The sequence below is a fragment of the Leguminivora glycinivorella genome, chromosome 19 (assembly GCF_023078275.1).
Source record: "Leguminivora glycinivorella isolate SPB_JAAS2020 chromosome 19, LegGlyc_1.1, whole genome shotgun sequence".
In the NCBI taxonomy this organism is placed as follows: Eukaryota; Metazoa; Arthropoda; class Insecta; order Lepidoptera; family Tortricidae; genus Leguminivora; species Leguminivora glycinivorella.
This window is the reverse complement of record NC_062989.1, coordinates 8,472,931-8,545,019: the sequence shown is the minus strand read 5'-3', so window position 1 is coordinate 8,545,019 and position 72,089 is coordinate 8,472,931. Positions and strand designations below refer to the sequence as shown.

The 72,089-nt window shown below is 38.3% G+C and overlaps 4 protein-coding genes and 1 long non-coding RNA gene across 5 annotated transcripts; 3 read left to right on the top strand and 2 right to left on the bottom strand.

Moving 5' to 3' along the window:
* Positions 1-22,063: 22,063 nt before the first annotated feature.
* LOC125236316 (transcription initiation protein SPT3 homolog) lies at positions 22,064-23,308 on the bottom strand. The gene has a single exon (XM_048143069.1). The coding sequence runs from the start codon at positions 23,237-23,239 to the stop codon at positions 22,295-22,297; it is 945 nt and encodes a 314-aa protein (XP_047999026.1). The 5' UTR covers positions 23,240-23,308; the 3' UTR covers positions 22,064-22,294.
* Positions 23,309-23,580: 272 nt separating this feature from the next.
* On the top strand, positions 23,581-29,492 carry LOC125236318 (iron-sulfur cluster co-chaperone protein HscB). Its single transcript, XM_048143071.1, has 4 exons — positions 23,581-23,911; positions 25,141-25,226; positions 28,075-28,550; positions 29,330-29,492. Exons 1-3 carry the CDS (start codon positions 23,646-23,648, stop codon positions 28,377-28,379), a joined length of 657 nt encoding a protein of 218 aa, XP_047999028.1. The 5' UTR covers positions 23,581-23,645; the 3' UTR covers positions 28,380-28,550; positions 29,330-29,492.
* Positions 29,493-30,880: 1,388 nt separating this feature from the next.
* On the top strand, positions 30,881-34,554 carry LOC125236317 (trypsin, alkaline A-like). The gene is made up of 4 exons (XM_048143070.1): positions 30,881-31,150; positions 31,975-32,170; positions 33,497-33,752; positions 34,172-34,554. Exons 1-4 carry the CDS (start codon positions 31,060-31,062, stop codon positions 34,478-34,480), a joined length of 852 nt encoding a protein of 283 aa, XP_047999027.1. The 5' UTR covers positions 30,881-31,059; the 3' UTR covers positions 34,481-34,554.
* A 373-nt stretch (positions 34,555-34,927) lies between these two features.
* LOC125236527 (N-acetylglucosamine-6-sulfatase-like) lies at positions 34,928-55,479 on the top strand. Its single transcript, XM_048143356.1, has 11 exons — positions 34,928-35,126; positions 37,483-37,740; positions 37,817-37,876; positions 40,998-41,198; positions 42,436-42,582; positions 45,214-45,375; positions 46,570-46,768; positions 49,298-49,498; positions 50,424-50,533; positions 51,235-51,351; positions 54,093-55,479. Exons 2-11 carry the CDS (start codon positions 37,624-37,626, stop codon positions 54,246-54,248), a joined length of 1,470 nt encoding a protein of 489 aa, XP_047999313.1. The 5' UTR covers positions 34,928-35,126; positions 37,483-37,623; the 3' UTR covers positions 54,249-55,479.
* LOC125236528 lies at positions 54,825-56,885 on the bottom strand. Its single transcript, XR_007178214.1, has 2 exons — positions 56,832-56,885; positions 54,825-56,130 (listed from the first exon to the last, which is right to left on the bottom strand). It is a non-coding gene; the product is annotated as an uncharacterized LOC125236528 (long non-coding RNA).
* Between the last annotated feature and the right edge of the window lie 15,204 nt (positions 56,886-72,089).

The following is a 72,089-nucleotide window of genomic DNA, read 5'->3' as shown; positions in this document are numbered from 1 at the left end:
GTGGCGTCTCTTCTGACTGCCAAAATTCGTTCTACAATATTCTAACAGATGGCGCTCAGCGTCTTGCTAGTAGACAAATGCGGACAGTATCCTACAACGCGCTAATGGAGTTCCGAAAGTCATAATATACAACTTCTGTCAATCTCTCTACGGGCTTCGCTCCAGAGAGTACTCTCTAATTGCCATCCATATTACCTCATCACAGTTCCATAATAAGAAAACAAATAACATAACCACCCATGCCGCCCAACCTCAATCAATTACAAGATTTACCTTAAATCCTCCGCATGTTTATTTATTATTTAGTAGATTATAATTCGATTAATTTCAACTCTAAGACTTATCTTCCGCGTTTCCTTAACTCGTTCTAAAAGGAGTTTTAGGATATTTGTTTCAGAATTCAGAATAGAATGATCGTTTTATCATTAGCAAGGGGATGTCACTTTGACAGTTGTTTCCCCCGTTTGAAAACGAGAAGCTTAAGATGTCTGTCTTCTTATAAAGTCAGCTTTTGGCATTTTGTAAATATTACGAATTTTTCGGCCTCTGTAAAACGAGATAGATTTTAAAATGTTATTTTATCAGCAAAGTCATAATCCACATCTCGGACACTGGCGATCAAATATCGTCACTACTTTAAAAAAATCTCGTATCTTACGCTGTTCCTCAAAGTTAAAACGCAGTAAGTCTATATGCATTCCATACATACTTGCTACAATTTTTTTTCATTAACAGACGAAGATACAAGTTTTTTTAAAAGTAGTGACGATATGTATATGAAAGAGGCGCGTTCCTAGCACACATTCTATTAAGCTCGTGTATTTAGGTGAACGCGTACTGTGCTTGTATGAGTGAGATATGACAGGTCGACTGTTTGCGTTTTTGATAGGCGGTAACTGTGAGGTAACCGAGAGGGGGTGGGCGACGCTTTCAGCGGGGAGCGGGGGTGGCCATACTGTACGATAGTACTCTTTATTATACTGTGACTTAGGCTTCGTAGCCTTATCTCTGTTCTGTAGTGGCGCGGCAGAGCCAGACTGCGTTTCAAGTGCCACGAAGCGTCAACGGTTGTCACTTTGCCTAGGCCGGCAGATAAGAGTACACTGGGCGTATTAAAAAAATCAGCGGTCAATGTCAAGCCGTCTGTGACATCTGACGATTTGCAAATGAAGTGATTTTATCTCAGGCTACGCTCATGGACCGATCCGACTTATCCCAGCCCAATTACTATCAGTTGAGCAAACAATAGCTGTATAGTACGACGTTTTTCAGCACACATGGCCCTTTTAAAATTTCGACTTCGACTTGACAAGTGACGTACTACTTTGTGAACTATTGCATTGCTAACGTCTTCGACTAATGAAATAAAACTATGGAAACGGATTAAATCGCGTATAATGAATTTACCACCCGTTGACCACGAAGCTGTAAAGTGTTCGAAACGTCGGGATGAATTGTAAATTCATTATACGCGATTTAATCCGTTTCCATAGTTTTTATTTCATGTGTAACTATCGCGGTAACCGAAGACAATATTACGTCTTGGACTAATTTTATTCTTTTTGATTTTTTTGACAGTTAAATAACATGGAAAATAGTATCGCAATAGTGGGCTATTATAATATTGATTATCTCTTTTTTTAACCTGACCTACCATTGAAAAGGTCAACAAACGCTAGCGTGCACAAACTTTGTTATTAAAAAGACAGGCTACACGCGACCTGATATCTTCTTACTTAAAGCAACATTCTTTCCTGAAAGGTCATAAAAACGTTTACTTTCGCTCTAAAATACAACGTGGCCTTTAAAACAGGGTATTGGGGGCGGTTTTTCTGTACCTGCGGTGGTAAAAGTTCAGGAAGGTTCCAATCACTTGCCGAGTATTTTTTGAGTGATTTAAAATAGTTCTATTAGCTGCATAAAAGTGCATGGCGAATTTATCAATGAATTCATTCATAATTTCTCCATGCAGTTTTGCAGCTGATAGTACATTACGATATAAGTGCGGAAAAGGGGAAATTCGAAAGGAGTAGCGATAAATTAAAACACGACCGAAGAGAGTATTTTAAATTGACACGAGTTACTAATTTCCTTTTCGCACGTGCACCTCTGAAGTTTCGACCTGACAAAAAAAATGAACCACTTCACGCACTAATGGGAAGAAAAACCACCGTACTGGAAACTAATATTTTTAGATAAATTCCTAAAATCGTTTTTTTTTATTATTTGAAACAGATAAAGCGTTTGACTACAATCTCACGTGATGGAAAGTGTCGTAGCAGAATGGAGCATGTTTTAACTAAAGATGTCTATCCACTCTTGCTTCCTTGTATGAGTAAAATATCAAGACATGTAGACTGTTCGCGTGTTTGACAGGCGGTAACTGTGAGGTAACCGAGAGGGGGTGGGCGGCACTTTCAGCGGGGAGCGAAAAAATTTTTTTTGCGAATTTAACTAAATGAGAGGGAAAACAAAAAAACACGGTGTATACTGTACGATAGTACTCTTTATTATACTGTGGTGGATGGTGGAGGACTGATGGATGTATATTTGCCAGAACGTGACGGATACTTTATCCACGTAGATAAGTTATACAATTGGAAGCATCATAGGCCTTCAGAGCTTTCGAGTTAAGAAACTAAAAAGCACAACCATCGGGAACACATATCCAGGACGCGTGGGATAAAGTAAAAAATATTCCAATTTCGGAAACAGATTGCGGCTGCGGAAGCGATCCCTTATAAATATATTAAAAGGGAAATTATGACTTGCAGGCGCTGGCAATATGTAGGTATAAAGTGTCGCGTATGTGTAACTATGGTACTATGAGGGATACTTATATTGTAACTTGCGTTTTTCTGGTTATATTGGAAATAACTTTTTTGTCCTTCGGCCAGAAGCCTTAAAATTTAGCTCCATCTTAGACTCTGCCTTCACTTTCCATCAGACCCTTTAGCACAACTTGCCTTGTCGCGCGCGAGTCCATACATCAAGCGCGACTTCAAGTATGGACTCGCGAGCGACAAGGCAAGTTGTGCTAGAGGCTGGTGTGGGGCAATCGCCGATAAGTCCATAATTTAAAAAAAAATCTGGCCGCTTCGCTATATGAACTATACACACCAGCCAGTAAATAAGAAATTATCAGATCACATGATTATTACCTATGCTCCGCCTTGACCGCATTACATAGGTACAGCTATATATTTTTCCGACTTTACCCACTGTAAAACGTCGTACGATACACGTGCGAAGAGGGAATGTACTATTATAGCAAACATTTCACATGAAAACTGACTGTGATTTTTGATCGAACACTTCACATGAAAAGCTCACTCCATCGTAGGCCACGTCTTTGCCTTTGGCTAGTCTGTGGCCAAGAGTAAGCCCATTTATAATAATAAAAAAAAAACTGACTGTGATTATGAGTACGGACATCGAGACAATTCTACTCTGAGATTCTATCCAATTCAGAAATACAACCATCATCTTAAACGCCAAAAAGAACAATATTTTTGGAACATTTTACAATTGCAAATATCATGATGACCAGACATGAACCCGGAGCCACGTGCAAAGAGCTTGAGGCATTTTCCTTTTAGTGAGCTTTGTAATAGTACATATCTGCCAATGAAATAGGCTGTTTATTACGTATTAATTATCTTGTTCATTGGGACAATACACCCCGATGCATGCTGTTTTAAACAGTTCTGCACGGGGAGCATGGTCGCGCGATAGACGATAAAATATCAGGCCGTCCCTATCGCACTTACAAATAGTGCGATAGGGACGGCCTGCTATTTTATCACTTATCGCGCGACCATAATTGCCTGCCTGTTCTGCATTTCGTGTACAGTCAACAGCAAAAATAACTGAGTGCCATAAAACTGTTATCTACGTGTCGCAGGGAAATTGCCAAAACAGAGATTTGAACAAGTCTCTAAGGGATATGATCAATCACGCAGGATGATAAAATGACGACTTCATTTCAACATGTTTCACACAGAAAGTTTGTCACAGAAAGTTTCAGTTATTTGACCAAATCCCTGACTCTGTCTAGTGAAATCACAAAATCGGCCAATAAACGCGCCGCGCTTTGTCATTTCACTAGATTTGTTTAGGGATTTGATTAAATCCTTGAACTACGACAGTTAATTGACGAAACGAACTTGTAAAGTCATCATGAAATAGGCTACTTTCCTCCTAGTCAAATCAGCTTTTTTTTAAGAACTATCAAAACGAATTTGAAGGACTGACTAATATGGAATTTATATTATGAAATTGAATTGAGTGACGTCACGGTCAACTCAGTTAGGTACTTTATATTTTTCTACCTGACTTATTAAATAGAAACTGGATTTAAAAATAACTTGATAAAAGTAGGTGAATCTAGTAATGAAGATGATTTACCACCTGTGGAACTACTGGAAGCAGTGATAAACGAATTTTTTGCGTTGTAGTTTCCTCGCTATAGTGAGGGGAAAAGTTTTGTGTTACACACGGGTGCAAATGTATTTTACTTCTCGTGTATTGAAAAACTCGCTAAGTTCAGGATTCTATTCTCAAACCAATCGCTTCGCTCGTGGTTCAACTATAGAATCCTTTCACTTGCTCGTTTTTCAATTCCACACTCGGCGTTAAAATACAACTTTGCCCCCTTCAAACAACAGCAACAGAGCCAATTAAATGGGAATTTAAAATGTTAAAAATGGAAACTGGATAGATAGACAGGTTATCATGCATCTGTCTTTACGTAGCAACTTGCGCTGCGAACTGTACTATTGTCCATTTAGTACCCTGTTGTATTACTAATAAAACATTATGTAGATCCAATGCATACTGGCGTCGGAAATTCACTGAACACATTCGATAATTAGGCTACATAGGTTTCATCACACGTCGAAAACCAATATTTAGATTACGAACCCATTGTGTTGACGATTGTATTAGGCGATAGTATTGTGCATTATCATTGGAATATGGATATTTGGGATTAATACAAATAAATTTGTATTACTGTTAAGGGGTTTTGATAAATAATGAACTTTTTCTCAAACATGGTACCTACAGCTGCGTTCGTGGCCCACAATGTGGTCTCGCCGGAAGATCAGCGCTGACCCCTCGGTCAGCATCTATGCTGAGGCAGGACCATTTCGTGGTAAACCCGTCATACATTTTTTAATATTAATTGTAAAAATGTAATACTTATGTAGATAATTATGTTTTTACCATGAATAAACTATTGAATCTTGAATCTTCAAGTATTTAATAATATTTAATATATCTACTTTATATTATAGGTATTAGCTTTTTCCCGCGGCTTCGCTCGCGTTAGAAAGAGACAAAATGTAGCCTATGTCACTCTCCGTCTCTTCAAGTATCTCCACTTAAAAATCACGACAACTCGTCGCTCCGTTCTGCCGTGAAAGACGGACAAACAAACAGACACACACACTTTCCCATTTATAATATTAGTATGGCAGCTCATATTTTGTTAGTAAGCTCAGTCATAAATTTTCGTAATCCGCCGGCTTTTGTTCAAGGTCAAAGAACATACAACGGAGTATCATGTACTCACACGTATTTACTCATTCTCTAATACGCCTCAGGGCCCCATTGGAGTCTAGGGTTGAACAAAGTGCTTCAATCGTTGGAGTGGAATCGCTAGCCAGAGGCCAATGTTGCAGATTAAACATGGCCAGCGAGTTTTTTTCCTAGTTTTGTTCTCTTAACCTTTTAATTCACTAAGAGTGGCACTGTAGACATCTTTTGGCCTTATAGGGGCAATTTCATTAAAAATAATTTTGTATAAATTTAAAAACACCATTTAAAAACTTCACAGCTTTATAATTAGTTAGGAAGCTCACTATTCTTGGCAAATCCTCACTTCTTTGAAAAAATCTCGTATCTCACACTGCTCCTCAAAGTTAAAACGCAGTAAGTCTATATGCATTCCATACATACTTATTACATTTTTCTTTTCATTGACAGAAGAAGATAACAAGTTTTTTTCAAAGTAGTGACGAAATCGTTCAAGGTCAAAGAACACACAACGGAGTATCATGTACTCACACGTATTTACTCATTCTCTAATACGCCTCAGGGCGCCATTGGAGTCTAAGGGTTGAACAAAGTGATTCAATCGTTGCATTGGAATCGCTAGCCAGAGGCCAATGCTGCAGATTAAAAATGGTCAGCGAGTTTGTTCGGGGATAGTTTATATGTTTACACATTCCGTGTGATGACGAGTTATTTTCAACAGTCAGTTTCAATTCTAAGAAATGGCAAATGCCGGGATAACGCAAGGAGAATGATGAGTTTCAATTCTAAGAAGTTGTAAAAATCGACTGTGGGATATAGGTTCAATTATTCACAATTTTGCTAACTTTCAACCCCTTAATTGGCACTCAAAGCGATTGGCATTGAAACTTTAGCAGTTCCATGTGCTCTGCTTAGGTTTTTTTGGGAATACAGACATGTGTTTATGTATTATTATGTAATAACACTTACAAATATAACTTAGTACAATCGAATGCTAATATTGTATATTACTGTCACTGCAACATCTTCTTCATTCGTCTATTGTTTATGGAATCACCTGAGTCTTTCAATTGGTTATAATTTTTCACGCAATGGTCATTCTGTTCTACACTGTATTCTGTGGCATATTCGAACCGTGAATACTTGTTTCGTCTGGAGGTCTCTTGTGTCTATTTCTGATATTTACCGACATGAGATCCGAAATCTGAGCTTCAAGTTGTATGCAACGTTCTTCAAGTGCAACGAATAAATTCATACTGGCATGGGTTAGAACTCGAATAATGATGCGAATACATTAGTATAAAGGTCAAATACGTCAATGACGAGTAGAAAAACGTTCATTTTAAAATAATAACTATAATTTTGAACTCATTTATGAGTAGGTAGGAACAGTTCGTATACGATCAAGAAGTCTATGTTGTCCGGAACAGGAAACTAACCAAACTAACTAGTATGGCTCTGTGATCCAAAGAGGAACGAGAGCACGTCACTTATCCCGATCCTGCGCAGCTTCCTGCCAATTATCGGCTTGTAGCTGACACAGATCCGCCACCACACTGTCTCCCCAGCGGTATCAGGGTGCGTAGCCGAATGGCACAAACGCTCACGAAACGAAACGCTCGTAGATATCTATTTATATCGCTCGTGCGTATTGGCGCGACAGAGCCAGACTACCTTTCGCGGCGTTTCGTTTTCGTTTCGCGTCGCAGAATGGCAATTCGGCTACGGCACCTGGGCCGACCCGCCGGGCGGCCACCAGTCTTCCCAGATACGCCCTCTTGGCAGCCCGATCCTCTCCCATTCTTAGTAGGTGACCGAACCAGCGAAGTTTGTGGGATTTGTTTACCGGAATAGGAAAGGATTTTTTAAATGATAAGCGTTTTTCCGAACCTTGATAAGGAGGCACACTGAAAGTGTAGGGTAGATGTCGCCACCGGAAACGCTGTATGTAAGGAGTCCAGTATAGTTTGTGTTGCCAACCAAAAAAATCTTCAGAAAAATGTATGTGATTTGAGTGTGACAACACGAAAACAAGCAGTACTTATAAGTAAAGCAGCTGCCCATTGGGTATCTACTGTATTGGGACCGTGCGCGACGACACGCCACGTGACAGGTGACCATTATGGACAATATTGTCGCCGCTGTTAAGCGAGAAGTAAGTAAAAATTGTGAAAAAATTAATGAAATCTTGTGTTATTTTACTATATTAGACAATTTTGGACGACGGTGGTTACAACATTATCGCCAATAACATTAAAATTGTTGTTTTCAGTGAGAAATTAACAAACTGGTGACTAAAACGGGGTTTCGTGCCATCGCTCACGAAATCATTTTCCAACCTAAGACGATGAATAAAGACAAGAAATTGGTGCTAGCTGGGCATTTTCTAGAGATTGAAGACTTTTTTACACCATTTGTACCTATGTGCAATAAAGTATAAATAAATCATTGGCTTTTGAAATAGTTGATCAGTTCACTGCTATCCTGTCATTTTCATAGGCTAACTATAGGTATTATAAGTATCATTGCAGGGTACAGGGTTTATTGTAAAATAAAAACAAACTAGCTATAATAACGTTTAATTATAATATACATTACATAAACTTGTTTCATTTACTTGAAAATATTGGAGGTTTACCAGATATCACATCAAATACAATCATGAATGCGATGAAATAAGTTCTCAGGAATTTTATTTAAAATGTGATAAGCCTTCAGTGGATGGACTGCTTCTGCTTCTGTTGTTCTCGTGCTCCTTCTTCCCATTGAAACCTCGATATTTACGCATTTTCGTCAATCCGTTTCGATTTGTAAACAGGAGCACAGATGAGGAAACAAATAAAATTATTTCCGAACATAACTGGGATTGGCTTCCACGTCGGCTTTTCTACCTCCAATAAAATTTGCACTATAAATTCACCGTAAATTCAATTCAATACTTGTATCAAATGATTACGCACTTTAAGTAAAACTTCAGAGATTGGACGACACTTTTCTTCTTACGGCAACTATTCACTTAAACGGTGGTTTCGTTTCCACCACGGTCTTGGAAATAGCTAGAATTTAGTCGCTACTTTTCTTGGAGTTATTACAATTCGCCATAACAAATTTTACTGGGCCCGTATTAAATTTATCTCAAAAACGACATGAAAATGTTTACTGCAATATGGATTTGACAGCGCAAGTCAGCGACTAAGATGTCAATTTTGGCCGTAGTGAGCGCTGTGATCGTTTTAGCTACCCCCTCCACCCGCTTTGCACCCTGCCAATAAATAGATAATTTTTAAGAAAAAAAACCGCCGCCTTTGGGGTTCTGGTGAAAGCTACTTGCGAATGTTGGATTATGTAGAAATGTGTGTGTAGGTATTTTTTTAAACTGCGTTTAATGGTTTAATTATTTAATGGCAACAAAAATCAATATACGTATACCGTTAACGTTTGAGGAATTTCCTCAATTCCTCATGAATCCGATTATAAGAAATCGAAGCTTGACAAAATTTGACTTGAAAACTCAATATGTTTAACAAACATAACTAAATAAATGTTACTGTTCTGAACTTAAATGCATGCTGTTCTTATAAAAATACCAAAGTCACTATAAGTGTGCCGTTCAGATTTGAGGAGTTCGGTTCTGACCATCATCAGCAGTTCCACTGCACCAAATGTCACTATTCTGGACGTAAGTGCATGCTGTTCTTATAAAACTACCAAAGTCACTATAAGCGTGCCGTTCAGATTTGAGGAGTTCCGTTCTGACCATCATCAGCAGTTCCACTACACCAAATGTCACTGTTCCGTACGTAAACGCATGCTGTTACTTTAAAAACACAAAAATCACCATATGTATGCCTTTCAGATTTGAGGAGTTCCCTCGATTTCTCCAGGATCCCATCATCAGAACTGGGTTCTGAGAAAAATGGGGCCAATCTGTATGCATATACATTCAATCAAAAAAAAATTCAAAATCGGTCCAGTAACGACGGAGATATCGAGGAACAAACATTAAAAAAAATACAGACGAATTGAGAACCACCTTCATTTGAGAGATTTGAGACGGCGGTTAAAAAGAAAGGGGCCTCGACACGATAGGAAGAAGAAGCTAAATGCAACTACCCACACTAAAAATACAAGAAATTAATGAGAGCTACTTATATAGACACATATAATCATGGCAGTGGCACAAAGTTCACCCATGGCCTAAGTGGTTTTAGGTCCACATCACATCTCACTATACTCACTTCTAGTCGAGCGCAGATCCAGGAGGGTATAATGGGGGTCATAAATAAGCCTTTAACGCGGCATTGCTATGAAACTTACAGTATTATTTGTAACTGCCAAAAACAAATGAAAATGAGAAACAAATCGCGGTAAATACACTTCCATAACCTACCTACCTACTTCACTATACATATACCTGAATTCTCACAGGACGGTATTCTTTGTACCACTCCACGCAATCGTGCAATAAAATTACCATTCGTTAGGATCTTAATTTGTGCTCTGGGCTTCCCTGGTTGCACTCCCAAAGGGCTTGAACCTTCATAAAATGCTACCGACGGTTAGGGCAGTAATACAAGAGTTTTATTACAGCGTTTTGATAACCTTGAAGTCCTTCGATAGCGATGACGACTACATTTAAAAAATGGCATTCTGTTTAGTCCATCAGTTAGATCGTCTAAAAATACTGAATACATATTTTTCGCTTTATTTAAATGAATGAAAAATTACAAAGATACAGGGCATCAAAGTTTGAGTGGGGGCTTGTGACGTCACTGTTATGTAAAAATTGTACCTAGGCGTGACGTCACGCAAAACTTCAACGCACTGTATCGTCGTCATTTTTCGTTTACGAGAAAAAATAAAAATATTTGTCCAAAATTTTTTGATGATCTAACTGACGGACTAAAAATTTTTTTTTAGTCGTCTCGCCTATATAGTAAGAGTTGTGCCGTTCTCGAGAACGTTCTCATTTTACTATGGAGTATATTCACCTGGGAGAACATTTTTCAGGAAGGGCACAGCTCTAGATTATAGTCTAACACAAGTCAATAGTGCTGACCTCTACTGCTAGTGACAAAAATTGCACAATTTTATGATGATGCAGCGGGTTGAATATTTTGATCTGATCTATCAGAATCAAAAGTGACACATCTCCTGAAGAAGCATTTGTTTATTAACACATCACATCCATATCTAATTCCTAAAGCTATAAATCCGAATACGCCCGACAATGCCAATTGATCTTGATTCAAGAAATTCTTGAAATTTCAGAAGCCCATTCTCTGCATAGACATAGAATAAATAATAGTGCCTTCTACCGTATAAAAAGTAGACTTTCTACAAAATCGAAGTTTAACAGGGATCAAGGACGAATCGTGTTGTCCCTTTTATAGTTCAAAGCAGTATACGTTTCGGCTATTTTGGATTGTCAGTATTATCTTATCTGTGGTTGTGCTAGTTGTGCACGCAAAGGAACGTCAAGTTGTGCCAACCCCATAGCATTAGTTCGTTCGTGCACCGATAGAGGTATGGAAGTCAAGTGTTTCCACCTGCTCACGAACGAATGTTGTTGTTGTATGTCCTAAGGCACCCCATAGGTGCATAGGGCCTCCACAAGATCCTTCCACGCCTTTCTATCTTGAGCCACCGCCTTGGCCTCGTTCCAGCTCAGTCCATATTCCCTCAGCTCATTCTCAACGCTCCGCGATCGAACGAATGCTCGCTCAGAAATGTCCAGAACACTAAGTGAAAACGTTTAGGTACGTAGCCAAACAGAGCCGAGAATGCACGAAGCAAACAAAACAGGCCCCGTAACCAAATGGTAGCAGTCTGGCTCTGTCGCGCCAATACGAGAGACGTGAAAGAGATATTATCGTGAGCGTTTTTGCTACGTACACAGAACAGAAGACTGGCACAGTCTGCAACGCGCTTTACCCCCGTGCATTTTTTAAAGTTCGTTTCAATCCCATTTAACCGTTTTTCCACTCGGTCAGTCTCGGCAGTCGAATGTTTTGCTCAAAAACTAGTTTTTTATTTTATTCTGTTAAGCGGAAAGTAACCGTTATTTCATCATTCATTCATTCATTCATTCGTTCAGTGGTGTGATTGAAAACTAGTGAGTGCAGACCTGATTTAGACGGCGTGCGAACTCGCACACGATTTTAGTTAAATTGCGGATTGCGGGCTGTTAAGGCTACATTACATACAATTTTGCGCAGCCGTCAAATACCGCAATGTAATAAAACTCGCGAAATCTCGTACCGTCTAAATGGGCCCTAAGACTGTTGACCTAACTGACCTATACGTAGTCTAGAAGCAGTTTTCGACGCTATAAAAAAGCGGAAATTTTAAAAAAGATAGGGGAAAGATTTATCGTGCTGTAGAAAATTTGAATTTTGTGCCTTTTTCTAGTGGCAAACTTGTTTGCCCGGATATAATTATTAATAAAATAACCGACTAAGATTTAAAAAAGAAGGTTCTCAATTCAGTTGTCAGATCTTGTATGGTTTCTGCAGAGTATATATACATCATTCAGTATAGCGCGGTAACTAACTTAGGTCTATATCGTGTCGAAGCAACGTTGCCGTCGTGACGGAAAACTTTTTCCCTCCACTCTCAACTAAATTAGTGCGAAACAGCTTGGAACCTGATTTTACACGTTAGCACTAAACGAGAAGTCTTGCACTTGTTCTCATTAGTTCCTGTGAGTACTTGAGGCGCACTTCAGTTGAAAAGCATTGTCTCGATTCGACAATGGCGTTTAGACAAGTCCCCCGATTGTACGGTGCTCAAAATAAGTATTTTTTGGGAAAGAAATCATAGGTAAGGCTTTTCACTGAGATAATTTTTTAACAAACTAAATACAATTAGGTACGTTGCGTTGTCTTGTCGGTACAAGACTAAATTGCTAAAAAAATATGATGTCTGCCCAACTTCCCATGGTTACCCTCTGTGCAAATCATCAGAGCTATGAAAATAGGTATAATATTGCACTGTCACTTAATTTAATCATAATTACATTATGCATCTCTGTAACGTTTCAGGTAATTCTGCAAATATAAATGAGTCCGATTTAGCTCGCCATATCCCAAGGGCAAAAGTATATAACAAAATCCGTAATCGGGCTTTTTCAGAATTTGGGTCCCCCAATTAGCGTAAGTCGTTAACAAATTAACTTACTGTCAGTTTTGTGACGATAGCTAAGTATGAAATTTCAATAAAAATGTTGTTTTTGTGTTAATTACATAAACTTTAAGCGATAATCTATATTCAGAATGTAAAAAAAGAAAATTTTTAGACAGTTTTTAGCTTAATTGTCGTCACAAAATTGACAGCGAGTTAATTTTTGTTAACAACTTACGCTAATTGGGGGGACCCAAATTCTGAAAATGCCCAATCATCAATTTCAGTCGATTAAAACCAATTCCACGAATCAATAGATCAATACGCATCAAACACTACGCACGGAGGCAATTTAGACCCCACGTTTTCATTTGGGAGTGCTCGATTAAACCTAAAGACCGACTCCAGCTCGAGTGGCCCTATGGCCTCGATGCCAATGGCTCTTCACCCCTGGACGAGTGTTCCAGATGGTTCCTTAACACTGGGTAGGCGATGGTGTGTGAGAACCAGTGTAGGTTGGCCTTAAAATTGTGTGTGAACTTTGTGGTGTGTTTGGTTAACGCGTGTCGAAGTGGCAATCGTCGACGCTACGAAATCTAAAATCTGTCTGGCTTTGTCGCGCCTCTACAGAAGAGCGATAGACTATCGGATAGAGAGGTAGGTAGCTACCTATACACATGCGAAAAATCCAAAGGAGATCAGAAGAAGCCAATACTCTGAAAAGGTAATATCGCAACTATTTGATGAAATTCATTCGACTTGTTTGCAAAATTTACTAGGTTGAAAATATATTTATCCATACTAAATACTAATATTATAAATGGGAAAGTGAGTGTGTCTGTTTGTTTGTGCACCTTTCACGGAGCGACGAAGTGTCCTGATTTTTTAAGTGGAGATACCTAGTTGAAGAGATGGAGAGTAACATAGGCTACTTTTTGTCACTTTCTAACGCGAGCGAAGCCGCGGGCAAGAGCTAGTTTATTAACTTAAAGCACAAAATTAAACTGGTGTCAACTATGATCTATACTTGGGAATAACAACACTACCAGGATCTGAGCCACTCACGTTTGATCTGGCCTGTATTTACGGTATGCTTTTGTTTTGATTAAAGACGGCATTTCCACTATTTAGATCAGAACTATTAGAAGACAGGATTATTGATCAAGGTGAGTTCAAGACTTAAGTAGTAAGTACGGCCTTTCAAAACAGGCCGACGGAATTGGTCAGGAAATGATGATTATCAATTCCTAACACATAAATCAGCCTTGAGAATTTAAGGAAAGTTAGGATTTAAAAATACGGGCTGAACTAGCTAATATGCAGACATTGAACGTCAATACTAACTCTACATTATCCTAAAGTTTCATCCTTGACAAAATTAGAAAGGTCTGGAGCCTCTGGGCTCTTAGTCTATATACTCGTACATACATAAATATTTGACGCTTACTGGGTACCTATGAGTGACGTTTGTGACAGTCATTTCCTGTTAATTTTATATGACATTGTGTGTGTGTGGATTGAGTGAGCACCTTCCGAAAATAAAAAAAAATATGCTGATCATTTAGTAAAAGTTCTAAAACAATTGTAAAACGAATCTCTGAATTTGTAAAAAGATAAATCAAAAGATACAGCCATTAACATGTGCTCACTCAGTTCTCACACACTACCAACGAAAACAGTGAATATATTCATTTAACATATAATATTTATATACTAACATTTAGTAAAAAATAGGCCAACCTACCTCTATAAATATTAGATCACCTAGTGACGTATTAAATTTTTTACAAATAGTTTCTTATGCTCACTCAATCCACACACTTTTGAAAAGCCGAATTTTGATGAAAAACATAAGATTTAGACCGCTATTATATGTGTATAGTTTAGTAAAAGTGAAATGGGAATTTGTAAAATACAAAACGAACCACTAACGTGTCAGGTTTTTTTATAATAAATTTTTGTAAGTGCTCACTCAGTCCACACGTTTTGAGAAAGTTAAAAATGTAAATATCTTACGATTTGTAGCACCTAAGACACTCGAAAGTACTTCAACATTTAGTAAAAATTTTTACTAAATATCCACCATCTAATATTTTATATTCGTTGTCTGGTTTTAAAGATATTCAGACATAACTTTTCTCATACAAATGTATCAAGTAGGGTGACCACACTATGTCGGCTGCTGATTTTCCCCACCTTCCCATTGTCATATTGAGATTGGGGAGTTTCGTTCGTTTAATTTTGATAATATTAAACTAATACCATATTAATTATCCATCTGCAAACTGTTTTTAGGTTATGTTCTTGGCCTAGTGATGATGTGTATTGTGTAATTTTTATCGACGTCAGGATAATAACCATATCGACATGCATGCATTAAAAAGGACATGAATGATAATTGGTAAGAAACAAAGAATATAATACTTCACTAGTAAGAAACCAGAACCTGGTAATCTAATCGCGCTAACAGATGAGCGTACCGGATTTGTAAGTGGGAGCGATAAATAGTTATTCTTTTCTCGCTCCCACTTACAAATCCGGTAAACTATTATCAAAATTGAACGAAACTCCCCAATCTCAATATGACAATGGGAAGGTGGGGAAAATCAGGAGCCGACATAGTGTGGTCACCCTGCTTGATACATTTGTATGAGAAAAGTTATATCTGAATATCTTTAAAACCAGACAACGAATATAAAATATTAGATGGTGGATATTTAGTAAAAATTTTTACTAAATGTTGAAGTACTTTCGAGTGTCTTAGGTGCTACAAATCGTAAGATATTTACATTTTTAACTTTCTCAAAACGTGTGGACTGAGTGAGCACTTACAAAAATTTATTATAAAAAAACCTGACACGTTAGTGGTTCGTTTTGTATTTTACAAATTCCCATTTCACTTTTACTAAACTATACACATATAATAGCGGTCTAAATCTTATGTTTTTTATCAAAATTCGGCTTTTCAAAAGTGTGTGGATTGAGTGAGCATAAGAAACTATTTGTAAAAAATTTAATACGTCACTAGGTGATCTAATATTTATAGAGGTAGGTTGGCCTATTTTTTACTAAATGTTAGTATATAAATATTATATGTTAAATGAATATATTCACTGTTTTCGTTGGTAGTTTGTGAGAACTGAGTGAGCACATGTTAATGGCTGTATCTTTTGATTTATCTTTTTACAAATTCAGAGATTCGTTTTACAATTGTTTTAGAACTTTTACTAAATGATCAGCATATTTTTTTTTATTTTCGGAAGGTGCTCACTCAATCCACACACACACATGACATTTTACATGAAATTAAATATGGAAACAAGCTAATTACGCGTCAGCTCTAAAGGCAATTTTACGGAAAATATAGCGAGATTTTAGCTACTGTTCTCAACATTTCCTGGAACGTAATTATGGAACGCTGAATCTATTGCCGGTAAGTTGGATTTTAATTAAAAATAATAGTAATATCAGCCATTGCCAACACTGGAGATGTAAATTTAATTTAATAATTTAAAGATTACACTCTATAGAGAAGTATAGCAATATTTCCCTGTGTCTGTTTTTAGGGTTCCGTACCAAAAAGGTACAAAAGGAACCCTTATGGTGCGACTCTGTCCGTCTGTCTTCACAGTTTTTTTATTGTCCCTACTTTTGTAGAAAAATATTTTATGGCTGAAGATAGGAGGGCGTGGCGCGAGTTTTTGAAGGCCCTTTGCACCTCTGGGGTGCCTTAGTACTACAACCACAGAACATAAATAATAGTACAAGTACTTACTAGGCTCGCTCCTTTGATATTCACAAAATGCCGCCATTCAAAATTCTTAACCGCACGCGAGCAGCCGACATTAAAATCTATTGCGCCACGCGAAGGTCATCACCACTGAATGGGCCGCGAACTCGCGGCCCCCGGTATGCTTGTAGCGATAGAATCGCGAACTGAGCCTCCCCTGATGCAACAAGAACAACCTTACCTACGACGGCTTCTTAATTAGGACTCAAAATATTTTTGAACAAAGATAAATAAGTTGGTAGAAGGTACCAACAGCAATATAATATTTGTATCAAAATTTCAATCTGTCACACAACGAAATCTATTCTGACTTGGAATACTTGAAATCCCAGATATATATTTCTATTTCCAATATATCAAACAAAATTTGTCCGTCGCGATTGGATATTGCGTTTAAAATATATCGTATCGTTCTGTTTCCGTCCAATGACGACGAATTTATAGAAATTGCGCAATACGGGAGGCTAAGGAAACAATACATTGCATTAGATATCCGATATGACATCGTAGACAACGTTATATTACTTGTGGGGACCGATTCGGCTTTCTGAATTTGTTCCTAGATCGTTTACAGCGCCTGGCAAACAAGGCTCGGAACCGGTTTATTTTTTACCGGTTTATTTAGATTTTACTCCGAATTTTTGAGCGAAAACGAAATTTAAAGATTTTCCCGCAAGTAGGTACATGATAACGATTTGAAAATTTAACCGGTATCCGAGATCCGAGCCCAGGGGACCGATTTTTGAATCTCACGGCGTTCGAATTCAGAAAATTGTCACCGAAATTGCCTACTATTTTCAGTGACAATTTTCTGAATTCGAACGCCGTGAGATTCAAAAATCGGCCCCCTGCTGGCAAAAAATAATAGGGGCGCCAGCGTCTGTGTAAACCGTTTTTCCCCTCACTACCTCGGAAACACGTGTTTTATCCTTTAATCTCAGCGGGTAAAAACGAATTTTATCCACTAGTGGGTAAAGTAATTTGACCTTGAATATAGTCAAATTGACTGCTTTAATATTTAATATCTGGGCGACCGAGCTTCGCTCGGTTCTGTTTCGTATCCTTGACCTGTGTCGCCATCTAGTTCGAAAATAAATAGTACCTACATCGATCAATCGAAAGAACTCTCAGTCTTAACAACACAACTACTCCACACGAGATGGCGCGCGTTTCGTCACAAAAGCTCAGTGTATTTTTCTATTCGTGTTAGCCTTGACCTGTGTCGCCATCTAGTCTTTGAAGTAAATAATACTTACATCGACCGAAAGACTTCTGTCTCAACAGTACAACTACTCCACACGAGATGGCGCGCGAAGAAAAACGCGTGAAAACTCGAAAATTCGCGTTTTCCGGGACCTAAGGATATGTTAGATCGATTTTTCACCCACTAAAACCCCCACATAACAAATTTCAGCGAAATCGTTAGAGCGGTTTCCAAGATCGTCGGTATAAATAAATAAATAAATAAATAAATATACAAGAATTGCTCGTTTAATAGTATAAGATAAAAGTAGGTGAATCTAGTAATGAAGATGATTAACCACCTGTGGAACTACTGGAAGCAGTGATAAACGCATTTTTTGCGTTGTAGTTTCCTTGCTATAGTGAGGGGAAAAGTTTTGTGTTACGGGTGCAAAAATGTATTTTACTTCTCGTGTATTGAAAAACTCGCTAAGTTCAGGATTCTATAGTTGAACCACGAGCGAAGCGAGAAAAACGAGCTTGCTCGTTTTTCAATTCCACACTCGGCGTTAAAATACAACTTTGCCCCCTTGTATAACAAATAACTATTGTATGTGGCAACTACCGGGTCACTTTATATGAGAAAAGGTAAGTGTTGCTATAATAAAAAAAATAGTTTCATATCTACTCTTATTTGCAAGATATTATGAGAACTCGCATGCGACTTTCATTACATTGCGGCATCGATTGGTGTGCTGAATAGTATCGCCTTAAGACCTCAAGAGACCGTAATGTACCTAGGTAACTATTAATCACATGCGAAATCAAGCTCCGTTTAAATGAGCCCTTATGTTCATATTTTAAAATGATTTGAAGATCTTAATTAAATGAAGTGAACATCATGAGTGAGCTACTTAATCGCCAATCACCAACTTTTTTAAAGAATGTTTCGGAACCGTAACAAGATGTTAAGCTTGAATTGGACCTTAAGTCATGCGACTACACTAGATATTTGTAATAACATAATTTTTAAGAAAAAAAAACCGTCGCCTTTCGGGTTCTGGTGAAAGTTACTTGCGAATGTTGGATTATGTAGAAATGTGTAGGTATTTTTTAAAACTGCTTTTAATGCTTTAATTATTAGATGGCAACATAAATGAATACACGTATAACGTTAAGGTTTGAGGAGTTTCCTCAATTCCTCATGAATCCGATATTATATTATAAGAAATCGAAGCTTGACAAACTTTGACTTGAAAACTCAATATGCTTAACAAACATAACTAAATAAATAAATGTCACTGTTCTGAACTTAAATGCATGCTTTTCTTGCAAAAATACCAAAGTCACTTATGAGTGTGCCGTTCAGATTTGAGGAGTACGGTTCTGACTATCATCAGCAGTTCCACTGCACCAAATGTCACTGTTCTGGACGCAAGTGCATGCTGTTCTTATAAAAATACCAAAGTCACTATAAGCGTGCCGTTCAGATTTGAGGAGTTCGGTTCTGACCATCAGCAGTTCCACTGTACCAAATGTCACTGTTCTAGACGTAAGCGCATGCTGTTCTTATAAAAATGGCAAAGTCACTATAAGCGTGCCGTTCAGATTTGAGGAGTTTGGTTCTGACCATCATCAGCAATTCCGCTGCACCAAATGTCACTGTTCTGGATGAAAGTGCATGCTGTTCTTATAAAAATACCAAAGTCACTATAAGCGTGCCGTTCAGATTTGAAGAGTTCTATTCTGGCCATCATCAGCAGTTCCACTGCACCAAATGTCACTGTTCCGTACCTAAATGCATGCTGTTCCTTTAAAAACACAAAAATCACTATATGTATGCCTTTCAGATTCGAGGAGTTCCCTCGATTTCTCCAGGATCCCATCATCAGAACTGGGTTCTGAGAAAAATGGGACCAATCTGTATGCATATACATTCAATTAAAAAAAAAATTTCAAAATCGGTCCAGTAACGACGGAGATATCGAGGAACAAACATTAAAAAAAAAAAAAAACATACAGACGACTTGATAACCGTCCTTCTTGAGATATGAGGCGACGGTTAAAAATGTGGGTTAAATACCTATTTAATCCACATTTTTTTTAAATTATCCTTTTATTTAAGTACAGTCACCGGCATAAATAAGTGATGATTTCTGTACCTTGTCGCTTTAAATCGTTTGACAATTTCGTATGACATTTCAAACAAGACGTTAATGTGACAAGGTATAGAAATCATCATATATTTATGCCGGTGACTGTACCTAAATAAAAGGATAATTTATCAACAAAAACCACGTTAACAAATCCACATACGATTCACGTTGTCCTTTACGTTCTGGCAATCGCGTCGCCAATAGCGAACAATATTTAACTCTGCCTTACACAATTGAATTTGCAGCTCAAAAGCTATGAACTATGGACAAAGTTTCGTTAGCAAATGCTACGAAATTTCATGAAATTTGTGCAGTAATGTGCACAGCCGGCCTAGCAGAAGTGTCGTTGACGCTACGTGCCGATCTAAACGCAATCTAGCTCTGTCGCGCCACTATAGAAGAACGATAGGGAAAGCTAGCTGCAAATAAAGCGTAAGCGATCGTGAGTGTTGTGACGTTGGCTAGGTACGGGCACTTTGTTAGTAAGTACTCGCTAGAACATGCATCGCATGAGCAATTTTGAGTTAATTATAACTGTGGCGTTTTATGTCTAAAGGGCCCTCATGGTTGATCTGCAATAAGGGCGAATTTTTATCGGAATTGCAGACAAAATCGTCAATTATTGCACTTAAACCATTAGGACCCTTCAGCGTTGAAAAGTCACATACCTACATAAACTATGTAGTTTCATAATTATTAGTCTTATTAGAGTGTACAAGTTTCTAATGGGGTGGCAACGCGCTTGTGACACTTTTTATACTACGTCGGTGGCAAACAAGCATACGGTCCGCCTGATGGAAAGCGGTCACCGTAACCTATGAACGCATGCAACGCAAACAGTGTCACATGCGCGTTGCCACCCCATTAGAAACTTGTACATTCCCTTTTGCTGTGTTAAGTACAGCAAAAGGAGTGGAGGAGGAGACACTGTTTGAGTTGCAGGCGTCCATAGGTTACGGTGACCGCTTTACATCAGGCGGGCCGTATGCTTGTTTGCCACCGACGTAGTATTAAAAAAAAAAAGGTAGGTATGTTATGTGTTCTGCTGTTTTGTGTTGGGATGGACGGAAACAATGAGATTTAATAACCGGTGGTCTGGCAGCCTAGCCGACGTGACAAAGGTTGACGCTACGTGAACGCAGTCTGGCTCTGTCGCGCCACTACAGATGATAGGGAGTCTCGGAAGAGCTAGTTACCTACGGAACGCCTACGGTGCGTCAGCAACTGCGACGTTGAATAGGTAACCTGGCCTAGTGGGATTAGTGACTAAGAATAAGGGCTTCAGACTCTTGGGTTTGAATCCCGACAGAGGAGGGCAATTAGATCTTTGATAAACATAATTAATTAATTAGTGAGACATGGGTGTATTCTATGTGACATTATTATGTGTTTACATAATAACATAATACTTGTATTACTTGTATGGCTTGCCATGAACATAGATTCTTAACCTTTAAATAGCTGGAGCCCGAGCAACAGAAAAAGGAAACGTAAACCATGAATAAATAAATAGTTATTTACATAAACGAATACACGATAACACTGGGTGATGTTTATGTGTAAGTATCACTCCTACCTACCTAAACTTTTGCTCGAAAAGATGTTATTTATACGTAGGTGTAGGTAGGTACTTATACACACTTAAACATTGGAAATTAAGTACAAGTGCCTCATAAAAAAAATAACGCAAAACTTACCTAGACGACGATGCACGATGTAATAAAAATATTTAGGTATTTTTACATTCTTCACACACAAACGTATAATATTCACATTAGGTTGATGGCAAACATATAGTTTCACTATTTATTGCCTCACATGGAAGTCGAAGTCTCTTTTTCTTTACTTTGAGTATATATTAAATAAATTATACAAAATCATTCGCCATTCTATTTTCATGACATTAACAAACTGACATAAGTAAATAAATAGTATGTATATATTCCTAGACAGAAAAAAGTCTATATTCTATGCAGGTAGTGATTATAATTTGCACATACCTTCTTGGTTTCAGTCATGTAGCGATACATTGAAGCCCCATAAATCTAAGAATAACCATTTAACCATATTACATTTGGAGTGAAATGGTGGTTAAAGAGACTGGGGAAACTTGTTCCTAGGATTCCTAGGGAAAGCAACAACCCCACTATATCTAGATCAGAAATTAATCCCTTATGTACACAGATCACAACAACAGTAGGTACAGAGATATAGAAAACAATGTGTCATATTTCATTTTGTTTATTATTGATTTTATAGTATTATTAACAAATTAATGTATCAATGTAGACTGATTGCTTTTAATACAAAAATGATTTGTTGATCAATTTTCCAATAGTACTTCTAATTCACTTTCACTTACTGACTTGGAGTTTACATAATTTAATAAAATAAGTAGGTAAGTGATTATGAATTATTGTGCACAGTACCTACAGTAAAAATGCCTGCAACTTCACAGAAGCCAAATTTAGAACAAAATTGTAATTGGTTAGCACTTAAGTATTAATTACAATATTAGATATCTGGTAGGTAAATCTAAAGACATGTTTCTATAAAATAACCCATTCATGCCAGTCCTCGGTGAGAAATATCTTCTCAATGCTTCTCTCACTTCCGCCACTGTAATAGCTGGCACTCCTTCGTATCCAGACTTGATATAAACCGCATTATTCAAACTTAACGGGTTACAGAAATGCCCACCTTCATACTTACTGAACGGATCACCATTCTTCTTTTTACCATCTTGCCTTATAAGGAATACTGCGTCAACAATTTCTGCTACCGTCTCATAGGCTATGAAACATAATACTTCAAGGGCGAACATTGTAATTTTCAATTCTTTGTTTGGATTTATCCACCGTTCCAGTTTAGCGTAACCTTTCACTAATTGATTCCCAGACCGAAAAGAACTACACCTTGCTTTATGGTACGCTTCATATTTCTCAAAGGACATTGACTCAGTTAGTTTTGCAGCTCTCACTTTTCTTAAATAGTCTATGGTGTCAAACTTGATTTGACTTACTTCATCAAACTCATCTACTTCTTTTATTATGTCTATGTGTGTCCGTCTTTTTCTATTTTGAGGATCAATATCGTCTTCCAACATTAATGAGTTTAAAGTCTCTGCTGTGGTCCCTGAAGGAACTTGCCTGCCTTTATCTAACGTGTCTAACTTAATTTGGTAGTCATGCAAGCGTTTCAATTTTATTATATTTTTACGCATTAAATAAATAATGTCGTAGTTAGAAATAGCCTTTCCTCCTCTAGCGTTGCATAGCGTCCAAGCCTCCTGTAGCATAGTCCGGAGCTGTTGCAAAACTACATTTTCTACGAGAACCACGGTGGCGGCATTCGGGTTGGGGTTGTCTCCGAATCCGTGCATCATGTTGGAAATTTCCTTTTGAAAATTTGTCCCCTCGCCGGTAGCGTCGATTGTGAAGTAGGACACCATGTTTCTTTTAACGAATCACTCACAAAATAAATAAAACTTTCAGTTCAGAGAAACACAAGCAAGCATGCACTGCTTGATTGACAAATGAAATGACATTGACAATGACAATAGTGATGTTTTGTTGGTGCATAGAGTTTTATTTAAGGTCGCAAGCGAAAGTGACATGATCATGAAATGGGATAAATAAAATTATTCGCTATTTTTATGTAAAATTTAGTCTTTATGATTTATCAAAGAAATTTCGTTCTTTTTTCTACATATAGCTGAGCAATATCTAAACGCAAACCCAATAAGTTGACAGAAATCAGCTGATACTTTTGTAGGTTATGTCCGACTGAACTTTGCGATACGCGTCATACACGATCATAATCATAACATTCATATCACTACGTCGAAAACGTAGAAAATGAATATATTACGATTGTTGCCTCGTAAAGGCAACTTACTATTGTGCCAAATTCGATACTTATCCTGTTGGTCATGCGGGCAAGACATAAAACAGCTAGTGGAAAATTTGTTTTGCTCAAATTGTAAATCGCTTCAACAGCCTACGAAAGAAAACTACTTCAAGATTTTGGGAGTCTCTGAAACGTATGATCAAAATGAAAATGAACTGGCCAAGAGGTTCAAAGAGCTACAGAAATATTTGCATCCAGATAAATTCGCCAACAAGTAAGGAAAAGTACTACTACTTATTAGTCATTTTGTTTGTCAAAGGAAGGTGATAATGATTTAAGAAAATATGCCTCATGTAATAGGTGGCCTTCATATTGGATGACCAATAGGATGAATGTTTTTCATAGCTATAGAAGTGTGTCTAGTGAAAATAATGTAAGGAAAACCATATTTGGTTTAAGATTACCACTAGGGAACCACAAATAATAATATTGGGGCAAGGGTAACATCTGCTTGAACAACCCCTTTACTACCAAAAACTATTATTCCATGATAGGAAAAATATACTGTATCTAGTGCTCACCCGTTATAATGTTTATAATGTTATACAACCTGATTTTATTGAATTCCGTTAACTTTAAGGGAAGGTTCTTTACATCAAATACAAATAATTTTTCTAAGAAACTAGCGTCTTAACTCTTACGGTTATCGAGTTATAAAGATAATTACTGAACACGTCTATGACAGCCTTTACCAATTCCTAATGTTATTTGTTTTGACATGTGCTGTCAATCACTTGACACTAACTTGAATGTTATTCTTAAGGGTCTCTCACACTAATAAATTCATTTATATCTGTGAAAATGATGAAAAAAATTTTTTTGCGAATTTAACTATAAGTGATATACACGATGGTTACTGATAATGAACCTAGCTACGTGTCAAATTTAACGGAAAAAAACAAAAAAAGAAATGGTGTATATGTAAAATATCCGGTCAAGTCTGGGGCGGGTCTCTAATAATACTATGCCAGGTCTCTAGGGTTGATTAATTATAGTTATTTGTTTTACAAGGGGGCAAAGTTGTTGTTTAACCACACGTGCCAATATTGAAGCCCGAGCCAGCGAAAGATTTCAATATTGAACCGCGAGCGTAGCAAGTGGTTCAATTAGTGGAATCTTGAGCGTTGCGAGGGTTCCAAGGCACTAAGGTTAAACAAACTTTGCCGCCGAGTGAAACACAAAATTTTTCACCACACCAACACGATCAAAATACTGACTATAAAACATCAAACTAAATCAAATCTACAATTTATTCAATATTTATAATTCAAAATCATCATTTAAGGGTAATTTCTGCCTGCCAGCTCAAATTATCAAGTTAAAATTTGTATGAAATTACTTTGCACTCTTGTGGATAAAATGCAATTTTGCTATCTGTTTTCGAATAGCAAAGTTAAGCCTTTATCAGTTTGTGTGGTGAAAAACTATTTATACATCTTTCAGAGCAAAAGAGGAGCAAGAGATATCAGAAAAATACTCCTCATTAGTTAATGAATCATACAGCACACTTCTGAATCCACTGACAAGAGGTAAGGACTAAATTATTAACTAATAGGAATCTGATAATAAAATTGTCTTAAATCATAATATATTTACAAAGAGAGGTTCCATTTTACAAATTCTTAATGTACTGAAAGTATTGTGTTGTGTACTCGTAGACTACAACTGGTCCAATGTCACTTGTTGTTGTTGTAGTCCTAAGGCACCCCAGAGGTGCAAAGGGCCTTCACAAGCTCGCGCCACGCCTTTCTATCTTCAGCGACCCTCGTGGCCTCGCTCCAGCTCAGACCAGCCGCTCGTAGCTCATTTTCGACGGACCGCTTCCATGAGTGAACAGGGCGCCCGGGGCCACGGCTTGCATTCTGCGGTTTCCAGTCGAAAGCAATGCTCGCATTATTTCTTCTAGGGTATGCAAAAACCGGTTAACTTAAAAAACCGGTTAATAACCGAGACTTTTCCTTCAAAACCGGTTAACCGGTTATTAACCGGTTTTGAGGATTTTTAGTAAATGGCCGTACTACGCAATAATTACCATTACCTTTAAGAATTCTGATGTTGATGATATCGTAGCAGGTATTATTTGCACGATGAAGATCATTTTTATCCAGTTTTTGGAAATTTAGTAAATGCGGAAATTGCTAAAAAAGGCTTGTGTGGTTTGAATGTGATTCGACAGTTGCGTTTTCTAGGCATGTAGCGAAGGTCTACAGCTCCCAGAGCCCCTAGTAATACAAGCCATTGATGTAAGAAAACCAAGATCTCCATTTTACCTTTCTTTTAAAAAATATAGTTTGAAATATACGGTAGACTCCGGTCGTCCGGTCCGTCGGTAGACAACGACGCTCAAGGGACCGCTGATATTACGTCGTATTAACCAGATGTAGATGTCGTACAAAATGAATTTCATTTCTTTTAATTAAAAGTAATATCTACATCTCTATTACTAAAACATTTTAATCAATAGGTTTATTTACAGGGTATTATTATCATCATATCATAGTATTGTGACTTGTTTAGTTAGAAAAGTGCGTACTTGCTCATCATTTGTAAGTAAAGCTAGTTTATACGCAATCGAAAAATACAAATTGGGTTCTATTTAGCTTATAAGATTAGACCCGAGGCGAACAAATTGTTGAAATTTTAAAAGCAATACTCCAAAAAGTTACGTGGCCACAATGTAATCTTGCTACTTGTTGTAGGCAAGACAGAGAGTCGTAATAAACGGATGTACTTTCATACTATCCATCATCAACTGCCAGCCCCTACGGTACCTAGAGGACCACCAGCTGCTTAGTGACCAACAATACGGTTTCCGTAGAGGCCGCTCGGCTGGTGATCTTCTAGTTAACCTGACACATCGTTGGGCACAGGCAATCGAGATGAAGGCCGTTAATTTTACATCGCGAAAGCGTTTGATCGCGTTTGGCACAGAGCACTTCTTTCGAAGTTACCATCCTACGGGCTTCCCGAGAGATTATGTGTTTGGGTGGGTAGCTTCCTGACAGACAGAAGCATAAAGGTCTTAGTTGACGGTAAATGCTCTGACTCCACGCCTGTGAATGCTGGTGTTCCCCAAGGCTGTGTGCTATCACCTACGCTATTCCTCTTGCATATCAATGACATGTTGCAAACCAGCGGCATTCATTGTTGTAGTACGGTTGATGCTACTTACACCGGCCGCACCAATATCTCTCGGGAAAACGTCATCGAGAGCCGGAACAAACTTGTGTCTGAAATTGAGACCTCCTTGAAAGAAGTCTCTGAATGGGGTCGACTTAACTTAGTCCGATTTAACCCCACCAAGACACAGGTTTGCGCGTTTACCGCAAAAAAGTTAGAGTTTTTCGCATCACCCTTTTTTGAGAGCAGTATTCGTATGAGAGCAATATTCAGTGCGAAATTCAAATCTTCAAGAAAAGAGCGTACACCCATCTTAAAGGCCGGCAACGCACCTCCAACACCTCTGGTGTTTCGGGTGTCCATGGGCGGCGGTGATCGCTTACCATCAGGTGACCTGTCTGCTCGTTTGCCTCCTATCCCATAAAAAAAAATTATCACAAACGAAATCAAATAAATACCTGTGCTTATGTCGTTGTAAGAGGTTGGACGTTAGGTCTATGCGGAGTCGTAATATACTAACTGGACTCTACTGTATTGTATAAAATGTATAATTGAGTGGACTCGGGACTAATTTTTAAAATAAAATCATTACAGATAATAATGTTATGAAAAGTAACAAATAAATCTTTATTATTACAAAACATTAAATAATTACGTATTTTTGAACCTTTTAATGCCTAATTTTCCAAATTTTGAGAAATAAATACAGTTTCGGTTATTAACCGGTTAGAGACTATAAAAACCGGTTTTTAACCGCGGCCAAAAAGTCTCGGTTAACCGGTTTGCACACCCTAATTTCTTCCCCCTCTCCGAAGAGTGTGTCCAATCCATCTCCATTTTCGTGTCGCGATATCCTCGTCAATGGGTGTTTGCTGGCATATACTCCACAGGTCTTGATTTCGGATAGTGTTTGGCCAGAAAACGCGAAGGATCGACCTCAGGGACTTGTTGACGAATACTTAGCACTATACAGCAGCACTATACTATAGCACAAAGCCTTGTGTACGAGAGGAAGCCTGTGCCTAGAAGAGCGTGTATAACTGCAAAATTTAAATTTTGATAAAACCCCCGACATGGTGGACTGATTTCCACCGAACATAGCTAAGAACACTACCAACTACTTCAGCTCTCAAACAAAAAGAACTAAATCTAAATTGGTTCATCTGTTCGGGAGCTACGATGCCACAGACAGACACTCACATTTGCGTCGGGGGTTAATAAAAATATCTTTACTAATTAATCCCGCCCGTGTTTCAGGTATCTACATGTTACGGCTCAGTGGAAAAGAAATACTGGAAGAGACCGAAGTAAAAGACCAAGCGTTCCTCATGATGATCATGGAAAAGAACGAAGAAGTAGAAAACGCTGAGACGGAGGAAGAAATAATGAAACTCAACAAGGAGAATAAAGAACTGATGAACAAATTGCAAAAACAAGTCTCGCAGGCGTTCCATGATGGCGATTTAAAATTGGTTGTTAAACTTTTGAGTCAAATGAAATATTATACTAGTATAGACCAGCAAATACAGAATTTAATTAGAAGTAAAGGGATTATTAGATGAATCTAACTTAATCTGGTAAAGTCACATATTTAATTCTCTCATCAATTTGAGATAAATGTTAGAAATATAAATATTTAAATTATTTATTTATAAATAATACGCCGCAATGTCAAAAAACTAAACTATGTACCTATCCATAACTTTGTAAGTAAAGTCAGTTCCATAAAATGGGTGTGTATCGATCGATATAACTTTTTTTGATATATTTTAGTCGTTATAACGATCATTTGCTATAATTATTGAATCATATAACAACACATAATATACTTAACAAATTGTATAATTCTTATTTAATATAATGATCATTTTATCGAATAACATTTATTATAACATACTTTGATTATAATGCTTATTTCCGATACTAAATAAATTGTATAACACAAATTCTTTCTAAAGCACAGTTAGAATTAAAAAAAAATGTACAATGAATTAGATCCATCATTTACCAGAAAAGTAGATTAGGTTAGAACTGTGACCCCTACACACAACGCACTGCTACCAGAAAAATAGGTTAGGTTAGGTTAGAACTGTAACCCTTAAACATATGTACTGCTATCAGAAAAGTAGGTTAGGTTAGGTTAGGACTGTGATCCCTTCAAAAAAGATTAAAATTAATTCATGAAATGTTTTATACTGTTTGCTCGTTATATTATACTAAGCGGACCCCAGGCTCCCATGAGCCGTGGCAAATGCCGGGATAACGCGAGGAGGATGATGATGCTCGTTATATTATACTAGTCGTATATCAATAGATAGTTATACCATATAACGGTTATTATAAATAAGTGTTATACGAAATAATGATTATACAAAATATTTTGTGGTTATACCAAATGTTAATTATGTCAAATGAGTGATTATATCCTTTAAATAAATACCAAATGTTGTTATATAAAATGCTACTATATCAAAAAAAGTTATACCAATCATTACACACCCCCATAAAATAGGTACCACTTTTCTACACCGGTAATTATGGCTACCTACTTTGCTTTGGTACTTAAGTAGAGCAACATATTGCAAAATGAAAAATAATATCTCTGAGAAAGTTCATATGTTTTCACAAATAACTATTAATATGTATTAAATATTTTTAGGTCTTTGAAACTGTTACACATGGTTTTATTTTTAACAAGCAGAGACTTCAAGTTAAATACCACCTTAATACCCATACTTTAATGCTTATTGTATTCATTAACTTTTTCTCTATACTAATCTCGTGATGGTACATCGTCGACATCTAATCATGATGATTGATGGTCAGTAATGATTTAGATATTTGCATAAATTATAGTACACCTGACCAGTTAAGATACTTGCTCATATTTGAATACGAAGGTTACCTGCTGCGTACTAAAGGATGAGATGTGCAGGTATTTTTAAAATCAAGCAAAAACATAGAAAATACCTGTTGATTTAAAAAAAAGTAATTAATTTGCTATTCTACAAAAAATATTTTGCAAAGTAGGTAGTAAACTATATTATTTTCATTAATTTATTTTTTATGGTCCTGTTAAAAAAATTACCTACCGCCTATTTCAGAGACGGAAATGGCTGGCTTATTTACTGAAAAAAATATCGTCTTTCCTTTTCACTCTAATTATGCATAAAGGTAGCCATAATACGATCGAAAAGCAGAAAAGTTACTATGTTGGGTGAGAGTAGCACTAGATTTCAACTCACGGCTTCTGGATCTCCAACGCAGCGCTCTGGAGCTACCTCATCCGCATAGCTGGGCACTGTTAATCAAATAGTTAACTTCGATAATCGTTAATCCGTTACTAAAAAAGTTAACTTCGTTAATCGTTAAAGCGATACATTTCAACAAATTTAACGTAAGTTAAAGTTAATCGATAATCCGTTAACGCGTGACAAAAAAATAATTTTATTGTAGGTATATATCATTTTTTTGTATCAGTAATCCACTGTAATGTATTATACATTACTGTAAAAGCCCGAAGTAAAGCAAGCCTATTGAACTTTAGGCTATATGTGGAAGGCAGTGATTGCCTGAGCTACTGGCAAGAGCTGTGTCAGGAGAGCTGCAAGATCACAGCAGGCGAAAGCCGGGTAGAAGCTAGGGAAGAGAATGTGGTCGTAAATTGGGCTCGAATTTGCTGCTCTGTCACTAGGTAGAATCACAGTATAATCTAAAACAGTCGCCATGGTAAAACTTAGGATTCATCGAATCAACGTTGGTAAAAACGAACCCACGTGAACAATAATTCTTTAGGTAATATTTGGGCTTTTGGCGATCCAAATCGGTAAAAGCTGGAATTTACCGATTAAATCCTAGGATTTTCCGTACTTCGGGCTTTTATAGTAGCGTGTTTTTCGCGGCGCTGCCCTGCTAAATTAACGATTAACGGACTCGGAGAAATTTAACGGAAGTTAACGAGTCCGTTAACATTTTTTAGAGTTAACTTAAAAGCTAATCCGTTAATCGAAATGTTAACTTCGTTAATTAACGATTAACGAGTTAATGCCCGGCTATGCTCATCCGTAACCAGCGAATTTACACCATATAACCCCATTGGGAAGAACTAGCGACATCTCGTTTGTTACCCCTGCCGTTCATTTCAACAAAACGATGGATCAAGAACTTTCATTCCTACTTCGTACGGGATGGGTCATGAAGCAAAAGAAAGTTATTTATATTTAGATGATGATTTAGTATGTTATGATAACCTGCCTGGAGCGCTTGTATGTGAAAATGTGTGGATTCAAATACGTGTTAGTGATACTTTTAGTTTGGATTAGCTACCATGAAGGTGAGACTTTATACACTGTTTAAATATATTTTTCAGTACAGATGGTGTTTTTTTTACGCACTAGTGCGAGTAAGTGGTTCATTATATGTCAGGTCGAAACTTCGTCGGAGGCTCATCTGTACTGAAAAACGTCGTAGGATACACGTGCGAAAAGGAAATTCGTAAGTAACTCGTGTCGATTTAAAACACTCCCTTCGGTCGTGTTTTAATTTATCGCCATCGTCATCATCGTCATCATCGTTCGTTTCGAACTTCCTTTTTTACGCACTTGTATCGTAATGTACTATTTTACCTCTTGCCGCCCAATGCGCAATAAGATGTACATTTCAGTTCAATAGAATTTTAACTTTCATGTGAATAAATATAGTAGCAATTCATTTTTTAATCAAATATGAAAATCAACTCAAAAATAAAATTCCACCAAATCAAAGCTCAATAGGTTATGGGCCCAGATCCCTTCAGTGGTTTTTTATATCGCTTTCTATGCATTTTCCAATGCCTTGTCAATCAGTGTAAACGATATCTAGTATTTCTGTAATGCGAACGCGGTACTACAATTGCTAACCCAAATGAATTCTTCCGAAAATACAAAGGTTAACTCTTAGCTTAAACTAAGGCCCAATTTTAGACAGCGCGCGCAGCGTTTCTATCGTTAGGGCCCATTTAAACGGTGCATGCGATTTTATTACATTGCAGATGCATTGAACACCGCAATGTAATGAAACTCACGTGAGTTCTCGTACCGTTTTAATGGGCCCTAACAATATAAACACCCGTTAACCTCTGTTTCAAGAAGATACGAATTTATCTTTCCCATTTTACAGTCCGCACCCAATACCATCTCCGTATAGTCGGTGGCGCCACCACGACCATAGAGCGGTACCCAATCGTGGCTCAACTCCTGCTGGACGTGTTTGGCCGACGAGATTTCGTCCAGCATTGCGCTGGAGTCATCTTGACGTCGCGTCACGTTATATCTTGTGCGCATTGCTATCGATACAGCGCTGGGACTGGACTGAAGTAAGTGCCAATTTTATTGTAAACCATATACTACCTACTCCTTAACCCTTAAATGCATGGTGATGTATATATGCATCATATATTTGTTGGCCTGTGGCTCAATATGTAGCTATCCAAAATCACATAATTTATAGCTTAATTATTATTCAGTATTTATTATTATTTAATAAGTAATTAAATAAATTAAATAATATTATGATTTACTATTTATTATTTAAGGATAAAGATGAAATGGCGGAAAAGTGTGAAAAAACGGGATGATGGCGATTTTTAGTATGTGATTTAGGCAGATTTTTTTCGGATTTAGTAATTAGTTTATGTTTAAACATTTTATCATGGGGGTTTCACAAATAGTGTGCCTTTCTAATAGTAGTCAAACTTTACAAATAAAACTTACCAATAATTATATATTTATATAAATAAGTTTTTGCCTATTTAACTTCTAACACTGATTTAGTATTAAAATCGGTATTCAATATTTTTTTTTATTAAATTTCACATAGTAAGAAAACCATTGTCTATCACATATATTAATATCTCGTTAAAAGAAAAATTCGTGCATTTAAGGGTTAAGCGACAGGATAGTATCTCAACTCTTGGTATAGACAGAACCTACCTAGTTAATTTAAGCTTATATCACCTTGGGCTGATCATCAATTAAACAGATCACCTGCTTATTAGTGCAACTTACATCCACGACTAATGAGCTGAACACAGCAGATCCAAATTAACTGTGGTTCGATTTACCCTTTTTACAAATGCTGATCTTTAGTGTAAGGCCTTGAGCGAGCAGCGAGGCGGGGCGTGCGGTTCAAGCTCATAAGTGTCTTGAGTCCACGCTTCATAGCATAGAGGAATAAATACTACCGACTGCGGCCAGACGACCGGTCTGGCGCAGTCGGTAGTGACCCTGCCTGCTGCGCCGCGGTCCCGGGTTCGAATCCCGGTAAGGGCATTTATTAGTGTGATGAGCACAGATATTTGTTCCTGAGTCATGGATGTTTTCTATGTATATAAGTATTTATATATTATATATATCGTTGTCTGAGTACCCACAGCACAAGCCTTCTTGAGCTTACCGTAGGCCTCAGTCAATCTGTGTAAGAATGTCCTATAATATTTATTTATTTAAATAAGGGAAGAGTTGTAACTCCATACATCAGTAAATGCGGGTTATTTGTATAGACATAGTTAAGTGACATCTAGCGACAATCAAAGCAAAATATGCTTCATAGATAGTAGATATGCACGCTCCCTCCCATTGAACGCTCCGCACCGAGCGTCCACTCAGACCTTACACAAACGCAAAATTGTCTTCTATTCCAGCTATACTCTCCCAAAATACTGGAAGATTCGCGTTGGCTCATCATTCCGCAGCCAAGGCGGGGTCCTCCACAAAATCAAGACCATCGTCATCCACCGAGACTTCAACAAGTACTATTACACCAACGACATTGCTGTACTGGTTGTCTCTAGGCCTTTTACCTTTGGGCCGGGAGTGAGACAAGGAACTATTACTAAACTTGGGAATGAGATCAGGACGAATTCTACGTGCACTGTTATTGGATGGGGAGCAACTGAGGTAGGTCCCTAATATCTAGTCCATCTTTCAACCATTATTACTCAGATCAGGGGGGCGATTTTTTAATCTCGCATACGGGATTTTGTCACTAAAATATCGGTTGAAAACGGTGACTTGCTTATTATTTTCAGTGACAATTTTCTGAATTCGAATGCGTGAGACTCAAAAATCGGCCCGCAGGATCACAAACGCGACCAGTCGACCAGTCATATCTCACTCATACAAACACGCGTTCACCTACACTAGCTTAGACTGTGTGCGTAGGAACGCGCCTCTTTCATATATTTGATCGCCATTGTCCGAGGTGTGTGATCTGATGCCAGCAACGCTTCATACGAGAATATTGCATGGATCATACTCATCCATCTTCAGACATAACTAAATTATAACTCACCAATATTTTTTTTTCTTTCTTTCAGAGCACTGGAATGCTGTCAGAACAGCTACGTTACGCCACGGTTTACACAGTTGATCACCGACTCTGCGTCTACCGATACAATAACATTATGGCCAAAATATCGGATTCCATGCTATGCGCTGGTCATATAGACGTGGGTGGCATAGATGGGTGCTTTGGAGACTCAGGAGGCCCGTTGCTGTACAAAGGAGTGGTGGTTGGACTGGTTTCTTTCGGGTTCGCGTGCGGGCATGCTTATTATCCAGGAGTTTATACTAAAATATCAAGTTATACGGATTGGATTCTTAAAACAATCGCTACTTATAAGTAAAAGAAAATAGGTAGCTGTTAATTGTACTAAGTTATTCACTACAAAACTTTGAAATAAAACATATATAATTTTTCCTTGAGTTTATTGCTCGGTCAAACCCACTTTGTTAGTAGGAAATTTGTCTAAGGGATAACCCTTTAAGTTTGCGCCTAAGTTTTCCACCAACGGAAATGGCTAGCCACTTGCTATTTCAAAAACTAAAAGAATGGTGGTCGAGAGGTATAGAGGTAATCACGACACGTCAGCTCCGATAGCTGGAGACTCTGGTTCGATTCCCAGCTTCTCCACCAGTGAGCTAAATCGCTTTATTTTCCTTACATTTATAATTTTTGAAATATTCCGCCTCTTTGATTGGCGGAAATGAGTTGAGTTGACTAGACTACAAAGAATTTTAAGCTGTGGCAACAATTTATCTGTCACCTCACCATTTATTTCTTCCGTGCGTCACTTGCATCACTGTCACTGTCAAAAGTGTCAAATATTTGGGGACTTGGAAAATCCATCGATTTTCACCGCTTTCACGAAAAAATTGTTTTGCGTAATATTATCTTCTCGATAACCGGAATATCTACTGTGTGTAATAAATAATGGGCAACAAGGGTGTTATTCCGTTTATCAAGGACTTCTATTACGATCCCTTCAAATGGTGAGTAAACATAACCTCTATTTTTGTAATGTGCGTTGGTATGAAGTGTAAATTATTTAGGGAATTTTAGAAACATTAGATTTATACCAAGTGAAGTTAATTCACTCGTAGATAGAATATTAGGTGTACTTGTGTATATTGTAATTTAGGTCGTCTACGATAGTCTACTGGAACTACCAATCTGTTGTTTTGAGATTTAACATTTTGAGAAAAGGTTATCAAGATGAAGAATAATATTATTTATGATACCTGCATGTTGAATAGTTGGCTACATTATGATCATCTATGACCACAAATGTGATGAAATATACATCAATTGAGTGGATCTCATAATGTCATTACTCATTAGTTAGGCTCCTTATCTAAAATCAAACCATCTAACAATTTGTATCTTCAGTTCAATAATTTTGGATGTACAGTCAACCAATTGGAACCCGAAAGAGTGGCCAAACTCTAGAACTATGTCATAGTGACGTTATAAATAAAGATCGTTATCAGCGTGCTGTATTGGTGGCAGAGTATGGTTGACAAAAAACAAATACACAAGTATTTAAAACACTACATATACTTAACTATATTATGAAATATATACATATTTATAATTACTTAGCCAAATTATTGAATAAATAACTAAAATTTGTTTAACATATTTGGCTGTCAGTCGTTCACATTGATTAGAAAAAATCCATTTTAAATAAGTTGTAGAGAGACCTAGGGTTCCAGTTGGTTGACTGTATGTCATGAAATAAAACATGTCTTATGAATAGGCATCAGAGTTTTAATCGCATAATTATTAGTGAGATATGGAGTCAACATTAGACATATTAAATTGAGCTCATATTCATACTGTGTTATTTTATAGAGGTATAAAATAATATTTACTAGTAAGAACTAAAACAATAACATGAAAACTAAAATTAAACCTATAAATAAATGAACTTAAACTAAAAATACAAAATACGGTCATTATTTTAATCGTAATTATTTATGTATTCATGTGACTGTCTCCGGATTCTAGACTTATATTTACGAATTTAATTAATTAATGAGTATGAATATAAGCTCAATTTACGTCTAATTAATTGAAATAAACCCCGTAGGTTCCTAACATCTTACCATGCAATAAAATCTCCAATGTCCACCCATGAAGTAATCATTATGTTGCCGTAACTTAAAACACTTTAAAGAATTCTGCAAAATAACACCATTCATTTTAATTCTTAAAGTATCTGTGTGCAATGCTAAAGTGACATCCACTTATATTTTCATTGAAGAATATTTTTGATGTTGCAGTTCTGAGATACTAGCTCATTGCATTAAAGATGTTACCTTGCTTGATGTAGTATTCATATGTATAAAATCACTTCCTATATATTGGCTCATAACATTCTTATCAGGAGTCTTAACCCGTGGAGCGTCCTATAGACACACAGTGTCCATAACTAATATATAATTTAGGCGGGAGGGTGCTCCACGGGTTAACCAGTCATTAATAAAAACTGGTTTCCAATCCCTGATTCTTATATGTAGGTACTAAATCAAAACAACTTGGGCTGCGAATAATAGCCCACATTTTCAATTAGCTTCTAACATTTTTTATTCAGTTTTAAATAAATACTGTTTATATAAGGATAGCGCATGTGAAGTCTTAATTACTGACTTGAATATTTTAAGTTATGTACCTGAGACCAGCCCAATAAAAATACAAAAACAGATTATTTTTGTGTAACATGGCATCGGCAGAACATTTTAGTAGTAATTGCATGTGTGACCTTGCAATCTTTATAAATGCTTTGTGTCTGTGTAGTTTAAATTCCATAACTGCACATGAATAATCACAGGCATTGATAAAAAGTAATGTAGTAAAAAATATAATTATACCTTTATATTGTTTATGGTTAGAAAAAATAATTGTATAATAATATGTTACAAAATGGATTAACTTGGTCAGAAGATTATCTATTTCTTCCAGTAAAACAGTCAGCTAATTAGACAAATGAAAGTGGTAATTTTAGTCCAGCCAACAATTTAGTTTAGACAGTAAAAATCCTAAAAAAAAAACAAAAAAAAACAGACTTCAAACGGGAAAATATACTTATTATTTTTATATGCCATATGTAGAAAATCATATGCTAAAAAAATATAGCTTTATCTTGAAACCTTTTTTGTCGTAATGGTTAATTGGCTAACAATTACCTTATTTTAACAAAAAGAAACACTGTAGGTATCCATTCAAAGCAAAACAAATCATACTTAATTTACCTACATAATAAACTCGGTTTTATATGTGCTAAAAATAAAACACGTTTGTAACACGATAACAAGTAGGTATGCTGATTATGGTTTTAAATTTCAGGTCAGTGGTGAAGAGCATCGGATTCTTCGCAGTTGGCGTGGTCGTCGCGAGCGAGTGCACAGGCCTAGAACTCATGCCTGCGGTCCCAAATTAAAAAAAAAACATACCATAGACTTTTATGCTAAGTTTAAGTAGTACACCATGATGTTAATTTTGAATTCTCTTTTGTTTTTTCTTCTCGCCGGCGGGATTTTGTGCGATAAACCGAACTTTGTGATTATATTGACGGACGATCAGGATGTCACGATGGGTGGTATGGTTAGTAAATGAAAAACGTTAAATGATGTTGGGAAAATAAATAGTTTGAAACGAGCGGATGTTTTATTTATTTCAGACTCCGATGAAGCATGTCCGGCGGCTTATTGGTGAGGAGGGCATGACGTTTGCTAACACGGTAAGATGCTTTGAATAGTTATCTTATCCCAAACATAAATGAAAACATTATTGTTGTGTCTACGCCGTTAAAATATACCTATTGTGAAGACGTCCTATAGCTGGCACACGTACTATAGGTTATACATTACGATACAAGTAGGTACTGAAAGAGGAAATTCGGAACGAGTGGCGATAAATTAAAACACGATCGAAGGGAGTCGTGTTTGCAATATATTCCTATGCCTCGAGTCACGGTGCTGTTACACAGGCAATACAATTGCCTGCAATCTACATACCATTGCCGCGTTTGTTCAATACGCACCAATTAACTATGGAGCAAACGCGGCAATGGTATTTAAATTGATGGAATTGTGTTGCCCGTGTACGAGCATCGTTACACACGATATTTTCATCACACTTGCAATAAAGTATGTAGGTAGGTATTTAAAAATAAAAAAGTTTTCAGTACAGATGGTGTTTTATTTACGCACTAGTGCGAGAAGTGGTTCATTATATGCCAGGTCAAAACTTCGGAGACTCATCTGTACTGAAAAACGTCGTACGATACACGTGAATTTCTAAATGAAAAATAATTAGTTACGTTGTTTCTAAGCTGTTTTTAGGAAATTCGTAACTCGTGTCGATTTAAAACACTCCCTTCGGTCGTGTTTTAATTATCGCCACTCGTTTCGAACTTCCTTTTTTACGCACTTGTATCGTAATGTACTATAATCATGGTACTATTAGGTAAGTGTCATAACTCCCTAGGGAAAAATGCTTTTTATATAACGCTTGCTACGCCTGTTTACTTACTTACCTACTGTGCAAGTGTGATGAAAGGTACCTAAGTTACGCAGAAGTTAGCTTGTATGTCTGTCAATCTCTAATCTCATAAGTCTACTGTCAACCTCGGTACCTACCTAATGCTACTGCAGGGTTAGCACATGATTGCCGCGAGATAGACTACCCGTCCTTATGTCATAAATACAGTTAAGACGTGACATCTATCTCGCGGCGACATACTCTCGCGGCAATCATGTGCTAGGCCTACTGGACGCCAAAAGATACTATAGTAGTTTGTATCATGTTAAAAAGAAGAATGAATCATATTTTAGACGTAATTGATAATTACTTAGGATTTTATAGTGCATACAATTAGTGTAAAATACCTAAATGACCTCGGATGGCTAGTTACGTGATGTTCATGATGCAATGGACAAGATTACAGGGTCTTTATTCGTATTTTAATGACTCCTAGTTAGATATTTCATTTCATTTTATATGCTAATCATGTACCTAACATGGCAATGATTTACAACAATGTCAACAGATATCTATACCTATACCAATTCCATAGCATACTAATACCATAGTATCTGCTGAAACAAGAGTTCGAGTAGCATCCATCAATATTAGTATATATATAATATTTGTATGTATTAATTATATAATAAGTTTATTAAGTATACAACGTGTTTCCGGTAACACTCAAAACCTCAGACACCCCAACTGATTTTTATTTTTTTATACTCATCTAGAGTAGGTATTCATCTTTTAATCTGATGGTTACTTTTTTTTTAATTGAATTTTTAATTTTCTGTACAGCTCTACTTGACTTTTAGCTCTACACTCAATAAAATAATTGCTAACTTCCACCATAAAACTATTTATTTGTGTACGTTACTGCAACGACATAAGGTTTACCAATAGACAGCTAAGATGTCACTGTAAAACACTTTAAATCTTTGTCACAGTAAACTTCAAATTGGACAGGTAATCGCAGTAAGCAAATTTAAACCCAATATTTAAAATGACAAGGTTGTAATTAGGTACGAGTTCAATTTATTATGACTTATGATAAACATTAAGATTAAACTGACAAACAACGTCAAACTTGCAGCGGAAAAAAATAATCGTCCAAGTAACCAGCCAGTATTAATACCCCTAAATACTGAAAAAGGTAAACAACCTCTAGCAATGCGATATACACAATGTTGTCTTACGAGTACAATTGAATAGGCACGTAAAAAATAACTAATAATACAAATTTAAATAAAAATATTACCCCCATCAAGATATAGCTCAATCGATTCTACTCTCGATTCTGAACAAACTGTTTTCAGGTTTTTAGTGTTAAGTGAAACACGGTGTATATGTATAATATTTTTATTTATGTATTTTATCACTATTTTGTATTGTACTTCAGCTGTTTTCGATTAATCCTAATCTGTTATTTTTCATTCTCTTTGCACCATTTTTACTTGTCTCTGTTTGGCCCGATGGTTGACTGGTAGAGAATGCCATTAGGCATTAAGTCCGCCATTTGTACATTTTTATTTTACTTATGTGCAATAAAGTTTAAATAAATAAATACCAAAATAAAAATATTTACAGCAGGTAAGCACCTATGTACTTTAATGAACCCTTTACTGCATAAGAAACCATTTTATTGCTAATATTATGATGCATGAACTCTATTGAGAACTATTAAAGTCGGTACGTATAATTCCAATTAAAAGGTTAAAAGATTAATTAGGCTATTCCCTCTAGTCTTACCGCGTAGTTTTACCAGTTGAACCACTGGGAATGTTCTTCCCAATATACTCACTGATAGTAAGGGCTAGGCAATAGGTGGGTTACGTTTGTTAGGTACCTAAAGATTCCCGAAGGGCAAACAATCTTGAAATAGGATAGGGCTCCGTCGAAACAGTTGTCGCGTCTGGTTTCGTACAAAAAAGCAAAGTCTTACAATCAAGTCTATGGGACCGTCCCCACTCAGGCGTCGCGTGTCTCGCGGCGCGGAACGGACGTCTCCGCCACGCCGCCTGGGGCGCGTCTTACGTCCTTCCTATACAAAATGTACTGAGGAGACGTTTTTTGAATTACATTCGGGCGGCGTGGTGGAGACGTCCGTTGCGCGCCGCAAGACATGCGTCTTATGAGTGTGGATGGTCCCTATTGGGAAGAAAATTCCAATGGTTCAACTGATAAAACTATGCGGTTTTCAGACTACAGGGAATAGGTCGATTAATTAAAATATCACCGGCATCTGAACAAAGTTCACGAGTGCCCACCAGGCGGGTACTTAGTTGCGAAAGTCTAAAATCCTGTAAAAAATAAATCCTCTTGCACCCATGCAGTTCGTGTCATCCCCAATCTGCTGCCCGAGCCGTGCGAGCTTCCTCACCGGTCTCCACGTCCATAACCATGGGACCAGGAACAACACAGTGCGAGGTGGATGCTATGGAACTCAGTGGGAAAAACTTGAAATGAAGACATTTGCCACGGCTCTGAACGATGTAGGGTATAAGACGTTCTACGCTGGAAAGTATCTCAACGAAGTAAGTTTGCCTTTATTTGACTGGTCTTAAAGTCCATAACCTTGGCACCAGGAACAAAACAGTGCGAGGTGGATGCTATGGACCTCAGTGGGAAAAACTTGAAATGAAGACATATGCTACTGCTCTGAAGGAGGCTGGTTATAATACGTTTTACGCTGGAAAGTATCTAAATGAAGTAAGTTAGATATTTGTCTATTTTACTGGGTATCGGACTGATCTTAAAGTTAATGATTATGGGACCAGGAACAACACAGTACTAGGTGGATGCTATATACCTCAGTGGGAAAAACTTGAAATGAAGACATTTGCTACTGCTCTAAGGGCATGCAGGGTATAAGACGTTCGACGCAAGAAAGTATCTCAATGAAGTAAGTTATATTTATCGATTTGACTGGTCTCAAAGTCCATAAGTCCATAACCATGGGATCGTGGGACATGGGAAAAAGTTGAGATGAAGACATTTGCCACGGCCAGGGGCGGCTCACTCGGCGATTCTATCGTCGTGCTACAAATACATGCCGGCGGCCGCGAGTTCGCGGCTCATTCAATGGTGACGACCTACGCGCGGCGGATTAGAATTCAATGTCGGGTGGCCGTGTGCGGTCCGTTTGTTAATGGAGGTAAGTATTTAGAATGGCGGCATTTTGTTAACATCAAAGGAGTGAGCCTTCTGTACTTGTACTATTATAATATATTATATATTCTGGGCCACGGCTTTAAAAGATGTTGGTTATAATACTGTAGAACGTATTGATGGAAAAAATTGAGCTAACGGCTTGGTCCATATTCTATACCCATTATTTTACTGGGTACCGGACTGGTCTAAAAGTCCATAATCACGGGGAGAATATTATACCAACACAGTCCGGGACAGATTCCTGTGGACCAGGATATAACCAACAATTATTTCAAGCTTTTCTAAATGTGGCATGTTTCTCGTAAGTGCGAAGTGCGTTATCACATTATCCGATCCGATATCGGATGTAGGACCGATATGATGTGGTCCTGTACATTATATGATGTGGTCCTATATATTAAAGTGGCCAGTTTTGACTCTCGCTTTTGACGTCCGATATCGGATCGGGTAATGTAAAACCGCTCTAAGGGTCGAAGGGCCGTGCTCGCGCGGCCTCTATTTTGGGGAATCTCTATATCCAATGTACTGGGGTGTTTTGTCTCCTTTACCCTTGGAGTATCTGACGTAAGGCCCTAATCTGCCTGTCTGATATATTTACAGTACGGTAAAACAGACAGAGGAACTTCGGTGCCACCCGGCTGGACGGAATGGCACGGGCTTGTGGGAAACTCTGTCTACTACAACTATACGCTGTCGAACAATGGCGTGCCGACGCACTCTGAAGACCTTTACCTTACGGATATCATCGTAAGTATTTTACTCGTATCGTACGAACCTAGGTTTTTTTTTTATACTACGTCGCTGGCAAACAAGCATATGGAAAGCGGTCACCTATGGACGCCTGCAACTCAAAGAGTGTCACATGCGCGTTGTCATCCCATAAGAAACTTGTACATTCCCTTTTGCTGTGTTAAGTACAACACAGCAAAAAGAAGTGAACAAGTTCTAAGGAGGGTACGGCTTGCTGACGACTCAAAGGACAATAGACGGAACAAGTTAGTTCCGTAAGTCCTCCCGTCATCAGCACACCGCACCCTCGTTGAGCTCTGGGCAGCCTTACTCACCGGCAGGAACACAACACTGAGTAGGGTAGTGATATTTGGCTGCGGTCTTCTGTGAGGCGGAGGTACTACCCCAGTTGGGCTCTGCTCTAGATTCGAACGAGACGATATCCGCTGTGCTGTGCCCTACCACACAAAGCGGAATAACTAGGTAAAGCATGACCAGGGATATCTATTTATGGCTACGCGCCAACGCGCCATGTTGCGGAATTTCATAAGAACTATTTTCTTCATACTAAACTGAATTGTTACCCCATACATCAGAATAACAGCGCCCTCCTGACAATAGTCATATATTTCTGGTCAGGCTTTAGTACAGTCACCGGCATAAATAAGTGTTGATTTCTGTACTTTGTCGCTCTAAATCGACATTTGACAATTTCATATGACGTTTCAAACAAGACGTTAATGTGACAAGGTATAGAATAGAATAGAATAGAGAATGTATTTGCATACCACATACGATACATATGTATTACATGGCTACCTAATGATTCTCCGACAATTTTTTAGCCGATTATTGATTCGCCGACAACTATTCGCCGAATGCCATTTAGCCGAATAATCAAACTATCGCTGTCACTTTTGGTAGAATCTTGATTCGCATACAGTTCAGTTCGCTTCTGTGCAAATTATCCGAACTATTATTGGACATTTTTCATATAGCAAAGTAATATTTTCGTTTAGGCCACGTTTAGTCGAATAACGTTTCACATTTTATACATTGTTAAAATATTTTCGAATGAATAACTTATCGCTGTTGTAAAAAAAATACGCACTTATAGACACTTTTTTTTCTTACGTACATACATATAATCACGCCTGTAACCCATAAAGGTGTAGGTAGAGCACATGAACTACTAAGTTTCAGTGCCACTCCTGATTGTGACATTGCAGTGACAGTGCCACAATTTAACCCATATCCCACAGTCAACTTCTACGAAACCCACGAGAAGAAAGTGGGGGGGGGGGCGTCTTGAACAATGTATAATGTGAAATTCTTTTCGTTGCGGTAATAATTTACATATACCTACTGGCAACATTATGTTCTTTAAAAAAATGGTGAGTTGAAAACAACAATACATAATTTACTAAAATTAATCCTTAGAATCAGAACATGATGATTAATATAAATAAGTAAATGAAATAAATGTGAATTACTATTACAAACGATCTAACAACTAGATTTTTGAATCCGCGGAACACTTTGTCCGCAAGTTTGAGTTCCAGGCTCCAGCAAACTCACCAAAAAAAAACCAAATGATCACTCGACCTATTGTGTTTCGACCAATTTTGTGTCGGCCAATTTTTACAATTACTTAATGATTGTTCGTCGAAAAGTAAATCGGCGTATCAAATTTCTGCCTACCGACTCCGTTTACGAACGAATATTATGCGACATGAGCATCTTCCAATCGTTATTCGGCCAAAACAGACGTCGGCGTACCGAAAATCGGCGTATTTTATTTCGGAATATCAATCGGGCACCATAGATTTAAGTCGGCTTATAAAGACTGAGTCTAGTTTTTCAGTTTTTAAGTGTGTGGGGATTTTATTATAAATATTGATAGCTCTGTAATATGGTCCGTTTTTAAATATTTCTAATTTAGGTTCTGGTAGTTCTAGATACTGATGGCGGCGAGGATTTTGACAAAATTTTAATAAATGCAGGTTTTTTCTAACAAATGATGCAACTTCCAGAATATACAGGGAAGGGAGGGTCAACAGGTTTAAGTTTTTGAAATGGGGTCTGCAGCTCTGGGGTTGATGTATGTTTGCTAGGATTCTAATATATTTTTTTTGCATAATAAAAAAGTGCTATGGCCCCACAGGAGGAGTCCATAGGTATAGTACTTAATCATCACATATTTATGCCGGTGACTGTACCTATTTATGGATAGGTTAGTAGTTATGTTGTCATGTCACTACTGGATCTATTCTATCTATCTCTATCTACATAGGTAGTCGGCAATGAAATCTATAGATGATTGATATGGTTTTCCCTGCATTATCATGGACACATGATCGCACATGTCACATGTTTTACGTTGTCTACTAAGTCATCTGAAATTAATACCTGTTCAAAGAAGTTACCTACGTACAAAGTTCAGAGAAGTAATAAATCAAGTAAACCTCGGAGATTCCAGGCGGTTCTTAATCAGATCACGGCTCGTTAAGATTTCCTCTTTTCTCTGTCGATATCAGCTATTTAATAAACGATGATGGAGATACGAGTAAACATGAGAAACATCCTGATGATCCTGATCTCTTTCTTAGCCATCATAAAAGGCACATGAACCTTTTTTTTAAATTTCAGAGAGACTTAAGCGTCAACTTCTTAGAAAACCAGACGGAACCATTTCTAATGGTGTTGGCGCCGCCGGCTCCTCACCAGCCGTTCACGCCCGCGCCGCGCCACAAGGACTCTTTTAATGGCGTCACAGCACCTAGGACGCCAATCTTCAATGTGGCTGCAAAGGTAAAACCGGCCAAGAGCGTGTCGAGACACGCTCTGTGTAGGGTTAATATCTTAAAGTTATGTTTCAAAAGTTAGAGGGGGGGGGGGACATTTTTTTACTTTTGGAGCGATTATTCCGAAAATATTAACATTATCAAAAAATGATTTTAGTGAGCCCCTATTCATTTTTAAATGCTTATTCAGCAATGTATTGAAGGGAAGGCGTTAGGATTGAACCCCCCCCCCCCCCCCCCCCCCCCCACTTTACGTGTACCCTAATAAAACATTTTTTTTTTTCACTTTTATTTTTGCACTTTGTTGGCGTGATTGATATCCATATTGGTACCAAATTTCAGCTTTGTAGTGCTAACGGTCACTGAGATTATCCGCGGACGGACAGACAGACATGGCGAAACTATAAGTTGACTACAGAACCCTGAAAAGGAGGACCTTATGTCATATTTTTGATATTAATTATGTTGTCTTTAGCAAGAGCTTCGTAGATCAGATACAGCCGTTTGTATATAACTGTTAATCCGTTTTCACACTATCCGATCTGGGGGGTTACCATGACGTGCTAAAGCCGTACAGTTTAGGTTAAAAGAGAGGGACGGAGCTATGTAACTGCTATAGCTGTGTCCCTTTCTCTCAACCTAAACTGAACGTCTTTAGTACGTCATGGTAACCCCCCAGATATCGGATGTCAATGGAAAAAATCCAAGATGGCGCCTGTGGGTATGGGATATCGGTCCAACATCCGATATCGGATCGGATAATGTGAAAACGCACTTAAGCCTAGTTGGCACACCACCAGCTATTTAGTTAGACACCGACTACCATTTCTAATTTATAGCTTGTAGCTTCGAGAAAGGAGCTACAAAAAGGTGAAAGTCATCTTCAGTTACCGCTAAAATGTGGGGTGGAAGTTTATCACTACATAGTATAAAACAAAGTCACTTTCTCTGTCCCTATGTCCCTATGTATGCTTAAATCTTTAGAACTACGCAATGGATTTTCATGCGGTTTTTTTAAATAGATAGAGTGATTCTAGAGGAAGGTTTATATGTAGGTATAGTACCCGTGCAAAGCCGGGGCGGGTCGCTAGTATGAAATAAACGAATTTTATTTATTTATTATTATATGAAGCATGCCGCAATTCCCAAATTTAACGGGAAAAAGCTAGTATTTATCTAGTTCCAAAAATATGTGTTTCAGGACAAACACTGGTTAATGACAATGCCGCCATCTCCGCTCCCCGCCTCGCTGCTGCCTGAGTTAGACCGAGCTTACCGTTCCCGATGGGAGGCACTTCTAGCAGTGGACGAAATGGTTGCCGAAGTTGTCGCTGCGTTGAAGAAAGGCGGGCAGGATAATACCTATATTATATACACTTCGGACAACGGGTATCATGTTGGTAAGTTTCTATTGGTGAAATAGAAGTATAAACTGTTCTCTCTCTCTGGTTTTTGAGTTAGACAGAGCGTACCGATTTCATTGGGAGGCGCTTCTAGCTGTGGACGAAATGGTTGCCGAAGTTGTTGCTGCGTTGAAGAAAGGCGGCCAGGATAATACCTATATTATATACACTTCGGACAACGGGTATCATGTTGGTAAGTTTCTATTGGTGAAATAGTAAGTATAAACTGCTCTCTCTCTCTCTCTCTCTCTCTCTCTCTCTCTCTCTCTCTCTCGCTTCTAGCTGTGGACGAAATGGTTGCTGAAATTATTGTTTCGTTGAATAAGGCGGGCAGAATAATACCCGTATTATATACACTTCGGACAACGGGTATCATGTTGGTAAGTTTCTATTGGTGAAATAGAAGTATAAACTGTTCTCTCTCTCTGGTTTTTGAATTAGACCGAGCTTACCGATCTCGTTGGGAGGCGCTTCTAGCTGTGGACGAAATGGTTGCCGAAGTTGTTGCTGCGTTGAAGAAAGGCGGGCAGGATAATACCTATATTATATACACTTCGGACAACAGGTATCATGTTGGTAAGTTACTATTGGTGAAATAGTAAGTATAAACTGTTCTCTCTCTCTCTCTCTCTGTCTCTCTCTCTCTCTCTCTCTCTCTCTCTCTCTCTCTCTCTCTCTCTCTGGTTCTTGAGTTAGACCGAGCTTACCAATCTCGTTGGGAGGCGCTTCTAGCTGTGGACGAAATGGTTGCCGAAGTTGTTGCTGCGTTGAAGAAAGGCGGCCAGGATAATACCTATATTATATACACTTCGGACAACGGGTATCATGTTGGTAAGTTTCTATTGGTGAAATAGAAGTATAAACTGTTCTCTCTCTCTGGTTTTTGTGTTAGACAGAGCTTACCGATTTCGTTGGGAGGCGCTTCTAGCTGTGGACGAAATGGTTGCCGAAGTTGTTGCTGCGTTGAAGAAAGGCGGGCAGGATAATACCTATATTATATACACTTCTGACAATGGGTATCACGTTGGTAAGTTTCTATTGGTGAAATAGAAGTATAAACTGTTCTCTCTCTCTGGTTCTTGAGTTAGACCGAGCTTACCGATCTCGTTGGGAGGCGCTTCTAGCTGTGGACGAAATGGTTGCCGAAGTTGTCGCTGCGTTGAAGAAAGGCGGGCAGGATAATACCTATATTATATACACTTCTGACAATGGGTATCACGTTGGTAAGTTTCTATTGGTGAAATAGAAGTATAAACTGTTCTCTCTCTCTGGTTCTTGAGTTAGACCGAGCTTACCGATCTCGTTGGGAGGCGCTTCTAGCTGTGGACGAAATGGTTGCCGAAGTTGTTGCTGCGTTGAAGAAAGGCGGGCAGGACAATACCTATATTATATACACTTCGGACAACGGATATCACGTTGGTAAGTATCAACAAGGATGATTTATAAAGGATTGACAATCTTTATACTAAGAATCGGGCCTCGATTTATTAACGCCACTATAATACTATCATAACTACACCGATGAGGCCTACAAATTTATTTTTTCAAAATGTGTATTGAAATGATACTCATGACATGATATTAAAATCAAGAAATATGTCATTTGTACTTAAAATAGGTACATTAATAACCACAAAATTAAAATTTTGGAAAAAACCCCCGACCGCGACATAGTAAACCGTTTTTCATGAAACATGGCTAAGAACACTCCTGACTAACTCAGCTTTCAGACAAAAAAAAACTAAATTTAAATGCCACAGACAGACAGACACACACACAGACAGACAGACAGATACGTAAAACTTATAACACCCCGTCGTTTTTGCGTCGGGGGTTAAAAACACGCAAAAATATTGATGAAAATATGATTTTTGCCAATTCCAGGCTGCGAAACAGCGCCATCTAGTTTTATCTATAAATGGCTTCTTTGTATGACTATGTCAGTCCCGGTATATATCGTCCTTGGTATCAATCACCTGAAAGGCCATTCATACACTTCTTACGTTTTTAACACAGGTCCTTAGCTGTGAAAAAAAGTTGTTTCCATGCGCTTACTCCCGTAGCTGCTCAGGCCATTAGCCCCTTCACGGCTCAGCCACGACATTGGTCTAAGCGCGACAGCGGTGAGCGGCGGCCATACATTGAAGCGAGACACAGCGATGGGACTTTTCATTCGCACGTATGGCTGCCGCTCACCGCTGTCGCGCTTAGACCAATGTCGTGGCTGGGCCGTCAATAGTGACTAACTATAGCTACAATATAAACTACCTTTAACTCCGTCTAGTGGCAGTTTTAGGTTTCTAAAAAAAGTTGATCCCTGCTGAGACTTCCTGCAATCTTGATGAATAACACCACTTGTAATACTCATGATGTACCGCCTCATTGGGTTTAGATTAGAGTTAGACCAAGTACGAGTATATCGTTCCCGTTGGGAGTCATAAATCATAATCATATTCATTGCATCCACGTTATAAACCATGTCATACCTAATATTCATAAGTGCTAAATAATATATTTTTTCCGCAGGACAATTCTCCCAAGTTTACGACAAACGCCAGCCTTACGAGTCAGACATCAGGGTGCCCCTCCTAATAAAAGGGCCCTCTATCAAGCCAAACACGACCAGCCGACACCCAGTTATGAACATTGACTTGGCTCCCACCATCTTGAAACTGGCCGGTCTGGAGGTTCCTGGGACTATGGATGGAAGAGCGATTGACGTTTTAGGTACGTTATAGACAAGTTAAGTTTATTATTTACCTTTTCTGTGAGTCTTTATTTTAAAGAGCTATCAAGTCAAACACGACCAGCCAACAGCGAGTTATGAACATTAAGTTGGTGCCCACCATCTTGAAATTTGGCTAGTTTGGAAATTCCTGAGACTATGGATGGAAGAGCTATTGAAGTATTGACGTTTTAGGTATGTTATCCATACTAATATTATAAATGGGAAAGTGTGTGTGTCTGTTTGTTTGTCCGTCTTTCACGGCAAAACGGAGCGACGAATTGTCGTGATTTTTTAAGTGGAGTTAGTTGAAGGGATGGAGAGTGACATAGGCTACTTTTTGTCTCTTTCTAACGCGAGCAAAGCCGCGGGCAAAAGCTAGTATTATTATATACCTACAAGTTAAGGGTCACGGTCAGAAACCCCCACCTAGTTTTTAAACGTGGTTTTAGCGTTCAATCACACAATTTATCGCTTGCAATACGCAACATTGAAAGCTAGGAAGCCGAGTTTTGATTTTGTAAACAATCTGATTGTGTACACATGAAACTGTAAGAGAAGTATAATGTTTAGATTTCTGATTTCCACACTATTCCCGGTCACGAAAGTTATATAACCAGCTTCTGTCTAAAATGAGACCTAATATAGGGAACTTGACTGTAGTAAAGATAAAATATTTTATTCCATGCACGAAATATAGCATCAGATAATTATAAGAAAAACATGGACAGAAGTTATTTTTAAATCCAATTTCTATTTAATAAGTCAGGTAGAAATATATGTATAAAGTAACTGAGTTGACCGTGACGTCACTCAATTCGATTTCATATAAATTCCATATTAGCAAGTCGTTTTGACAGTTCTTAAAAAGAAGCTGATTTGACTAGGAGGCAAGTAGCCTATTTGACGATTCCATATTAATTTCAGATGAAAACCCAGTTCAAGATCGAACCATGCTGGTGGAATATTTCGGACAAAGCCAAGACAGGGCAGTGGACTCGAAGTGCCCGTGGAAATATGACAGCGAGCATTTAGATGTAAGCAGAATTGAGATATTTGGCAGTGTAAAAAATTACCGTATTGCTTTCGACATAGAGTATCTTATGAAACCTACAATCTACGGCAGGCACGCGCAGGCTCGCGATCGCTACTAATGCCGATTTTTAGTGGAAAAGGGTCCGGGCGATTTCAATTCCCTCCCCGCTCTGCCCATTCACGCGCTGCCGGTGAAAACCACCTTTATTTTGATCTTATTTTAACACCAATGGGATATCGCACAGTTTTTATATTTTCCCCTCACTAGCTCGGAAACACGTGTTTTGTCTTTTAATACCTGCGGGTAACAACGCATTTAATCCACTTGTGGGTAAAGTAATTTGACCTTGAATAAAGTCAAATTAACTGCTTTAAAATTGATACAAGTAGGTGAAACTAGTAATAAAGATGGTTTACCACCTGTGGAACTACTGGAAGCAGTGATAAACGCATTTTTTGCATTTTAGTTTCCTCGCTATAGTGAGGGGAAATGTTTTGTGTTACACTCGGGTGCAAATGTATTTTACTTCTCGTGTGTTAAAAAAACTCGCAAGTTCAGGATTCTATTTTCGAACCACTCGCTTCGCTCGTGGTTCAACTATAGAATCCTTTCACTTGCACGTTTTTCAATTCCACACTCAGCGGAAAATACAACTTTGCCCCCTTGTATAACAAATAACTATTATCAATTATTATATTTTAGGAATGCCGACCTCTTTACGAGTGCAAATGCCAGGACTCGGTAAACAACACCTACGCGTGTTTAAGGCGCGTCGGGAAACATGTCAACGACAAATACTGTGAATTCAGAGATGAGAAGGTATTCATGATAATTTTCAATATTATAACCCATTCGTTGCCAGTACGAAGGAGTCTGTTCGGAATCAGTACATACATAAAATCACGCCTGACACTGGCAAGTATGGTCGGGCGATAAGTGATAAAACATCTGGCCCGCCCTATCGCACTTACAAATAGTGTTTTATCATTGAAATGTATGAAAGTATGAAACTTTTATTGTATAAGACCCAATGTACTACATGAAAGCAAATAAATTACTTGATTACTTGCCTGCCTGTATTTCTAAAAAGGGTAGGCAGGGCACATACAACTGATACAACTTTCAGGGTTCAGTCCCACTGTCACAGTATACAGAGTACGATCGTACACTAGGGCCACTCCCGCTCCTCGCTGAAAGTGCTGCCCACCGCCTCTCGGTTACCTCACAGTTACCGCCTGTCAAAAACGCAACAGTCGACCTGTCATATCTCACTCATACAAGCATGGTACGCGTTCAGTTACACGAGCTTAGAATGTGTGCTAGGAACGCGCCTCTTTCATATTATATTTGATCGCCAGTGTCCGAGATGTGCCACTGTTAGCAATTAACGGGTTATAAAGAAACCGAAATTGTGATATTGCAGTGACAGATTGCTACCCCGTCGCCCACACCATTATGAGGAGGCATACGACTCACAAGTTATGACAGATGGCGCCTCCATATTAGTCTATTGCACAGATAAATAATTTCATACGTTTTTTTTTTTATTATAAATGGGCTTACTCTTGACCACAGACTAGCCAAAGGCAAAGACGTGGCCTACGATGGAGTGAGCTCGCCCAGAAGATGCCTGTTCACTCTTGATTTGAAGGTTGCCGGGTTATATGAGCTCGGAAATATAGCCGCCGGCAAGGAATTCCACTCCTTGGCAGTGCGCATAAGAAAAGAAGAAGCAAAGCGCTTCGTGCGGATTCGTGGAATATCCACCAAGTAAGAATGGAGACCGGCCGTGCGTCTAAGAGTCCGATGGTAGAATGGGGATGGTGGAATAAGCTCGTGTAGCTCTTGAGCACACTCCCCGAAGTGCAACCTGTAAAACACCGACAGGGTGCCCGATTGATATTACGAAATAAAATACGCCGATTTTCGTTACGCCGACGTCTGTTTTGGCCGAATAACGATTGGAAGATTCTCATTTCGCATAATATTCGTTCGTAAACGGAGTCGGTAGGCAGAAATTTGATACGCCGATTTACTTTTCGACGAATAATCATTTAGTAATTGTAAAAATTGGCCGACACAAAATTGGTCGAAACACAATAGGTCGAGTGATCATTTGGTTTTTTTTGTGAGTTGACTGGAGCCTGGAATTTGCGTACAAAGTGTTCTGCGGATTCAAAAATCTAGTTGTTAGATCGTTTATAAGAGTATTTCACATTTATTTCATTTACTTATTTATATTACTCATCATGTTCTGATTCCAAGGATTAATTTTAGTAAATATATGTATTGTAGTTTTCAACTCATAATTTTTTTTCAAGAACATAATGTCGTCAGTAGGTATATGTAAATTATTCCCGCAACGAAAACAATTTCACTTTATACAAACCCCCCCCCCCCCCTCTTTCTTCCCGTGGGTGTCGTAGAAGTCGACTGTGGGGTGGCCACTGTGGGGTATGGATTAAATTGTGGCTTTGCCACTGCAATGTCACAATCTGGACTTCTTTCAACTACTTTTTGCCAAGAGTGGCTCTGAAACTTAGTAGTTAATGTGCTCTAGCTACCCCTTTATGGGCTACAGGCGTGATTATAAATGTATGTATGTACGTAAGAAAAAAAGTGTCTATTAAGCGCGTAATTTTTTTACAACAGCGATAATTTATTCGTCCGAAAATATTTTAACAATGTATAAAATGTGAAACGTTATTCGACTAAACATGGCCTAAACGAACATATTACTTTGCTAAATGAAAAATGTCCAATAATAGTTCGGATAATTTGCACAGAAGCGAACTGAACTGTATGCGAACCAAGATTCTACGTAACGTTATTCGACCAAAAGTGACAACGATAGTTTGATTATTCGGCTAAATGGCATTCGGCGAATCGTTGTCGGCGAATCAATAATCGGCTAAAAAATTGTCGGAGAATCATTAGGTAGCCCACCGACAGACTAGCAACTTTCCGCCGATGGGCCAAAGACTGTAGCTTGGCCGTTAGTGACGTGAGTGAGAGCGAGAAGATGATTTTTTTCTCTCTCTCTCTCTCTCACACATATGAATAACAGTGACATGCATAGACACTTGCACAGGCGCCGCCTGGCGGGATAAAATGTCAGTGTGCCTCCTCATTGAAGCCATATCCCACGGTCAACTTTTACCCACGAGAGGAAAGTGGGTGGTAAAAATTCTTAGCCCGTCGCCTTACAAGCAAGACCTTATTGCATCAAAATAAGATCCATATTTGACTAAAATTATAAACTTTTGCTTTATGAAATCAGCTTTATTATACCGGTGAATCTACTTTTTCTTGTCTGTTATTGCCATGGTTACGATCTCCTGAGTCACGCTGGTTTTATGCAAAAATATGCTACTTAAATTATACAGACATGAATTGTCTGGTGTTAACAAGCACTTTCCTTAATTTGCCACCTACAAACATGGACTACATGCATGCTGCTTGCATAATTTACATAAAACCAGCGTGACATAGGGGACCGTAACCATGGCAATAACAGGCAAGAAAACAGTTGATTCACCCATACACTGCTTCATTTTCAGGATTTCATCGAAATCTACGACTTGGACGCCGATCCGTTCGAGCTGACTAACCTGAAGAATTACACTATGGGCGCGTTCATAGCGTGGTACCATCATGTGCTGAGCGCTATGGTGGCATGCAAGGGGCCTGACTGCGACCCAATTTATGTAGATTAACACTTTCGCTACCAAGAACCCGCCTAGGCACTCGTGAACTTTGCACAGATGCCGGACAATACAACTCGTTAGCGGGTTGTCATTGTCATACAAGCGAGCTAACCTGAAGAATGACACTATGCGCGCGTTCAAAGTGTGCCGTGGTACCATCACGTGCTGAGTGCAAGGGGTCTGATTGTGATCCTACTTTTGTGGATAAATGAAAATAGTTTTTGATGAAGTATGTAAAAATGTTTCACTACAGAAACATTTTGTACTAATGTGATGATTAGGGTTAGATAACTTAATTTTAAACTGATTGTTTAAAATAGATTTGTTGCTACTGTGTTATAGTTGTAAAAGTTTGCATAATCGACAAAGATTTTCATTTCTACTTCTATGTAATTGGGAAACTTTACAACAAAATATCGATACAAAATTGTTTACCATGTTTAAAACGAGCTCGTTGCATTTTAGTAGGTAAGTATTTATGATTTATTCTTAAAGGAATGCATGTTCATTTCAGGACAAAGGTTTCAGTTGTAGTCTTATCTTAATTTAACTAATGTATAATTCTACTTTAAAATAAACCACAAATAGATTTTAACAATTTTTATTACTAACTGAACACAACCCTTTATAAAAAAGATTTAAAACTAACAATATCAAAAATCACAGTCTCATGGCACTTACAAAATACTAACAATACTGTATCGAATGTCTAGTCGAAATAGGAGCGTTTGCGCACTGTTAAGACCGTTTCCGGTATCTTTAAATGGTATGACAGAAAACTATGTGATTCCTATGAAATAAATAATAAACCTAGCTTTTTTTTCACAAATGGCCTTATGTTCAAACAGGATGATTTGTTGAGACGCAATAATATGACGTCACACACACAATATCCAATTTAAAGGAAACAACGTTACATCTACTTTAGACAATGAAACGAACACTGCTTAAGCAAAGGCCTTAGTCTGCCAAAAGGGGTTTTAGTATAAAATAAAAGCGTTACACTGGATAGGGCCTGTAACAAAAGCAAAAAATTTAACTGTAGGCTATACTCCTTATAATGACCAATTTTTGTTCAGCGGCTTTTAAAAATAACTTTTATTTTGATTTTTAGCACCCATGACAGTTTTTCCTAAGAGGTAATATAATGCGAACTAAGTCTCACAACAATAATGGCGTACATTGAAGCGAATATTTATTTTGTATGAAAAATTACAGAATTCATAATTTTTAAGTCGCTAACCAAATGTTGGTCAGTTTAGGGAGTAGGGACAATCTGCGACTAGAGTAACATGAGTCACGATTTTATGGCATGTTCAATTTATTCACGATGTAAGTTCAAGTGGTAATCTATCTCTAAATAAGTGTTACTTCCCGAAATATGCATGGATCCTTTCATTTGTAGTTCAAATAAATAATAATAAAAGTCACGTGGCCCCGGTAGGCCTCAGAAGCGCTGGCTGGACGTCGTGGTTGCGGATATGCAAGAGAATCAATCAATCACACCTCAGGAGTCAATCTCACACCTAAGGTCAATCTCACACCTAAGGATGTCGAACGGGCAAAGTGGAGAAGACTGAGCAGGAAAGCGGACCCTGGCGCTAGGCCGGGAAAACGCTAGGTTGAAAAAGAAAAGTCGTGACTCACGTTACTTTTACGTGGATTCACCCAGTACAATCTACAGTTTTTTTTTTTTTTTGCTTTTGTTACAGTCCCCTGTAGTTTTCTCAGGATCGTACCAAGATCGGGTCGCAAGCGGCGCGCAAACGCTCTACCCGTATTATCAAGTGACGGCGGGCACTTGCTGTCGGCTCTCTATGCTGAAGTAGTCTGTCACTTTGCTTTGGTTATAACTGTCGTCGTGGTACACCAGGGGGCAGGGGAAGTACTTCTGTGGATTAAAATTACGTGTTAGATTTGCAGGTCTAAACTTGGGCACTTATGTACTACACTAGACTAGACGGTTGGTAAAAAAAAATGTAGCCAGAATCGAAAATATCGGATCAGACATAGGGCCCCTGTCCGTTGAGGGTTTTAGGAAGGGTGTTCTCTACTGAAAGCGACTAGAGCCAAGTCACGGATAACTAATTCAAAGTAAAAAGTTTCTTTTCTCAAACATGCAATGAAATATTGTCTTTACGTTCCTTAAAATGGGCTGGGAAGTATCGCTTTTTGGGCGCAACAACTCGAGAGGACTGTAAAGGGATTTCATATTATTTTTCAGGCCTAGGTCTGCAAAGTAACTTTTTTTTATAAAATAATGTCCTTTAGAGCATTTTTTTTTTTATTTCATTGTATGTTTGAGAAAAGCACTATACATGCCTCGGCGTGAAAACGGATTCCCGGCCTCGTATCCCTATCCGGCCTCGCTCGCACGCTCGCTCGACCGTATATACCCACTTGGCCGGAAATCCTCATTTTCCCGGCCTCTGATGTAATGTACTATTTTTTCTGGATCGCCTGACCCGCGTATAACTTTTTTATTAATTAACGACAAAAATACTGGAAAAGAAATCTAAGGACATGTCATTATTAATAGAAATAAAAGTCTGTTAATCGGTAAATCAAATAAAAGCATATAGATGTCGGCACCTGCACAGCTTTGACTCCGCCGGAGATATCAAGCGGATGGGGACTGACGCTGCTACCTGTGGGAGAATAGTTATTTGTTATACAAGGGGCAAAGTTCGCCGAGTGTGGAACTTCATAGTTGAACCGAGCGTAGCGGATTCAGCTCGAGAGAAGCTGGAATGCTAAAAATGCGTTTAATACTGCTTCCAGTACGGAATATCTTTATTACTAGTTCACCTACTTTTATCAACTTGGCAGAAAAATTCAAGGTAATTTCACTAGGGATAAAATGCGTTTTTACCCGCTGGTATTAAAGGACAAAGAGGATCAAAGAGGATATTATTAGAGTTACTGTTGAAGTAAAATGTGTAATCACAGTGCATAGACTGCCATCTCTTGACACAAGCTTAAAACTTTTGAACCTCAGTTTTGACAATTTGGCCCATATTCTTAGCTTGATATGTGCTAAACTGTCAAATATTAATATTAGCGCCATCTAGCTGAGCGTACCCAAAGGTGTAATGCCATCTAGGCCACCGTACCTTTTTCTGTGTGGTACTGCGTTACGTTTTTTTCTTAGACTTCATTTGTCTATACGGAATTATATGTGTCTTTGGTACTGGCAAAACAGAAATCCAACAACAATTTGTCGAATGGGGATATATCCGTGGATCTTACCGTGTATTGTGACCATGTCTTTCTCCACAGTCGTGTTTTTCCCGTTTTCCCATCCGCTGGGTTTAAAGGCCACAACCTCGGTGAAAGCGCCGTTCAAGCTGTCTAAGTAGCTCTTCTTTCAGATAAGTTCTGTAAAATTCTCAATGCTTCAAATTAACCATTTGGAAAATTAATTAGATCTAATAAAATCTGGGGGCTCGGCAATGCGGGGGAAAGACAAGCGAAGCGAAGCGAAAGAGAGTAAAGATAGGCAGGGCTATCTTTTCACGAAGCCCTATTGCGTCATAGTCAACCAATTGGAACCCTAGACCACTGTAGAACTATGTCATAGTGACGTTATAAATCAGATTGTAAGAAATCTCTTACTGCTTGTCGTTTGACATGGTTGTAGAGTGGCCTAGGGTTCCAATAGGGATGACGACTCCATAAAAAATGGCATTCTGTTTAGTCCGTCAGGTAGATCGTCCAAAAATACAGAACACACATTTTTCTCTGTTTCTAATTAATGAAAAAATACAAAGATATAGAGCATCAAAGTTCCGGAGTGGGAGCTTGTGACGTCACTTCTAAGTAAAAATTGTACCTAGGCGTGACGTCACGCAAAACTTCAACGCACTGTACCGTCGTCATTTTTCGTTTATGAGAAAAAAACATACATACATACATATAATCACGCCTGTATCCCATAAAGGGGTAGGCAGAGCACATGAACTACTAAGTTTCAGTGCCACTCTTGGCAAAAAGGGGTGAGAAAAAAAAATGTGTAAAAATTCTTTGATAATCTAACTGATAGACTAATTACTTTTTTTTAGTCGTTTCGCCTATTGGTTGACTGTACATGTCGGAGTTTTGGAGTGTGGTATCCATTCGTATGATAGTACTATAATATATAGTACTATATACACCGTGTTTCACTTAACACTAAAAACCTGAAAACAGTTTGTTCAGAATCGAGAGTAGAATCGATTGAGCTATATCTTGATGGGGGTAATATTTTTATTTAAATTAGTATTATTAGTTATTTTTTACGTGCCCATTCTATTGTACTTGTAATACAACATTGTGTATATCGCATTGCTAGAGGTTGTTTACCTTTTTTCAGTATTTAGGGGTATTAATACTGGCCGGTTACTTGGACGATTATTTTTTCCGCTACTAGTTTGACGTTGTTTGTCAGTTAAATCTTAATGTTTATCATAAGTCATAACAAATTGAACTCGTACCTAAATACAACCTTGTCATTTTGAATATTGAGTTTATTTGTGCTTACTGCGATTACCTGTCCAATTTGAAGTTTACTGTGACAAAGCTTTAAAGTGTTTTACAGTGACATCTTAGCTGTCTATTGGTAAACCTTATGTCGTTGCAGTAACGTACACAAATAAATAGTCTTATGGTTTATGATGGTAGTTAGCAATTATTTTATTGAGTGTAGAGCTAAAAGTCAAGTAGAGCTGTACAGAAAATTAAAAATTCAATTTAAAAAAAAGTAATGATCAGATTAAAAGATGAATACTCTAGATGAGTTTAAAAAAATAAAAATCAGTTGGGGTGTCTGAGGTTTTGAGTGATACCGGAAACACCGTGTATAGATAGTTTCATATTTTTTTTGGCATTGCTGCAATTTTCGTGTTGCTAGGCCGAGTGACATGTGTTAATAATGGCAATACAAGTAACCCCTACTCATAGTGTTGTGTTCCTGTCGGTGAGTAAGGCTGCCAGAGCTCAACGAAGGTGCGGGGTGCTGACGACGGGAGGACTTACGGAACTAATTTGTTAATTTGTTCCGTCTATTTTCCTTTGAGTCGTCGGCAACCCAAACCCTTTGAACTTGTGCACTCCTTTTTGCTGTGTACTTATACTTAACACAGCAAAGGGGAGTGTACAAGTTTCTAATGGGGTGGCAACGCGCATGTGACACTCTTTGAGTTGCAGGCGTCCATAGGTTACGGTGACCGCTTTCCATCAGTCGGACCGTATGCTTGTTTGCCACCGACGTAGTATTAAAAAAAAAAACTTAACATTTACCTCATGGCTGAGATCTCTCATCGGAACAGCGTGTAGTTGACACGACTGCGGCGGCGACGTGCAGAAACTTCGCCCCTCCACCGTTTGAAGAACCTACATGGATAAATTACAACTTTCACACATTGTTTTAAACATTTAAATAAGTATTTAAAAATATTTTAAGCGGGTTACTCACGTAAAAGTCGATATAGCGTTCGACATGTTTCGATCCAATTTCGAGGACCTTTCTCAAGAGTAGCGACCCCGCCTTTACATGTCGAGAGCGCGACGCATACTGCGGGCGCTTGCTCGGTGTGCGCGGTGTAACCCGCTTAAAATATTTTTAAATATGTATGAGTTTTATAGTTAAAATTTAAATAAGTTTTCGTTTTCTTTCAAACCCCTTATTTGCCAAGAGTAACACTGTAACTTTAGCAGTTTCATGTGCTCTACCTAGCCCTTTATGGGATACAGGCGTGATTGTATGTATGTATGTATTTAAATAAAATAAATAAAGAAGGCACAAAAGGAGGTTTTATTTTTTCAGGTATGCATGTACCAGTCAACAAGTACAAAAAACTATTAAAGCAGCTAAATCTAAATTTTTGGTCTTTGGAGGTTTGCAAAGTGATAATCCGACATAGTAATAATTTATCAATATTAGTTTCCTTCAAATAATTAGTTGACTTCAAATAACCTAACCACAAAATTAAAATTTTGAAAAACTCCCGACCGCGACATAGTAGACCGATTTTCATGAAACATGGCTAAGAACACACTCCCGACTAACTCAGCTTTCAGGCAAAAAGAAACTAAATCTAAATCGGTTCATCCATTCGGGAGCTACGATGCCACAGACAGACAGACACGTCAAACTTATAAGTTTTATAACACTTTATTTTTTTTTTTTTATAAGTCGTATTTGCGTCGGGGGTTAAAAAAGGACCAGGAAAAGGAGGTTCTCAATTTCTCGATCTTTTTCTTTTTCAAATTCAAAAAATAATTTGGCTCACCTTATCCTTTTCGGGACAAGCCCACACATTGCATCCGACGCGACGCGCCATGCCGAGAAAAAACTTCTCTTTACCTGTCAACATTCAAATCTAGGGTGAACAGGCATCTTCTGGGCGAGCTCACTCCATCGTAGGCCACGTCTTTGATTTTAGCTAGCCTGTGGCCAAAGGCAAGTCCATTTATAATTAAAAAAAATCATTTAAGTTGTCTGAATTATATTATGTACTTGTGTTATATCAAAGGATTAATTGTAGTAACTTAAAAAAAACTTAGGGGCACAAAAGTAGGTACCTCTAGAACAAAAAGATTAATAAGTGTATTCTTACATGCGGTTGTGTATGCGGTAAGAGCGGCGACTTTCAATCCGGAGGTCGCGGGTTCGAACCCCGGCTCATACCAATGAGTTTTGTGCATTGAGAACTTATGTGCGAAATGTCATCTGATATTTGCCAGTCGCTTTTCGGCGAAGGAAAACATCGTGAGGAGTCCGAACTAATTCCAATGAGGCCTAGTTACCCTTTGGGTTGGAAGGTCAGATGGCAGCAGTCGCTTTCGTAAAACTAGTGCCTATGCCAAATCTTGGGATTAGTTGTCAAAGCGAACCCCAGGCTCCCATGAGCCGGGATAATGATGATGAAGTGTATTGTTACATAGTAAAGACCTCTGCCATAGACTGTTTCACCACGGAATGAGAGATAATTGAAAACACGTATATTGCATCTTCATAATTAGTCACCAAACATTAGGAACGTTGACCGTTTCTAAGAATTTAAACTTAATTATAATAATAAGAATGAATACGGGAATGTTAGGAATTATTTGATTCGCCTACCCATCACTAAACAATATTTTTTAAAGAAATTTAAAAACGTTATGGCAGTCTAGAATCGTCTTAAGGCAAAGAAAATATGCAGCTTTGAAGACTGGTTAGGACGACGTTAGTTATCGGCAGTCAATAGTATTTTATGCAACTGGCGTTTAAGTGAGGTCAAAAAAACGAGTGGCGTGCCGTGAGTAACAATTTGAGGCAAAGCCGAAAATTGTTAATAAAGACGCCACGAGTATTTTTTGACTCAGTTAAACACTGTTGCATACAATACTTTTTCTACGACCATGCACTTACTTTTTTAAATAGTTTTCTAGAATAACTTTCGTGAATTCTCAGTTTCCTGTATTTTGACTTATCGGCCTCCCCTCTGTTCCTGCACTCACCCTGCCGCCCGCACTCCCCCGCGCCGCCGCCAGCCCTGACCGGCGCCCCGCGCACCCACGATATATCCATTAAAGTCTTCCTAACAATGCTTTAAGAGCTATATCGTATACGTGGGTGCGCGGGGCGCCGGGCCCCGGATGACATCTTTTATGTAGGGTTTGAATGATCTATGCACGACACTTTAAATGACGAATAACAACACGGGAGTAGAAAAACATATTAAAAGCTTACCTATAGTGTAAGTGCCACAGACGATAAGGACGGAAGAGAACTTCTTGCCAACTTTCTCCAGTGCCGTTTTCTTCGTCCGCAGCAAAGCTAACGCCATCTCTAGGCTCTGCTCTTGCGTGGGGAAGTCGTAGCGAGGGTTGCAATAACTGGAAAATATAGTATAGTACTTTATTCACGATAAAATCCTAGGTTGATCATCAAAAACTGGGGATATCCATACTAATTATAAATGGGAAAGTGTGTGTGTCTGTTTGTCCGTCTTTCACGGCAAAACGGAGCGACGATTTGACGTGATTTTTTAAGTGGAGATAGATGAAGGGATAGATAGTAACATAAGCTACTTTTTGTCTCTTTCTAACGCGAGCGAAGCCACGGGCAAAAGCTAGTAAAGTTATAACTGTTAATAGGAGTTGTCGTATAATCGGAAACTTAATAAATTCCTATCTATTAATTATTTAGTTGAATTAAAAGTTAAAACTGTCATGATACACGGTCCTGTAATGGTGGTAGTGGAGTAGGTATTCCATCAATTATACTTATTATTAATTTTATACTAATTCAACTCAACGTAACTGTTCCAGAAGACAGGATAAAACTTCATGGGCTCTCTGAAGTCTTCTGTGAGTAGTATAGCCTTCCCTTTTCGTAAGAAAATATTCCTTTTGAAGCCCAGACAAGTGATATTCACTAGTAGGGTACTTGTATAGACATATTGCTTAAGTTACGATGACGTCACTGACTGTGGGTCAGTTTACGTCGGGATCTCGAACAGGGCGGACGTGTTCCATTGCGTGCTTAATGTTGGCGAGCAGTTAAAATCCCTACTGAGGTATAATGAATACGATAGTACAGTATGACCACTCCCGCTCCGCAGGCAGTGCCACCCACCCCCTCTCGGTTACCTCACAGTTACCGCCGGTCAAAAACGCGAACAGTCGACCTGTCATATTTCACTCATACAAGCATGGTACGCGTTCACCTACACGAGCTTAGAATGTGTGCTAGGAACGCGCCACTTTCATATATTTGATCGCCAGTGTCCGAGGTGTGACTGAGTGAATATTTAAGTAACTCACGTAGTGTCGAGGTAAATGGTGTGAACATCGCTGTTCCAGAAGACAGGGTACGACTCCATGGCCGGTGACGCTCTGAAGTCCCCTGTGTGGAGGATTGTTTTCCCATTGGGTAAGCAGAAGAACAGCATGACTGCGCCGGGGCAACTGCGAGCAAAGTGGTTAATGTAAATAATAGTTATTTGTTTTACAAGGGGGCAAAGTAGTTGTTTAACCGCACGTGCCAATATTGATACCTGAGCAAGCGAAAGATTCCATTATTGAACCGCGAGCGTAGCGAGTGGTTCAAAAAGTGGAATCTTGAGCGTTGCCAGGGTATCAAGGCACGAAGGTTAAACAAACTTTGCCACCGAGTGAAACACAAAATTTTCACCACACCAACGCGAACAAAATACTGACTATAAAACATCAAACTAAATCAAATCCATCAATTTATTCAATGTTTATGATTCAAAATCATCATTTATAGGTAAAATCTAGCAGCCAGATTAAGACATTGAGTTAAAATTTGTATAAAATTAATTTGCCCCCTTGTGGATAAAATGCAATTTTGCTATCTGTTTTCGAATAGCAAAGAAAGCCTTTACCAGTTGGTGTGGTGAAAAAAATATTGGGGTACAGTCAAGTGTAAAATATGTGTATACATCTTACTCAAAAATATATCCCATAGCATCTTAGTCCGGTGTATTAAGAGCGTAGTGCCATATTTATGAGACGATTTTTTCGATACATATTTTTGCACTTGACTGTACACCTTACACAGCTTCGCAACCAACTAGCTAGGCCAGACCGATCGTCAAATTTAGTTTGGTATTTATGTTTTTTTTTTTTATCGTTGAGCACAAATTCTCATTAGGAAGTTTCGCATTTGCCGTAACCTTTATATTCGTAACAGATATTTTTAGAGCACCTTCACTACGCCGCGATAAAGTTGTGGGTAACGAATATTTCTTCAGAAGACTGGGATAAGTATCAAAGACAATCGTAATCGTTAGATAGGAAAGCATCAACTTACTGGTTTGCGTCGACGGCGGTAACGTCGACCCCCTCGATCCTCGTAGTCTCTTCCAAGTTGAGGATGTGGATGCATTTCGGGTTCACTCCTAATCGGGATACGCATAAATCACCTGTAATTGAACAATATGATCAGAAATATGTGGTGATATAGACGGTGAACCAAAAAACTTAAATGGCGAACAATTCAAATTCACCCTACATTTTTAACACTTTCGCAACCGAGAACCCTGATGGTGGGCACTCTTAAAACTTTGCTCAGATGAAAACCCTCTGGGCGGGTTCTCGCCATACAAGCGGCTGTTATAAATGTGTCGCGTAACTTCAAACCTAGGTAAATCTATTCTGAAAGGTTGATATATGAAAATATGAGAGATAATCGACCTTATAGCAGAATGGATTTACCCAGTTTTGAAGTTAAGCGACACAAATTACGACCGGTTTCTGACGTAGTGCGCCATTTTTGGTCTGGTAGTGAATGTGTTAATAAATTGTTTAGTGTTATGGCTCGTGGATGATTCCGCCACCATCAAGGCACGCGTTTTATGAAGACAATTGGCAGGTGAGCCCTACGTTTTTCAAATTTGCCGCCCTTTTTAGTGTCAAAATTTGGTTGACCGTCTATAGAAAAATATAGATACTTTGACACACCAACTTAGTCAGTAGAAAAGGAGACATTTATAAACTAAATTTGCTTATTGAAATGAAATGAAATATTTTATTTCGCTAGAGACATGGTTACAATTAGATGTTGCAGTCATCACATAAAAAGATACAGCAAATCTCGCCAACACCATCGGCATGCAAAAAAAAAACTAAAAGTAAGTTTATTTACATTTATCTACAATATCATATACGCCACGGAACGCCATTTCTACAGTAGAAAAGTGCGTGAAGCCATTGAAATCAAAAAACATCGCAATTTCAATCGGGACGAAGGTTTTAGGATCTCATCCACATGGAATCCTGTCATTAATAAGTGTAAGCCGAAAATAATATCGACAGTCGTTAAATCGAATATCGTCAGTGTTGTATGTCGACAGAGTAACATCCCTAGTGCGCAAACAGTTCAAGTTGATAATCAAAACCAAGTGCGGGTAGTTCGAAAAACTCGCGCGGCTGTCAGGTGTTGATGTCATTTCAAGCCAGTCTTCTCCGAGACCACGGGCAAAACGCCGTCCTTGAAACGTTGGAGGTCAGTTTAATATGTAGTTATACGCGATTAAGTCCCGGTTTTTAAAAATAATTAAATATCATATATTCATTATAAAGTTACAAAATATAATTTATCATTATTGCTCAGTCCACTAAATATAATTGATTTTTGTGTGCATACTGAGAATTTATTTGCATAACAATTCACATGTTGAGATACTCGTATAATTTATTTATTTTCCCATCACTAGCTCGGAAACACGTGTTTTGTCGTTTAATACCAGCGGGTAAAAACGCATTTTATCCACTAGTGGGTAAAGTAATTTGACCTTGAATAAAGTCAAATTAACAGCTTTAAAATTGATAATAGTAGGTAAATCCAGTAATAAAGATGATTTACCACCTGTGGAACTACTGGAAGCAGTGATAAACGCATTTTTTGTGTTGTAGTTTCCTCGCTATACACTCGGGTGCAAATGTATTTTACTTCTCGTGTGTTAAAAAACTCGCAAGTTCAGGATTCTATTCTCGAACCACTCGCTTCGCGCTCGTGGTTCAACTATGAAATCCTTTCACTTGCTCGTTTTTCAATTCCACACTCGGCGTTAAAATACAACTTTGCACCCTCGTATAACAAATAACTATTAAACTTTATTGCACAAAAATGTACAAATGGCGGACTTAATGCCAAAAGGCATTCTCTACCAGTCAAGGGTTTAATAAGTAAAAGCAATATTGAAATTAGAAAGAAGAGAACTTATTAATTAAGAAGGAAACTTATTGGACTGTCTATTGGAAAGGCACGAAAGGCAAAGGGAAATATGGCGTTTGCCTACCTTAGGACATTCAACAACAACAAAATTATGGGAAATTTATAAAAATTCAAATGAATAATAGTCACCTGTGATTTTAGAGCAATACAACAATTTACTGAAATTTTTCTTAAGTCCAGAGTAGTGATCGGAATGGAAGTGCGTCAAGAAGTAATGCTTCACGCTCGGTATGTCTCCGTATGAGAAGGCGTCCACGGCAAAATGGGTCCCTGTAAAAAAGATAAATGTTCGACTCTGAAACGGTTGATTCTTCAATTTTGGTGTTCCTAATCGAACTCAATGCGAAGAAATAACACTGCTGCTTTAGGGAACATTACAACGGCGAGTTCGCGCATCAAATGCGGTTATCAAATTGTTGAATTTTACTGGCAATGGATACTTATCGAGATAATTTTACGTTGGGCTGTTTAAATATAAAGTTCCTATAGCCTCTAGCACACCTCGGACACTGGCGATCAAATATATTGAAAGACGCGCATTCCTAGCACACAGACTAAGCTCGTGTAGGTGAACGCGTACTATGCTTGTATGAGTGAAATATGACAGGTCGACTGTTCGTGTTTTTGACAGGCGGTAACTGTGAGGTAACCGAGAGGGGTTGGGCGGAACTTTCAGCGGGGAGCGGGAGTGGCCATACTGTACGATAGTACTCTTTATTATACTGTGCCTCTAGTGTCCATGATTAGACCAGCTCGAGATAGCAGATTCTAATAAATGTACTGCCATAGTTATTTTAAGGTTTACAACTATGAGCGATAGGTACTAAGGCTGGTTTTAGGGTTACTCGGACGGTCCGCGCGACCAATTTGTATGAAGTTGATGTTGTCGTCCGCGCCACTAAAACGCTCCCTGAAGGTAACACATATCAGTCCTGGGTGGCTAGCCGAATGGCACAATCGCTCACGAAACGCTCACGAAACGAAGCGCTAGTAGATATCTATCTCTATCACGCTTGCGTATTGGCGCGACAGAGCCAGCGGCGTATCGCTTTCGTTTGGCGTCGAAGAAATGCCATTCGGCTACGGGGCCTGTGCGGATCGCTCCGCGCGGTCGGTCCGTGTGACATTAAAACCAGCCTAATAAACGATGATCTTCGAAAACTATCAACTATACATCTGACAATCGTGTTTACTCACCTGCCATGATCTTATAGCGTGCGGAATAGCTCTCGCAGACCTAAAGGTCCTGTTGGATTTGGTTTTGGCGGAAAGCGTGAACGGATCCAAATGCTTGACGGGCGAGTTTGAGCGCGCGCTGCTCGCTTTGACTCGATACAGCCATTTCTATTACTAAAGACGTATTAAAAGTCGTTTTTTGAGGTGAAGAGAATAAAGAAAATACTGTTTTTACTCACCTGCCACGATCTTATAGTGCGGAATAGCCCTCGCAGACCCGAAGGTCCTGTTGGATTTGGTTTTGGAAAGCGTGAAAGGTTCCAAATTTGACGGGCGAGTTTGAGCGCGCGCTGCTTGCTTTGACTCGAGTCCGACTTATTTCTATTACAAAATACGTATTAAAAGTAGTTTTTTGAGGTGAATATAAAAGAGAAAAGACTGTTTTGACTCACCTGCCACGATCTTATAGTGCGGAATAGCCCTCGCAGACCCAAAGGTCCTGTTGGACTTGGTTTTGGCGGAAAGCGTGAACGGTTCCAAATGCTTGACGGGCGAATTCGAGCGCGCGCTGCTCGCTTTTCCTCGGGAGCGGTCGGGGTGCTTCGGGGCCGAGGTCACGCGACATCGCGGCGATGGTTCACCTTTCCACTCGGGTCTGAATAGAAAAACTTGAGTATAATGAAATATGGACATGCTTAATATAAAAATATTCTGTTCGCCAATGAGGTTCATGCCATTGACGCGCATGTGGTTCAAATTTTTTACACAGGGGTATTAAAAATCATATACAATATAGGATTGTCTTAATCAAAACTTAAGTTCAGTGTGAACCATTTTACTAGTATCATACCACTCTGTTGCTATACCTTCTCCAAAAGTTCATCAGAAGCAGTGAAAAGTATCAGCCAATTCTGCCCTTAACAATATTGCGTACCTACAATGAACGTCGAACAGCAAAGATATAACGAATGAACCACAGAATATATAAAAGTACCAGTACAGAAGGCTCACTGTCAACGACCTGACAACGGACTGCATGCGACATTGAGTTCTGTTGAGCAGCGAGAAGGTCGTCAAACTTTGTGGGCCGCCAACCCAGGGCCGCCGGAAGGTATGAAAGAAACGCGGAGTGAGCCGCCCCTGGTAAAACTTATCTTATAACAAAAACTATTGTTAAGCTATCGAAAATAATAGCTTTATTATAGACTAGCTTTTGCCCGCGGTTTCGCTCGCGTTAAATTCGACTATTGCGAATGTCCCATACAAATATTTCACCCAATTAAGGGAAGTGGGGGGGGGTTAGAAAGAGACAAAAAGTAGCCTATGCCACTCTATCCTTCAGCTATCTCCACTTTAAAAAAAGTTATTTCGTCGTTCCGTTTTACTGTGAAAGATGGACAAACAAACAGACACACAACTTTTCCGTTTATAATATTAGTGTGGATTACCTGTAAGGCCGGCTGCACTTGGAATCAGACACACCCGTGGTCTTGCTCATCTCACCAGAATCATCCTCGCCTATCGCAACATTCTCCGCGGTATCACTAACTGCCTCTTTACAGTCCTTAGCAAAAAACGAAGTTATCGACTTTTGTTTCAAATTATCACTTTTCCCATTATTTCTAATACCAAAATTATTTTTGCTGCTACCAAATTTGCTATTATTCAAATGACGTTTCACTAATTTACAATTTTGCGGCTGAACAATGACGTGCGACAGTTTCTCAATGGCATCTGTTTTCAAAATAAGAACCTTAGAGTTTTCTGTGTCGGTTGCCAGTCTCTTCTTTTTAATTTCTAGGTTGACAGCCACGCCCGGCCTCTTTTGAGTAGTTGTCTCGTTCATATTTTCGTCGTACTCGCTCTCAGTGGAAAGAGGAGTGCATCCCTCTATTTCACAATCTAAATTGACATTTTTATCCTTATGCGTAATAGAAAGTTTCTTAATATTAGAGTTTTTCGTGGTCAGATCAACGAAATCACAATCTAGTATACCAAATGAGATTGAGACATGAGATTCGTCGTTTAAATCGTGAATTATTGTATCTTCACATTTATATAGCTCAGTTGCAGAGGAACCACTTTTCAATGAATGATTATAGACTACATTTTGTATTTCTATGTTTTCTACTTGTGTATTACAATCTAAAATTGGTTGTAAGTCTTCAAATACAGAAAAGTCAAGACTACATTGGTCCGGAGCCCCTTTATTAGTTACAGTACTAGTTAGTACTTCATTTCCTAGATTGTAATTTGTGACATTCTTGTTCTCAGTTTGCTGATCATCTGATGATAGATGTACAGTGCTGGCGTTGGCTATATCGACATTGTTGAAGAAAGACAGCTGCTTGGTGACAAGGTTCTTGAATATAGGATTAAAATTTCTACTGTTTTCTTTTTCCTCTTCAAATCCGGATAAGTTGAAATCTACTATGGTGCTAATTGATTTGGCGCAGACTGAAGTATTTTGAGTGTTGCACCGATTTGTGTTGCCTTGTGTGAACAGCCTTTTCTTTGCAGGAACAGTCTGGTAAAAATATGACATGAACATGTAGGTGAGTTATCATTATCATTAATAATGTTAATAAAAGTTACAGTACTGGCCTAAGATGGCTCGGTTTTAAGGTTACTACTCTCAAAATTTCATATGTTTGTAAATATGAATGAGCTTAAATTACAAAAAAAGGTCCACTTTCTTTAGTAAATAAATAAATCTGCAGGTTTATATCAAATAAATGAGAAAAATAGGAGTAATGATGAGCCATGTTTATATAGGGTTGCAAATAGAAAAAAAACAAATGTTTTTTTTTCAGAATTATGAAAACAAACATGAAAAAAAAATGCGAGCACCATTGTTTTTTTTTCTAAATATGTTTTTTTTTCAGATGAACAAATAATACGACAATAATGGTTTTTCGTGATTTGTTCCAATAACAATAAAGTACATTTTAATTCGATAAACATTCATTATAAATACAAACGTTTATTGGGGAATCCCCGATGCGGCGTGGAGCGTAGAGAAGCGGCGGTGTTGCCAACAGTAAATAGCGAACTACTAACTAAAGATCTCGTAAATGTTAGTTTTATAAAACCAGATATTAAAGTTATTAAATTAAATTCGTTTATTAGTTAACATAAAGTCCAAAAAACCGTATAAAAGTATTAACTGCTTTGCAAATTTTGAGATTTCGTACTTTAGAAAAAAGAACATACTCCAGAAAAAAAACTGTTTTTTTTCACGGTTTTTTTTCAAGCCAGAAAAAAACCGTTTTTTTGAAACCCTAGCCATGTTAGGTGCCGGTATCTTTAATGTCTCAAGGGAGTAAAATCACATTGAGAGCATTGAACTAAGTGTAGGATTTTATAACTGACTCCCGAGCATAACCAGGGATTCTAAAACAGATCCAGCGAGGGACTCAATTATGAACTCCCAAGGTGAAAATAATTTTAGTACCATTGGCAACACTATTTAAAAATATTTCAAGCGGGTTACTCACGTATTAAGTCGATATAGCGTTCGACATGTTTCGATCCAATTTTCTAGGATCTTTCTCAAGAGTAGCGACCCCGCCTTTACATGTCCTCCTCAGCCTCAGCGTCCTCAGCAGCCGCGCACACCGAGCAAGCGCCCGCAGTATGCGTAGCGCTCTCGACATGTAAAGGCGGGGTCGCTACTCTTGAGAAAGGTCCTCGAAAATTGAATCGAAACATGTCGAACGCTATATCGACTTAATACGTGAGTAACCCGCTTAAAATATTTTTAAATATGTATGAATCTCACAGGAGTTTTATAGTTAAAATTGGCAACACTGTTAGCTGTACATTTGTAATCCTTATTACAAGGGCATAACGTCTAGCGATGGTTAGTTAAGAGTGTTGCTGTTAGTACAGTCAAAATAAGACCCAGTAGGAATATGGGTCTTATGTTGACAATTTAAGAGCTATGAGACAGATCTGAGCAACGCTTGCACACCCATATTTTTACTCTTAACTGTACTATGTGCCACAATGGTTGGTGAAAAAATATTAGATGCAATAAAGTAATAAAATTAGTGTCTAATAATGTTCTAAAATGACATGGGCATGATTGGGCAGTGATTGGGGATTTGGATGCCACACTGCAGGATGTCAAGTAGAAACAGTAATATAGATATGCGAGGCCCGTGATATTTTTTTTATGTTATAGTAGATGTCATACTAGACAATGGTTAGACAGATTGTCTGATCGTAAGCAACTACTGTCGCTCTTGAATAATGAGCATCCAAGTAAGCTGTAAATTAAACTGTTCAAAAATTTTGGAGGCTAATTCACTTCCATTGGATCACTTTGCCAAAATAGTTAGTTTAAATGACATATCGTAACTACTTTTAAAAAATCTCGTATCTCACGCTGCTTCTCAAGGTTAAAACGCAGTAAGTCTATATGCATTCCATACATACTTACTACAATTTTCTTTTCATTGACAGACGAAGATACAAGTTTTTTAAAAAGTAGTGACAATAAGATGGGATGCTAGACTGACTGTGTGCAGAGGATAGCACAATGACCCAAATGGCAGCATCTTGTGCCTGATTGAGTTGAAAATTTCGAAACTAAATCCTGCAGTGAATTTAATAGAAAATGAAATGAGCTTAAGGCTCACCTACCATCCTCAATTTCCTATGATTATGCACCTGGAGTGCTGACATGCCTAAAATGTTCTTGAAAACTTTGCAGAATGGCATGTGAGCTCACCAGAGAGCGGAAGAAAATTTGTTAAAATTATTGAAAATGTCAGTCAGATCAGTCGGTAGTGACCCTGCCTGCTGCGCCGCGGTCCCGGGTTCAAATCCCGGTAAGGGCATTTATTTGTGTGATGAGCACAGATATTTGTTCCTGAATCATGGATGTTTTCTATGTATATAAGCATTTACTTATTACATATATTGTTGTCTGAGTACCCACA

What these genes read in the sequence shown, in the direction of transcription:
- LOC125236318 (XM_048143071.1), top strand. Translation starts at nt 23,646, where the DNA reads ATGAATATATTACGATTGTTGCCTCGTAAAGGCAACTTACTATTGTGC. An exon ending in CCAGATAAATTCGCCAACAA is followed by an intron (nt 23,912 to 25,140) that starts GTAAGGAAAAGT and finishes TACATCTTTCAG; the next exon opens with AGCAAAAGAGGAGCAAGAGA. An exon ending in TCTGAATCCACTGACAAGAG is followed by an intron (nt 25,227 to 28,074) that starts GTAAGGACTAAA and finishes CCCGTGTTTCAG; the next exon opens with GTATCTACATGTTACGGCTC.
- LOC125236316 (XM_048143069.1), bottom strand. Translation starts at nt 23,239, where the DNA reads ATGGTGTCCTACTTCACAATCGACGCTACCGGCGAGGGGACAAATTTT.
- LOC125236317 (XM_048143070.1), top strand. Translation starts at nt 31,060, where the DNA reads ATGATAACCTGCCTGGAGCGCTTGTATGTGAAAATGTGTGGATTCAAA. An exon ending in AGCGCTGGGACTGGACTGAA is followed by an intron (nt 32,171 to 33,496) that starts GTAAGTGCCAAT and finishes CTTCTATTCCAG; the next exon opens with CTATACTCTCCCAAAATACT. An exon ending in TTGGATGGGGAGCAACTGAG is followed by an intron (nt 33,753 to 34,171) that starts GTAGGTCCCTAA and finishes TCTTTCTTTCAG; the next exon opens with AGCACTGGAATGCTGTCAGA.
- LOC125236527 (XM_048143356.1), top strand. Translation starts at nt 37,624, where the DNA reads ATGATGTTAATTTTGAATTCTCTTTTGTTTTTTCTTCTCGCCGGCGGG. An exon ending in GCATGACGTTTGCTAACACG is followed by an intron (nt 37,877 to 40,997) that starts GTAAGATGCTTT and finishes GCACCCATGCAG; the next exon opens with TTCGTGTCATCCCCAATCTG. An exon ending in GGACAACGGGTATCATGTTG is followed by an intron (nt 46,769 to 49,297) that starts GTAAGTTTCTAT and finishes TTTTTTCCGCAG; the next exon opens with GACAATTCTCCCAAGTTTAC.